The 72,089-nt window shown below is 41.5% G+C and overlaps 3 protein-coding genes across 6 annotated transcripts; 2 read left to right on the top strand and 1 right to left on the bottom strand.

Moving 5' to 3' along the window:
* Positions 1–12,143: 12,143 nt before the first annotated feature.
* Positions 12,144–14,051, bottom strand: LOC113058982 (piggyBac transposable element-derived protein 4-like). Its single transcript, XM_026227223.1, has 2 exons — positions 12,774–14,051; positions 12,144–12,656 (listed from the first exon to the last, which is right to left on the bottom strand). The coding sequence occupies exons 1-2, from the start codon at positions 13,334–13,336 to the stop codon at positions 12,227–12,229; spliced, it is 993 nt and encodes a 330-aa protein (XP_026083008.1). The 5' UTR covers positions 13,337–14,051; the 3' UTR covers positions 12,144–12,226.
* Positions 14,052–31,012: 16,961 nt separating this feature from the next.
* On the top strand, positions 31,013–54,834 carry LOC113058304 (TRPM8 channel-associated factor homolog). Its single transcript, XM_026226075.1, has 8 exons — positions 31,013–31,096; positions 50,869–51,600; positions 51,685–52,676; positions 52,767–52,861; positions 52,998–53,211; positions 53,309–53,548; positions 53,689–54,026; positions 54,198–54,834. Exons 2-8 carry the CDS (start codon positions 50,984–50,986, stop codon positions 54,438–54,440), a joined length of 2,739 nt encoding a protein of 912 aa, XP_026081860.1. The 5' UTR covers positions 31,013–31,096; positions 50,869–50,983; the 3' UTR covers positions 54,441–54,834.
* A 10,532-nt stretch (positions 54,835–65,366) lies between these two features.
* On the top strand, positions 65,367–71,543 carry LOC113058302 (TRPM8 channel-associated factor homolog). Of its 4 annotated transcripts, none has more exons than XM_026226070.1 (9): positions 65,367–65,429; positions 65,820–65,941; positions 67,777–68,479; positions 68,564–69,555; positions 69,646–69,740; positions 69,824–70,037; positions 70,130–70,369; positions 70,511–70,848; positions 70,971–71,543. In XM_026226070.1, the coding sequence occupies exons 3-9, from the start codon at positions 67,863–67,865 to the stop codon at positions 71,211–71,213; spliced, it is 2,739 nt and encodes a 912-aa protein (XP_026081855.1). In that variant the 5' UTR covers positions 65,367–65,429; positions 65,820–65,941; positions 67,777–67,862; the 3' UTR covers positions 71,214–71,543. The 4 variants fall into 4 exon arrangements, with proteins under 4 accessions (XP_026081855.1, XP_026081856.1, XP_026081859.1 ...); XM_026226071.1 differs by having other exon boundaries at positions 65,419–65,467; XM_026226074.1 differs by lacking the exon at positions 65,367–65,429 and having other exon boundaries at positions 65,672–65,941; positions 70,130–70,330.
* Positions 71,544–72,089: the final 546 nt, after the last annotated feature.

Raw genomic sequence — 72,089 nt, 5'->3', positions numbered from 1 at the left:
CAATGCAGAAATTGCATTGAATTTTTAGTTCCGGCACCAGCTGTGGGTGGGACTGTGATGCTCTATAGCCTAGATATCACAACATTGTCATTTGCGTCATTAATCGCAAACGATAATTTATTAAAACGTCTCACTACCCAACTACCTACAGTAGCTTAATTTGTGGAGGACGAAGAGAAAGCACCCATTTGGCAAATGAGCCAGTAGTGAGAAATAAATAATAACTTTTAAGTAGGGTCCAGTGCCTTTTCGATACTTTTAAAATGGTACTGGCGCCTCAACGTGCCTGAACCGATACTTAAAAAAAAAAAAAAGAACTACAAAAAAAACTATGGATAACATTAAAGAACATTACAAATATTTAAAATAAATCCATAGCTTTCACCTTGGATGCTCTCATTTCCCAAGTTGTGCTTCCCTTAATTTAAGGCTAATAAATGTATTTCACAATCTGGGTCATTATTTAATACAAAAGTACACATAATGTTTCTACTGTATCTCTGTCACTCACTCTGATATTTAGTTAAGATGAGTGCTGTCTGTCACTGTCTTAAATCAGTTCTGTGAATTACTGTATGCTCATTCTTTATAAAGTAGCAACAATCTCGTTTTTAAAATACAGTACTGTGCAAAAGTCTTATGGAAAAGAAAGAATAGTGTTTTCACCCCAAAAAAGGGTTTTAAGCCAGTTATTTATATCTTTTGCTGCAATGTGTCAGTAGGACAGTAGTTTGCCATTAATTTTAATAATAATCTAGTGCGATTTTGAATGCACAAGCAGTTTGACGATGGCAAAATGAATGTTTGGAATTGTAAACTGATATTTTATACTGACAGTGACACTCTACAGCAAAATATATAAATAACTGGCCGAACACCATTCTTTTAAGTTAAAATACTGCCTAAGACTTTTGCACAGTAGTGTATGTACGTATGATTAAATGAAGTATATTTAAATAAGTGTAAGGAAACAGCTGTTTCGTGATTAGCGGTGACAAGCGAAAACTTTACACTAGAGGAGAAACCGACTGATCTTGACCTTTTGTAAACTGTATTTATGACAAAGAACTTCACAGATACAGATATTCTAACAATCTATCGGTAAACACACACCTTGTGTCCTCTGTCTCTGTTTGAGCTCGCGCTGCTCCACCGTGGTCGGCGGATTGAAGAGCGCGCTGAAAGACGGGAGGAGACCGGACTGACGCCGGTTTCATTTGAAATTTAAGCGGACTGACTCTGAGGCGATCGGATACTACTGGTTCCAACCTACTTTTAAGAAATTTTTTTTTTTGATAAACGAACCCAAAACTGTCTATGCAGTGTGATGTGACTTGTGTCATGTGCAGGTGTGATGGATCGCGTATGGACCAATAGGGTGTCGGAATGGTATATGTGTATACTTATCATCCAACCACAATCAAATTCACTCCATCCTGATGGCGCGATTTATCTGGATAGGGTTTTTTTCTTTCTCTCTCTCTGAACGATAACAATCCTGTATGAAATAGCAGTAACGAAGCTATTTTTTTTAAATGTAAGGAGTAGAAAGTACAGATACTTGCGTGAAAATGTAAGGAGTAGAAGTAAAAAGTCGGCTGAAAAATAATTACTCAAGTAAAGTATAGATACCCCAAATTTCTACTTAAGTACAGTAACGAAGTATTTGTACTTCGTTACTTGACACCTCTGCTATTTTGAAAGATATCGTTTTACCGCACACTGGAAGACTTACTAGCCAATCAGACTCTGAATCACTTTTCTCAATGCTGCCAAGAAAATAAGCCTCACTTTCATCCTCTTCTTTATATTGCAAATGTACAGCTCTCACAGCCTTACTTTGACAGGCAGCAGCAAAATGTCCCAGTCTCCTGCATTTGCGGCATTGTTTATTATATGCGGGGCACTCGCGTGGCCTATGACATCTATTGCAGCGTGAACACATTTTCTCTTCTGTCTGCTTATCACTTTGCTGTCCTGTATTGTTTGTTGTCTTACCAGCATTATAGTGTTTAACTCCTCTGGACCGCTGCTGTAACGCAGCCACATCCGCAGACATCACTACAGCCGAGTTTTGTGTTTTTATAAGCTCTGCCTGGCGGGCCATCTGCACTGCTCTCTCCAGTGTCAATTCGCTTTCCATCTGAAGCCTTTGTGACACTCCCCGGTCTGCTATCCCTATAACCAGTCTGTCTCGAATGTGTTCGTCTTTCTGTGCTCCAAACTCGCAATTTTCCGCCAGCTCATATAATCCCCTCACAAAAGCTTCCACTGATTCACCCGTCTTTTGCATACGTTGATGAAAGCATGCGCGTTCATGTATAACATTCCTGAGAGGTATGAAATGGTCGTTAAACTTTTCCACTACCTTCTTATAGTCGCTGGAATGGGAAGCCTCTATGAACCGAAACGAGGTGAATATTGTCTCCGCCTCCGTCCCCATGGCGTAAAGCAGTGAGTTAACTTGCACATCACCTTCCTCTTTGTCCAATTTAGTAGCGATCCGAAATCGTGCAAAGCGTTGGATCCACAGAGGCCATGCGGAGGGCTGGCTGAAGTCAAACGACTCCGGAGCTTGAAACATTGACATCGTCGTTTATTTAGTGAAGCGGGTACGACGCACTTCTGACACCATGTCACATACACACACACACAAGTGTATGGCTCTTATCGGTTACGGTTTATTATGAGCAACAGTTAACACATCCGACACATGTGGAAGTCAGTAAACATCTGCGACACACTCTCCAGTGCAATCGCCTCTTGCATTACGTCATACACCCAAATGCCTTATGGGTAATGTAGTACATCCCAACACACAGTATGATACAGTATGATCGGAGTTCGCGCGGGTTTCTGTGAAAGTTCTTCTGACAAGTCTGTATGTTGCCGCATGGACCTTGTAGTTCTGGAGCGCTGTGATACCAGTGTGATACCACCCAGATTCCTCAAACAGAACTACAACAGGTGAAACAAATGAATGCCGTTGCCGCTACGATCGCATTTTGATGGAAGAACAAATTAATGGACTAGCATATCAATTTAAGATGTGGCTAAATGTTTTTTATGACCTTGTATGGAAAATCCGGACGTTTTTATGACTTTTTATGGCCTTAAATTATTTTTGTTAAATTTATGACTTTTTTCTCTGGACAATGAGAAGTGAGCGATGCTCACTTTTGAGTCAACTCTGTTCAAAGGCTTGGTCAAACCAATTAGCCTCCCTAAAAAATGGTGGTGGAGCGATTTCTTTTAACTCACGGCTCCATTCGTCACACAGCTATGTACACATCTCTCATTTACAAAGCATACATTCACATTTATAACATTCACAGTTTCCATAAACCTAAAATATTAACTGGTAAACAGTTTATGGCGAAGCATTTCTTTGTAAACAGCTACGTTTTAACGTTAGCTCTCCGCCGGAGAAAGAAGATAAAAAAAAAAAGTAATTACCTCAAGGCAAAATGTGAGAAAACAACTCAAACTCACCAAAACTGGTGTGGCTTAGTTCCCATAAAATCCCTGTCAGTTCCCGACCAGGTAAGGCCTGGTTCACATGGGACGATTATAAAATTGTCGGCCGATTTTCCAAACCTGAGAGACCTCACACACCGGCGATAAAAAATCACAGGTCTAACAGTTTTGGTCGTTCCGTGTGTGGTGTGCAGCCACACGGCAATATCAACACATCACACACAAACTGATTTGAATCCCGAGCATTCCCAGGTCAGACGGGAAATCTCGCAAAATCCCTCGAGATCAAACGTGACTTCAAAGTAAACAATCATGGCGGATGAAGAGGATGCAGTGCCCATAGTTTGTGCTTTGTTTTTAACGGAAAAAAACATAAGAAAAACAAGAAAAGGCTATGGTCAAAGAGGTGGAGACAACGCGAGCATGGACTATACTTGCTATATCATAATATGGAGATAAGTTGTTGTTTTATCTCATAGAAATGTTGTTACGTGCTACACAGATTAATAACCATTGAAATAAACGTTCATATATTCGTTTCCATGTACTCTGGTGGACTGCAGTTGTGGATGTAGTTAAGCCCATCGACTTTATTTGTATTTGTTATATTTGTTATATACGCCGGCTGTTTTGATTTTGTTTCCTGGTACTTCATCACCGCCTCATCACCTCGCTCTCTGATCGGCTACACACCACAGTCCACAGGCTGCGTGATTGTTTGTCCTCGGGGGACACCACACACGAGAAGAAATCGGGCCAAATAAATCCAACATGTTGGATATCCCCGATTTGAGATCGGAGCGGTCCCGACATTCTTCCGAGCAGAGGAGAGCAGTCTTAACACACCACACACGGCAGGAATATTTGACCAGATTATTTTACGATAATCGGAGCATCCTAAGATTGTCGGAAGGGCTGAATCGGGGCTAAAATCGGCCCAATTATCCTGCCGTGTGAACCAGCCTTAAGTTATGTTTTTTCAACTGCAAAATCAACTTTTTCACTCTTTTCTCTGCTTATTAAACACAGCTCGTTATCTCCGATTTCTCCTCTGCTGCAACGTCACTGAAGTGCTGTATCTAGCGTCACTAGTCCCTTAAAGGGGCAGTGACACAAATTTTCTGTCAGTATACTTTTAATCTTAACATTAAATTGTCATATTAACATTTTTTATTAACTACATTTAATTAACTTTAATTAACATTTTAATTATTTATGTCATTTTAACATGGGTTACACATTTCATTTGGAATTCAAGGTCTGGAGGAAGACTGGAGAGGGACAGAATCCAAAGTCCAGTGTGAAGTTTCTGAAGTCAGTGAAGATTTGAGTGCCGTGACGTCTGCTGGTGTTGGTTCATTATGTTTTATCAAGTCCAAAGTCAATGCAGCCATCTACCAGGAGATTTTGTAGCACTTTATGCTTCCATCTGCTGACAAGCTTTATGGAGATGCTGATTTAATTTTGCAGCAGGAATTTAGCACCTATGTAAAGGATCTAGGAGGGAGGACCCAATTTCATTGGGAGGTAATAAGGTTTTATTGACAAAACAGACTGATACAAGAGGGTAGTGAAGTGAACAATAGATAACACAACAGGATAACAGTTAACAGGAACAGGTAGGGGAGGCCAGTGGGAAAGCTTCAGGAAACAACTGGCAGAATACTTGGCAACAGAGGGGGCAGCAAAACCAGGCTGATGGAGAAGACCACACAAGGCACCGTAGAGCAGATCTCAGACACTTGTTAACCACTGACTCTGAAACAGACCAAGTGCCAGGTAGGTAGAACCAGGGCAGGACACAACGGTGACAGGTCAGGAACTCGAACACAAAACTAGACAGGACAAAGCTCCACAAAAACACAAATTAAACTCAAGACAAGGAAAGATATAAGCCAATGAACTAATAAAAGGTTAAGTAACAAAATAAGAAATTACAGGTTTAACCAACAAGAACCAAGATGGATTTATAAATTTGCAATTATTTCCTTTTATTGAAATTTTTTAATGAAAGTAAAAACATTTTTTACACCTTTTTGAATATTTTAATATATCTAAATATTCTTTTGGATGCAATATAGAAGTCACTTTAATTATAATATTCGGTCCCTACATGAAGAGAGAGTCAGTGGTCTGCTGCAAGAGGAAAGTGACTCTCCGGCTGCGTAAAGTGAGTCGCAAAGTGAACTCCCCGCTCAAGCTCGCCGTCTCTGCAAGATTAACAATGGCAGTTTGCACGCACAGCCACTTAGAAGATTTACATCTGGCAGACAGGTTGCTGACGTCGTCAAGCTTCGTTTGAGTCTGCGCGTCAGAAACGGAAGTGCTAAAAAACGCTAAAAATGGGCTTCACTTGTCTCAATTGAGTTCTAATGGGGTCGCTGTGTCCGTTTCTTTTACTGTCTATGTTCCTATCCGACAATTCCAGCGGAAGTTGGCGCTGCTATGGTACTGATAAACAAACCTGAATTCATAACTTTTAATAAAATAAATAATGATTTTATAATGATAAGTTGTCATGTCATTTTTTTATTTTCATGATTTTCTAACATTATAAGGGCAGTTAATACAATTATAATTAATAATTAAATATTGTGCCTCCCCGCTCTCAGACACACTCGGTCTCTCTTGCTTGAGTGCAGGGTTGTTGCAGCCCTATATACCACTATATCACATCTAGCTGACCTGACATGCACATTCAGATACAGACAATATCAATCGTTCTAATATCTCCGCCATTTTTGTTCTACTCGCTTCCGAAGCTTTTCAGCTGTGTAGTACGACGTCCACTGGGGGAGTTTTGCATATTACGGAGCTGATTTCAACTGCCAGTGTGAAGGCGGCGTGAGTTGATCGCTGCTTGAGGAAAGTGAAACGTTCGCTCACTTTCGCTGCGTGAGGAAAGTGAGTCGTTCGCTGTGTGAGGAAAGTGAGTTGTTCGCAGATTGGCTTATAAGTAAACAATCCCCCACGTGGAGTGCATTCTTGTGATTGGCTAAAACAAGGGAGATATCTGATTGGTTGCAGATGATTCCCTGTTTAAGAAAAAAGGCATTTGTGTGTGCAATGAAGATCACAGACCGCAAGCAGTTTGTAAATCAAGATATATGTGTGTGTGCATCAGAAATACATTTCTGAATCTTGTCCTGTGCATTTGTGAATCTTGAGTGCATTTGTAAACGTTGTTTGCATTTCTGAATTGTGTGTGTATTTCTGAATTTTGTGTGCATTTCTGAATTTTGTATGCATTTGTGAATCTTCTGTGCTTTTTAAATTTTGTGTGTGCATTTGTGAAATTTGTGCGCATTTGTGTATCCTGTGTGTGTATTTATGGATTATGTGTGTGCATGTATGAATCCTATGTGTGCATATGTGAATGTAGTGTGTGCATTTATCTTTATTGAGACTCTTTTGGCTCCATAACATGCTGCCATGTGAATTAAAGGGATAGGTCACCCTAAAATTGTATTGTTTATACACTCGCATGTTGTCCAAAACCTATATTAACTTCTTTCTTGTGCTGAACACCAAACAGATAACCAAACAGTTGCTGGTCCACATTAACTTTGATAGTAGGGGGGAAATACTCTGGAAGTCACTGTGAACCTGCAACTGTTTGGTTTTCCACCTTCTTCAAAATAAAGTTTATTTTTAGCAGAAGGAGGAAACTCATTCAGTTTTTTTTTTTTCACTACTTAAGTTTTTGGGTGAATTATTCCTTTAAAGGGGGGGTGAAATGCTCGTTTTCACTCAATATCCTGTTAATCTTGAGTACCTATAGAGTAGTACTGCATCCTTCATAACTCCAAAAAGTCTTTAGTTTTATTATATTCATAAGAGAAAGATAGTCTGTACCGATTTTTCCTGGAAAAACACAACCGGCTGGAGGCGTGACGTGTGGGCGGAGCTAAAGAATCATGAGCGCCAGTAGGCTTTTGCGTTGAGAGAGTTTGCAAGCTGTGACATTACCGTGAGGAAAAACACATCCAAAACAAACCATGGCTAACAGTCAGATTCAGCGTATATTTATGATCCAGAATCAGATCCAGTGGGTGAACTTTAACAGGAGCAGCATCAGCAAAGATGTTTTTATGTGGTATGTACTGAAACTGTATATATTTGCTTAGCGGTGCTTAGGACCCATATAAGAAAATTCCGCTCCATCTAACGTCACAGAGAGCCATACTCGAAAAAAACTTTCCAAAACTTGTGACAAACTGGAAGGAGTATTTTTGGAACAATAATACTCCTTCAAACGTAAAACTTAATTTTCCTTGAAAGTTTCCATGAAACTTTTCCTTGTTTAGCATGGGAATCCAACTCTTTAACAGTGTAAAAAACTCAGTATTCATGAAATAGCATTTCACCCCCCCCCCCCCCCTTTAATGTTAATAAAACACCAAACACAGAGAAAAATCACTCAGTTATCCTGACTGAAAAACTTTATTTCAGTTGCTTTAATATGAATCAGTGTATATAGTGTTTTATTTTAGTGTTGTATCTTTGTTATACATTTTTAATAACAATTAAAAAACAATTAAAGATTTTTTATCTTTACCCATGCACTTTTGCCTAAATATAAATATTTTGTTACCTTAAAAGGCTTTATAATAGGGGAATTAGTTTGGCTGTGATACTCAAACAGCTTGAAAAAAAAATGATTTGTTAGATTTTTATTATATCACCCACCCCTAGCTGAGGGAGACAGCCCAAACAGACTCCGTTTTTATTTATTTGATATTCGTTTAACCAACTTGCTTGCTTTATGATAGTATCCCTTACAAAAAAAGAGGTTTATTCAAGTGAGCTATTAGTATTTTTCCTTTAAACTAAAATTAAGGAAGTATGCTTTTAGTTGACTTTTTCATGTATTTCTCAGTAATTGGCTTTACGTACTCCTCACAAATATACACATCTTGGGATTCTGCTTCCATCACGCCTTGCTGGGGCTTCCTCTTTCTACCGCATTTGATGGTCTTGCTTGTCTTACTTTCCCATCTTCAGATGAGAGGAGTGTACTGGCCCTAGCCTTGGCAGCTTTAAACTCCTTGACCACCGATGAAACTGGCAGGAGAAGCTTGGAGGTCTTGCTGTACAGGTTGATTGTGCTAAATGATGGGGGAAACTAAACTTTTAGTTAAACTTCCAATTTCCTGTTTAGTTTTAAATCACAAGCCAAAATCAACTCATTTCATTTACAGGCAAGGCAAGTTTATTTATATAGCACATTTCGTACACAATGGTAATTCAAAGTGGTTTACATAAAAGAAAAGAAAATAATCATGAAGAAAAATAATAAATAAAAGTGTGACGAGTGGTGCGGGGCCGAGGGATGTGGGAACGAGCGAGGCCGGTGGAGTGATTGGGAAATGAGCGACACCAGCGACCCACCACCGGTCTCGAGTCCCACAGAGGAGATGGAAGGATATACATGTAAGACTGGAGCGACGACAGTAAAGGACGAGAGAGGACCAGGCCTGATTTTTATTTGTGCACATCAGTCATCCGTGAGGGGCTAATGCGCTGTTTTGTATTTATTTTGTAATTAAAGTTTCATTTTGATTGTCCGCCGGTTCCTGCCTCCTTCTTCCCGATGATTAGGAAGGTTTTATTATTACAAAAAGTAAAACAAGCAATTTTAAAAACTTTTAAAATGATTAAAAATTGTACTTAATTAAAATGAAAAACAGTTCGAAAATGTTTTTACATAAAAAGAAAACAGTGACAATATAGTGCAATCAGTTTGGACATTGCAAAGTGCTCATTCAATAAATGCACAGCTAAACAGATGAGTTTAAAGTTTAGATTTAAATGTGACTAATGTTTTAGCACACCTGATCTCTTCTGGAAGCTGATTCCAACTGCGGGCGGCATAGTAACTAGAGGCAGACTTCCCTGTTTTTGTGTGAACCCATGGTATTTCTTACGGACTCAATCCTAGTGATCTGAGTGGTCTGGTAGGTTTATATTCAGTGAGCATATCTGCAATATATTTCGGTCCTAGGTCATTAGTGACTTATATACGAGTAAAAGTACTTTAGGTTGTACTCACACTAGCCAGTTTGAACCGTGCCCATGTGCGTTTGACCACCAAAGCGCGGTTCGTTTGACTAGTGTGAGTGCTCCGAACCGTGCCCGGGCGCGGCTCGATTAGCCGGCCCTGGCCAGCTTGGAAGAGGTGGGCCAGAGCACGGTTCAGTTGGACTCGGGCGCGGTTCGCATGCAGTGTGAGCGCTAACCATGCTGGAGCATGGAAAAGGACGCGTTGCGTCACGGTTTTGCGGTGCTCCAAAACCAACATGGCGGGGAAAGGGTCGCTTTGGTCTACGGCAGAGGTGCAATGCTTGTTGGAAATTTGGGCAGATGAGAGCATACAAGAACAGCTGGACAAAACGCATAAAAACTCAAAACTGCAAAGTCCTTTCTGCACTTCAGCTGGTACCTTGCAAACATCCTCATACGAGCAGCACGATTACGTGAAAATTTTCGCGCCACTAAGGCGACACATCTGTTTAACAACAGGCTGTGAGAGGGCTGTGGACCACCGTGGACCAAATGACACAAAATTATCCACAAAGAAAACAGAGCGATGGACTCCATTGTGTTGAAAGAGCGCAGCTCTTCCTGTTTATCCCGAAACCGTCGCACAATAATGATGTAAGCGTGCTCCAGCACGAATGCTGAAACCCTATATGTGAGTGCAGGCCAGAGGGGGAGTGGGGAGGGGGGACAATCGTACTTGGGCCCGGTTCATGGCAACCGTGCCTAGTGTGAGTACACCCTTAAAATCAATCCTAAATGTAACTGGAAGCCAGTGTAAGGACCTGAGGACTGGTGTGATATGCTCAGATTTTCTGGTTCTAGTCAGAATCCTGCAGCGTTCTGGATGAGCTGCAGCTCTCTAATGGTCTTTGTGGGAAGGCCAGTAAGAAGCCCATTACAATAGTCCACCCTGCTTGTGATAAAGGCATGAACAAGGTTCTCCAAGTCTTGGCTGGAAACAAAACCTCTAATTCTTGCAATGTTTTTTAAATGATAGTATGCTGATTTAGTTACTGCTTTGACATGACTAAGGTCTGTCTTTGGTTGTTTGACCCCTAGAGTCAAGATATGCATTCATCTTGAAAACTTAATCTTTGTTTCCAAATGCAATGACTTCTCTTTTTTTTTCTTGTTTAACTGAAGAAAGTTCTGGCACATCCAACTATTAATTTCATCAATGCATTGGCAGAGGGAGTCACTGGGGCTGTAGTCATTTGGAGATAAGGCTAGGTAAATCTGGGTATCATCAGCATAGCTGTGATAGGCAATTTGGTTCTTTGACTCATTGGAAGCATATACAGGCTTAACAAGAGCGGTGCAACAATTGAGCCTTGTGGGACTCCACATGTCATTGACGTCCACTTAAACTTATGCTCTCCTAGACTCACATAATGGCCTCTCCCTTCTAAGTATAACCATTTGAGTAACATCCCAGAAAGCCAGACCCAGTTTTCCAGTCTCTGTAGAAGTATGTTATGATCGACAGTGTCAAATGCAGCACTGAGATCTAGCAATACCAGCACCGATACTTTGCCAGAGTCACAATTTAAGCGAATATCATTTATTATCTGTCTTAATGAGTGCTGTCTTTGTGCTGTGATGCGGTCGAAAACCAGATTGAAAATTGTCCAGGGATCCATTTGTTCAGCTGATTAAAAACTACCTTTTCTATAATTTTGCTTAGATATTGGTCTTAAATTGCTCAGAATGGTGTTATCAAGATTGCTCTTTTTCAGGAGGGGCTTAACAACTGCAGATTTTAGGGAGTTTGGAAATGTCCAAGAAAGAAGTGAGGTGTTCACGACTTCTAAAAGATCTGCTTCTAAGCAGTTAAGCACACTTAAAAAAGATGTGGCAAGTGAGTCAAGATAGCAGGTTGACGATTTTAGGTGCTGCACTATTTCTTAAAAAATGTTGCTATCAATTGCTTCAAAAATAGACATAGTATCATTTTGATATTGTGGCCGAATCTGTCTGACCTCTCTGTATTACTTGATGATATGCTAATATCCTTCCTGATATTGATGATCTTCTCAGAAAAGAAGGAAGCAAACTCATTGTATTTGCTGTCTGAGAGTGTTGTTTAAGTTACTGTTTATAAGATATGAGAAGAAATTCTGTCTAGCTGTGGCTAGTTCAATATATCAATATATAGCTCAATATATCAAAGAAAATACAGAAGTGATCAGATAGTGCTACGTCCTCATGAATTTATATTTAAAATCTGAAGAAGCTACCATGAGAAATGAAATTTCTACAACCATTTTTCTGAGACTTTGTCTATTTTTTTTCTCCTTCCCCCGATTTGAGAAAAAACGATGGCAAAATATGCTGAAGGATTCTACAAACAATTTCAGTCATAATACATACCACTGCATAGTTTTTCAAAACATATTATATAAATAATAAATACAATATAAAAAAGTAATAAACTGACTCCTTGAAATTGTTAAGTGATTCTATAAGGGATTTATTAGGGCACAAGAAAAATACAATAAGAATAATTCTGAAGTATTACAATCAAACAAAAGTATTGTATTGTTGGGTATTAAAATCTGACATAAATATACAAATGCAAAATAGATGTAAGAGACTTTTTCTTGTAAGAGGGAGTGTTTTATTAGAAAAGTGTCTAGTGCATAAGGAGAGAAAAGAAAAGCACACTCAGAAAAGTACTAAAATATTAGTTAGAAATGTTAGTAATTGGTTATAAAAGGTCAGTGCTGCTTATGCCAAGCAGAGAAACAGTTACGCTTCGGCTGAAAGCATATTGCCACTGAGCAACTCGGGCAAAATACAGTGTTTTTTGTGCAAAAACCCTGCATTGTCGCCTTCCTTTGGTGCTGTCTGCAGCAAAGTACTCAGGTAAGTAGTCAGTATTCTGAGGAGGGGATGGAGGAGATGAAGTAAAGTCAGGAAGCACTAATCCAGGAAGTTCCTCAATTAGTTTTCTCTGAACTCCTTTTGTGTCATGGGCTTCTGATTTTTTGTACAAGCCATTTCGATGTATGAGGAAAGCATTTACGATGGCTATGTCCACAAAGTGGTAGAAAAAGGTATGGGACCACTTTTTTGTCTTGTGCAAGACTGTGTAGTAGCTGATGAGTGCCTCCGATACATCGACTCCACCCATGCACCTAAAAAGAAATAAAAATTTTACATTTTAGAATGAAAAGGTCAGAATTACACCTGGGGATCTGTATTTGAGAAATAAAAAGAAGCAAAATGTATATGACTGAATACTTTCTACCAACCTGTTGTATTCTAGAACACAGTGTGGAACAGGTACATCCATGGTTGACCACTGTCCCTTGCCACCTTTCACCTTCCTCTGCACAGTCCCAATGTCACTGCCACTGTAAATGGTGGAGCACATTTGGACCTCCCTTGTATCCTTCCATTCAACAAATAGCAGGTTCCCTTCTCTTAGCCAGCGATGAGTGCCTCGAGCTGCTTTTTTCGGAAGCTTGTCAATGGTGCTTTTAGGGTAGCCTATCCTGTTGGACCGAATAGTTCCACAAGCCCAGATGTTTTTCTTTAGTAGATCTCTAAACAATTCTGGACTTGTGTAAAAGTTATTGACGAACAGTTTATAGCCAGTTCCCAACATCTGCACATCAACAAGTGCCATGACAGACTCATAGCTCAGTCCTTTGTCCAGTGGGATCAGTGCTGCTGGGGATTTACCCTCATAGATAAAAAAGTCCCACGTGTATGCACAGAGCGAGTCGGCCAGCACAAAGAGTTTATATCCCCACTTTGTAGGCTTGCCTTTCATATATTGTTTTAGGCCATTTCTGGCCTTTGTTGCAACCATCCTCTCATCAATAGCAATGTTCTGGAAGGATGAAAATAGTTTTTACATGCATCTCTCAGCTGTTGATACATGGGCTTGATCTTGCATAGGTGGTCATAGGCAGCGGTTCCTTTTTTTTAGGTTTTCAGCATCCACTTCAGGATCACTGAGATGCAGTAGAGAGGAGATGGAATAGAATTTCCTTGCAGACATTACGTGTGCAGGAAAGCGATGTGCGAATATGTTGGATTTCCTCCAGTAATCCAACAGTGAACGCAATTTCACCAGATCCATGAATATGACAAGTGTCAGATACGCATATAAGTCTTTCAAAGAAATATCCTTTCACGCTTTTTGGCCTTTTTGTAACTTAGCCCCAAAGACATTTGTGTTTCTTACAATTGTCTGCAGCATCACTGGTGGCATGAAGAGGTGGAACAACTGTCGCCGGTGGAGGAGCGCCACTTGGGGAAACCAGAGAAGACACGTGAGCCAACAGGGGATGTGACAAAAGAAACACCAAAAAAAAAAAAACAATCAAACAAGTCCAGCTGGGGAAACACCGCTTGGGAAGGGGTCGTCGGTGTCTTCTTCACTGTCCTGCCCGTATTCTCCACCAGTGTGGCGGGGTGAAGAAGGACACGACGAGTAAGCAGAGGTGATTTCCCCGAAGGGTGGATTTTATTAATAAATAGAGTGGCAGAAGGCGGTGTGGATCCTTTTTGGTCTCCCGTGTGTGGTGGGGCTGGTGGTCACACACTGCTCTCGGAAAGCAAGACAGATAGTTAGGATCAGTCGACTCTCGTGGAGACATCTCTCACCTCTGTGTTCGTTTGCTGTGCTTAAATAGGCAGCTCTTGATGATATATTATATATATATATATATATATATATATATATATATATATATATATATATATATATATATATATATATACGGAAAACAAAAACAATGGAAAAAAACAGCTGGCTGATCTTTTACGTCTGTTAACTAATGACTCATGCAGCCGTTCACGCAGTTGTGATTTTTTACCCGCGGGTACCCGAATCAGTGCACGGCCTCTACTGCAGACACATGTTAAGTGAAGTTAGGAGGGGCTGCTTCATTTAGGATTGTTGCAATGCAAATGTCTTCTAGCCATGTTTCAGAAAAGAAACATAAAATCCAGATTGTTTGTAGTTATAAAGTCATTGATTAGAAATGATATATTTTTTAGTGAGCGAATGTTTAAAAGTGCTAACTTGATGGCAGTGCTTTGTGACTTTAAATTAATCTTAGTTTGATGCATAATAGGCCGCAGATTAGATGAGTTTGCCCTTCGGTTTGGGATGGCCTTAGACTTTCTATCACGTGATAAAACTGAAATAGAGAAAGCTACAGGCACACTGGGTTCACTGGGCATTTGTGAATGTTGCTGTTATAATAGCAGGGACCCAACATATATCACTGATATGCCATATCACCATAAAGCAAGTTGGTTAAACGAATATCAAATAAATAAATAAAAATACTATGAATTTAAGATTTAAAATAGCTATAAAACATACAGATAAATACCGATACAGATTTATAGTAAACTTAGCAAACATAAGCTACACAAATACTTTGCACTGAACAAGTACATACATTTAAAATAAGTTCAATCAGGACCACTTCCGTCAAGTATATTTAATGACAATTATAATTGCATACAGTTAGCGTTGGCGGTATGGTTATGTTCTGGGCAACACTCCACATGCCTGTCCATGCAGCCATGCTTGGACAGAGCAGGGAGAGCAGCAAGACAAACCCCCCTGGGGTACAGAACAGAACCATTATAAGCATACATAATTACAATTCACAATTACATGAGTTGTTAACAAAATGTCATAGAGACTGCTTCCAATGAAGACACTGTAAAGAAATAAGTTAGATCAGATTACAGGTTTAGTTGATGGAGTTGGGGTTGGAGGAGGGAGTTAATTGCAAGCAGCAATGCGATGGAGAGACACTGAATAATGGGAATTTAAATAGACCACAGGTGATGGGTGTCAAGACTGGATTGCTAGACGTCAGGAACAGCTGACTGTCAGCTGATGCAAGCATGACTAACATGACCTGACTGAAATAACGCGATGCTCGATTTAAGTAAGGAAAATATATCTTTGGTACAAAAACACACAAGCTTATCTTATATTGTTACTTTTTTTTTCTTAATACACTTATAACTTCAATTACCTTATCCAAAACTCAAAGGCCCCTGCAATACTGTACAAAATGAACATATTATAAGTAAATAAAGAAAACTCTATACCCTTAATCCAAATCTAAATACTTTTACTTAATATACATAAAATAGTGCTTACCTAAGTCTGTCACGCTGTCAGTCTCTGTTTTCCTGGGTGTTCCCTATGAGCTCACTTCTCCTTAGGCACTTCACCATAGGCACTTTAATTCCTCTAGTCTGGTTCTGTCTTCACAGTAATTGCACTCCAATTAAATCGCACAGGTCCTGACAATCCTTTGTCATTAGTCTCCCTATGTATAGCTGTCTTTCTCTGTCATCTGTATGGAGTCCTTACCCTATGTGTGAATTGTTCTCGTCTCCCGAGACTTCCCCTTACCTTCTCGCTTCCTCTGAGTTCCCGTTTCATCCGGTTTCCTCTTTTGTTTTGGTTTGGTTTGTCTCTCATGACTGTTTATTTTGTATTTAACCTTTTTTACAATAAACCATACTTGCATTTGGATCCTACCCTCTCCATGTGTTTCTCCTAAACCCAACCGTCACAGAAGGACTCCATCCAATTGGATCCAGCAGTATGTCTACTACCATTTCCTCCCCAGCCAGCAAAAGGGAGAGAAATGGTTTTGAGGGCTCTCGCCTAGTGGTGTTCCGGGGGACCAGGGGAGGTCGCTCTTGAGCAAGCGGTCACAGATGGCCGCTAGCCTAGCGCCACAGCACAAGATGGCCGCTAACCCAGCGCTACAGTACAAGATGGCCACCAGTTCAGCGCCACAGTACAAGATGGCCGCCAGCCTAGCGCCACAGCCCAAAATGGTCACCAGTCTAGCGCCACAGCCCAAGATGGCCGCTAACCCAGCGCCACAACCCAAGATGGCCACCAGCCTAGCGCCACAGCCCAGGATGGCCGCCAGCCTAGCACCACAGCACAAGATGGTCGTCAGTTTAGAGCCACAGTACAAGATGGCCGCCAGCCCAGCACCACAGCACAAGATGACCGACTCAGGCCTGAGTCGCCAGTCAAGGTGCCACCGACTCTCCATTATAGGGGGCGGAGGAGGAGGAGACAGACGTTTACCGTTCCTCAAGACTCGGAGAACGTTCCGGAGCGTGCGGGCCGCTACCGTCCAGGAGGACGTTCCCGAGCGGGCCGCTGCCGTCCAGGAGGCCGAGGCGGTACCCGAGGCCGTTCCCAAGGCCGTTCCTGAGGAGGCGCCCGATGCTGTTCCAGAGGTCGAGGCGGTGCTCGATGCTGTTCCGGAGGCCGAGGCCGTTCCCGAGGCGGTGCCCGCTGCTGTTCCGGAGGCCGAGGCAGTGCCCAATGCTGTTCCCCATGCGGTGACCGAGGCGGTGCCCGCTGCTGTTCCGGAGGCTGATGTGGTGACCGAGGCGGTGCCCGCTGCTGTTCCGGAGGCCGATGCGGTGACCGAGGCGGTGCCCGCTGCTGTTACGGAGGCCGATGCGGTGACCGAGGCCGTTCCCGATGCAGTGACCGAGGCGGTGCCCGCTGCTGTTCCGGAGGCCAATGCGGTGACCGAGGCCGTTCCCGATGCGGTGACCGAGGTGGTGCCCGAGGCCGTTCCAGAGGCGGTGCCCGAAGCGGAGACGTCTCGCATCTCCACAGGCTGTCCAAAGTCAAGTCAGGTGCTCATTGACTTTCCCGAGTTGAGTCAGTTTTCGGTTGACCCTCCAGAGTCGAGTCATGTTCCAGTTGTTCTTCCTGAATCAGATTTCTATCGACCTTCCAGAGTCTGAACTAAGTACCATGGACTTTCCAGAGACAAGGCTAGTCACCGGTGATCTTCGAGGACTGAGTCAAGTCACTGGTGATCTTCGTCCTCCCATTGGGCCGACCACAAAGATGTGGTGGTCTTCCGCTCCGCCCTGGGGCACTCCGGCCTCGACCGCGAGGACGTGGTGGTCTTCCGCTCCACCCTGGGGGACTCCAACCTTGACCGCGAGGACGTGGTGGTCTTCCGCTCCGCCCTTGGGGGGTTTCTGCCTTGACCACATGGGTGTGATGGCCCTTTGTTTCGCCCGGGTGGGCATCACTTAATGTCCCCCATGTACCCATGTTTTTGTGTTTTTGTTTTCATTTTGTTTTTCTATTTATCTCCTTCCTTGGACCTGACCCTCCGTCCCTCCCCTTCATCCTCTGCCGGTCCACCACCCTCCTGGACTCCCTGTTTTGTGTTACACTTTCCTGCCTCTGCCTTTCCATTCCATCTGGTTGTTCCGTCTCTGTTTTTTCCATTTTACCTGGTTGTCCTGTCTTTTGTCTTTCCATTCTACCTGGTTGTTTGTCTCTGTCTGTCCATGCTTCTGGTTCTCCTGTCCCTGTATTCTGACCCTCCGTCCCTCCCCCTAGTCCGCCGCCGCTTCACCTCCCTCCTATCTCTTTTTCCTGTTGGGTTTTCTGGGGTTTCAGGTGGAGCATCTGGGAGCTGCTCCGTAGGGGAGGTGGTAATGTCACGCTGTCAGTCTCTGTTTTCCTGGGTGTTCCCTAGTGAGCTCACCCTCTCCTTGTGTTTCTCCTAAACCCAACCGTCACAAAGTCATGACACTGTTGGGAAAAACTGCTACAGAATGACTTAAAGAGCCAGTAAGATGAAAATTCTAAGCTTCCTATCACTGTTTATAAGTCCTGTACATTAGGTATAAATCCATCCAAGGTTAAAAAACATTGTCATTTTGTCAAAATATCATTTTAAAATTACCTCAATTCTCAGAGATCCCCAAACGGTTTGCGCAAAGCTGTTCAAAAGATTCAGTTTCCTTAAACCCCACCTTTCGGTTGCATACTGTGTTCTGATTGGTCAACTGACATAGTTTTGATTGGTTGTTCCGCACACAACTTCACGGTAAACAATGCGTTAGCATCTGTTTGGGACGAATTATGTCTTATTCCTCTCACTGCGAAGCAAACTGTAAAATAAAGTAGACATGTCAAGCTTTCTATAGATATCTCTCTCATGTCTCTTCACGGAGTTACACTTCATTTTAATGACGTTTTTGTAAACAAAGATCAGCGCAGACAGGCTGCAGACACCACACATACTGATAAGACGCTCAGGAGAAAACAAACACATAACTTCATAATCATACTTCGCGTTGTGATTCGGAGATGCTCATTGGTCTAAATAAACTTGGTAATGAACCCTCTTTTATGGCCAAACGCTTTGAAAATCCAGCCATGTACTCACCGAGATTAGAAAAGCAGTCATCAGTGAAATGTTGTGAACACAACATGAATTTTAGCCATTGGTTCTTCTGATCTTCATTCTTTGGCAGTGAAAATAAAACAAACTTGCCTTTACAATTAAAAACACACTGTCTCCTCGACATGATGCTATCACACCAAACAGAGCGTCTGTGTGGGGGGGTGGGGCGGAGTAGTTTTGTTTCTCCCAAGATGGTAGGCAGGGATTTTTATGCAAAGTGTTCCTAGTGACGTACATAGAGATGGGCAAAAGATTTGAAATCTATAACGACTCGTTTCAGCTATTCAGAGTCGACTCCTTACTTTAGAAGCCAATTACAATAAATCGTGTACTTTTTTATAAATAGTGTACTTTTTGGTTTAATAACTTTGCACATTAATTACACTGATGGACAGCTACATCATACACTGTAATACAGGTAATTTTTGATTTCCCATCTGTGTGGCTCTTTAAGGCAGGATTGAAGACAGAGCAGAAGTTGAACTGACGAACGTGGAGCCACCTAAGCAGTTGAACAGAAGAACATGTTGTGAACAAATACCATTCAGATCTTATTGTAAAATATTATCATAGCCTGCATAGAACATTACCTGCCAGAGCGAATGCACTGTCAAAAAAAAAAATCAAACCTGGCATTCTTCTGACCCGAGGTAGTCTCAGCCTCAGACGTCACTCCCATGGACCGTTGGCTAAAATCTGCTGCATATAGGACACAAATGTGGAAACACTTTTGTTAAAAACTGTGAACACGAGCACTAATCAGGATCAAATGAACTCTGGATATTAAAAAGCATCTCCAAAATTAAAATTTCTCAGCATATAATCTTTCAAATACAGTACAGACAAAAAAAATTTGACACACCTTCTCATTCAAAGAGTTTTCTTTATTTTCATGACTATGAAAATTGTAGAGTCCCACTGAAGGCATCAAGGGCTATTTGACCAAGAAGGAGAGTGATGGGGTGCTGCACCAGATGACCTGGCCTCCACAGTCACCGGACCTGAACCCAATCGAGATGGTTTAGGGGTGAGCTGGACCGCAGACAGAAGGCAAAAGGGCCAACAAGTGCTAAGCATCTCTCTGGGAACTCCTTCAAGACTGTTGGAAGACCATTTCAGGTGACTACCTTGAAGTTCATCAAGAGAATGCCAAGAGTGTGCAAAGCAGTGATCAAAGCAAAAGGTGGCTACTTTGAAGAACCTAGAATATGACATATTTTCAGTTGTTTCACACTTTTTTGTTATGTATATAATTCCATATATAATTCCATATGTGTTAATTCATAGTTTTGATGCCTTCAGTGTGAATCTACAATTTTCATAGTCATGAAAATAAAGAAAACTCTTTTAATGAGAAGGTGTCCAAACTTTTGGTCTGTACTGTACGTCTCAGAGTTTTCCACACTGTTATTGTGGCAACATTTCCACGCCCAGAAACGTGCCACTGAATGAAACGAATTGTGATTGGTTATTTGATATATCATTGTCTCAGAGCAGGAGCTTACCTCTTCCCACTATAATGTCCAAGGCCGAGAAATCCCTGGCAGAAGAGAGGTTAGCCACGTCCTACCAACTGAAAAATGCACAGTACCAGGACCTGGTCGACGAAGCTGTTGTAAAGGGGTAGCATACCAGCTACCCTATCTAAGTTTGCTGCCGGGGGTTCCCAGCAAAATTGGTGCACTATTTCCTCCAGAGGGTGGGCCTGTAGTCTAAACAGCTGAAGAAAGCCAACAGGGATGTAGCTGTAGCAGCCGAGTCCAGCCAAAGAAGGCTGTGGCTGAAGAGAACCCACAGTTGGAACTCTTCTACAGGTAAAGGCTAGTCAGTCTTTACTGCCCCACTCAGGTGAGGTGTTCAGGTTAAGGGGCGAAACACCTGAAACCCTGAGATCCCTGCTGACAGTGACATGTCAAAAAACTAATCACAATTCATTTCATTCAGTGTCACATTTCGGGGCGTGGAAATGTCGCCACAACAACAGACTCTTAAAAAAACTCTTGTAAACTCTGTAAAACGCTTGGACATATTTTAAAGACTCCATGCCACGAAATGTTAATATTTGAGATACTTTTAAATATCCAGAGTTCATTTGATCCTGATAAGTACTCGTGTTCACAGTTGTAAATACTACGGTTTTCTTCTTTCTTGAGGTGGTTTAACGCCACAGCATTTTTGTTTCCAGGCAGAAGGTTAAAGAACGCGACACACACGTCTCATGGAATCGGTCAAGAAGAGCACCTGGTTTTCTTTTCTTTTTTTTACAGTGTAATTGGTTTGGCAGGTAATGTTCTATGCAGGCTATGATAATATTTCTCACCCACCACTCTGCCTGGCTTTATGTCCTACCGCACCAAAACAGAAACAGGGTCTGGGTCCATGTGCAAGGAAATTACTTTAATATGAACAAAAAGGCCAACAAGGCAAAAACAAAACAGAAACAGATAACCAGGACAGAAGCAGAGGCAGTCAAAATGCAGGACATGAGTAACAATGACCAAAACATTTTGGTCATTCACTGGTCATTCACTGGTTGATATCGTCACTTCCTGTTTGTTGTTGGTGTCTGTACTGCGTTTGAGCTCCATCACTATATTCTTTTTATAGATAATTTTTATCTTAAAAATCAATTTCATACACCATCGTTTCCGTTTCTATAATGTGTGAATATATCCTCTTTCGTAATCTATAACAAAAACAATCAGAGCGCCTCGTTATCACTAGTATTATTTTGATCTCCTGGGTCCGCTATTAGCTTATAGCCCGTTAGCATCAGCAAGTGTGGTTGCTGCTAACTGCGCTTGCATTGTTAATAATCTATTCACACACATTACCATTGCTTTTCTCAAAGTTACTTGCTTTAATGGCGGATGAATGTCTACCTTTGATTGCAGGTGAGGACACGTTCGAGCTGCATTCTGTGCAGCTCGAACTGGAGGCCCGTGGAAAAGCAGATTCATGACTTGGAGGTGAGGCAGGCCCAGCTGAGAGAGCGGAGAGCCGCGCTGGAATCATCCCGGGCTGACGCTCACAAGTCTGGGGTAAGTATACAGCGTGCTGTTAACAGTCCCACCAGGTCTACTCCGAGTGTTTCTCTGCACCCAGGACGCGATCTTGCCAGATGTCCTTCACTCCGGCGCTGGGACACCACGGACCCTGGGTGCATCCACAGCGGAGGACTCGAGCCAGGCCCCGGGCGACGACTTCTCCCCCTCCGGTCTTTGAGATCTCCACCTGGAACCGCTTCGCTCCCCTATGACTGCATCATATAATAACTATTAATTATTAATGATATTAATAATGTTCATCGTCTGGCTGATTACGTCTTGTATTAATTTTTCTAAAAATCCTGTCAAACGTGCACAAACTGACTGTCACCACTTATAAGCTACTACTAAATATTGTAGAAACTTAATTTTCTGTAAAGTTGCTTTATAACAATTTGTATTGTAAAAAGCGCTATATAAATAAACTTGAATTGAATTTAATTGAACAATTAACGATTAACAATACAGCCAGGCAGAGTGGTGGTGAGACAAGAATATATAGTCCGTGACAGTGGGGAACATTTGTCAGAAATGTCAAAATCAGAGTCAAAACAAGCCGGGGTCGTAACCAAACATCAGTCCAAACAGAAACAAACAAACAAACAGGATCAGGAACAGGAACAGGAACTCGAAAACTAGGAACACTAGGAAACCAGGTGACGGAAAGTAAGGACTCCATGACAAAAACAGAAACAGAATGGTTTAAATAGGCAGGATAATGACTATGAAAGTAAAGACGCCTGAGTGCAATTAACAGGTGTGCAATTACCGTGATGAAGGGACAAGGCTTTGTGGGAATTGTATTGCCTGCGGTGAGGTGCCTATGGGGAAGTGAGACCCAGTGTTTTGCATGAACGTGTTCAATGAACGACATTCACTCGCTTCACTAACGCGTTCATATTTTCGCGGAACGCTGAACGTGAACGAGAGCGGCGCTCACTCTGGCAGGAATGAACAGCACGCGCTGTTCACGTTCAAGCTCATTTGAAAAGTCAGGTTTTACCAGGGCTTAATTTGAGCCGGAACATGTTCCGTCACCTCCAACATTGGATCCGGCACCTCCTGTGTTACTAAAATTAATTGCCTAAATGAAAAAAAAAAATACTGTTTGTGTAGTGTTCAATGTTTGTGACACATGACTTGTGCGCTTGTTGTACTAGTTGAGATTGCTGTAAGCCTTGATCGTTATACGCAGAGGAAAAATGTCAAAAAGACAGGAAAGTTTGCTTAACTTTTTCAAATACGATGGACAGTCAGATCCCAAACAAGCAAAAATCGTTTCCGCTGATCAAAAAGGAGACCACGGTGGACACAGTAGCCTAGTATCGATATCTCGTTATTTTGACATAATAAGGGGACATTCTAATCTGCATTAAGCCACATTAAGCATTCTTATAATGGTTTTCTATGGGAGGAAAATGCTTAACCGTTCATATTATGGGCTCATCTGATTTTTTGTACATAGCATAGCCTATTTGTTAGGATTTTAGTATCATAATGATTACGCTAATAAATGTTCGCACAATTATCCGTGAACTTGATTTGAACAAATGCCTTTCAACTTGTGTGTGCAAAATTCAGAATTAAATTAATGTGCAGAAATTTGTACAAATAGAAAGTAGGCTATGTAGGCATACTATACTGTTTTAGCCATTAAAAAAAGTCAGTTTCATATTTGTTAAAATTTTGTAAATGTTATTTTTTTTCCCATTTATGTTGATTTATGAAAAGTGAACAGCACGACCGAGTAAGATAGGATGCGCAATATGAGACATGGAGCGGGTCAGACATGATTTTGACCATTGAAGTTGAAGTTGTAGTGGCCTATCTTAAACAGAATTTAACAAATGAATGTGAACTAGTTCATTATCATCTGTATGAACTGAACTTTGAGCTAGTTCTTTTTAAGTATGAACTGGCATAACACTGGTGAGACCACTAGTGGACACCCAGGGAAAAAGAGACCAGACAGCGTGACATTACCCCCTCCTCCACGGAGCAGCTACCAGATGCTCCACCCGAAACCAAGAAGAGACCAAGGAACACAGAGACCAGGAGGGAGGTGGAGCAGCGGAGGACCAGGGGAGGGACAGGTAAAAATGGGGAAACAGAGACAAGAAGTGCAAAACAAAAACAGGGAGCCCAGGAGGGAGGTGGACCGGCGGAGGATCAGGGGGAGGGACAGAGGGCCAGGTCCATAGAGGGAAACAGAGAGAAAAGGGCAAAAAACAAAAGAAAAACAACAACAATACACAAGTCCAGGAAGGACAGAAAGTTCAGTGGCCCAGGGCCGAACCAACAGGGCAGTAACCCATGGTGGAGCAAGGTGGAACTGGAGCCATGCGGTTGAGTCAGAAACCCACCAGGGTGGCGAAGAAGACTACCACATCCGTGCGGTCTTTCTGCACTTTCCACAGTGGTTTTGGAAAATGACTAAGTTCCACTTTATGTCGTTTTTATTTTTTTTTAAGGTGTACATGTGGAAAGTGCAGTTTGATGATAACATCGCATGTTGTTTACTTGATGTGCTTACGCGAAGATAGCTAAGTTAACAACACAGAGATATTTGAAGCAGTTTTACTCACCGCCTGCGGTTCCAACACACGATCGTGACCCTTTTTCATTGGGACTGCATTATCCTTAAGAAATAAACGATATGCAAATCTGGCGTCAAACTGGGCCTTGTTTGTAAAACAAGCATCTTCGAAATGCAGGGAACAAACAAAAGCACTTGCACAACTCCGTTGATGCTCTGTAAAAATAAACTCCATCCACTGGTCCCTTAATGCTGTTTTTTTTTTTTTTTTGGTAATCTGTACACACTTCTTTTGTGACATTTCGCTCTCGCTCTGATAAGTGAATTGCTCTGCTCTACGGGAGCGCGCGCTCTTCCGGGAGAAGTGCCCTTAGGACCCATATAAGGAAATTCCGCTCCATCTAACGTCACACAGAGCCATACTCAAAAAAAACTTTCCGAAACTTGTGACAAACCGGAAGGAGTATTTTTGGAACGTACAACTTAATTTTCGAAACTTTGTCCATGTTTAGCATGGGAATCCAACTCTTTAACAGTGTAAATAATTCAGTATGCATGAAAAGGCATTTTAACCCCCTTTAATGGAAGAATACTAATAGGACACTTGAATAAACCTCTTTTTTTTCATAAGGGATACTATCATAAAGCAAGCAAGTTGGTTAAACGAATATCAAATTTAAAAAAAAAAAAAACTTACTATGAAATTAAGCTTTAAAATAGCTCTAAAACATACAGATAAATATAGATACAGATTTATAATACACTTAGCAAACATAAGCTACACAAACACTTTGCACTGAACAAGCACATAAATGTAAAATAAGTTAAATTAAGAAAATACATCTTTGGGACGAAAACACAAAAGCTTATGTTACATTGATACATTTTTATACTTTTTTTTTCTTAATACACTTATTAATTCAATTACCTTATCCAAAACTAAAAGGCCCCTGTACAACTGTACAAAATGAACTTAGATTATTTTAGTTACATGACAAAGCAATATTTCATGTAAAAGTTAATATATTTAATATATCAAATATTTTGAGATAAATGTGTGTTTGTACGTGTATAAAAGGAATGCATTAAACACTTAAGTGAAAATAAAGTAGCATAGGCCAGGATGCTTAGTTAATTGTTTGAAATGGCTAAGCCACTTGTGTTTAACTCCTCTTCATGGACGCAATGAGCTTTCAAAAGTGTAAGGAGCCGAGTGGCAGGTTCATCAAGGGGGTAGATACTCATGAAAGGTGCGCAGTGTGCTTGGACCTACATCATGCACAAGGCAGCGCTTAGTGGCCTTTCTTCTAAAGTACTGCGCTTGAGGGTAGAAGTAATTTCTAAGGTTGCCCCCGCATCCAACCGCCACTGTGTCACTTCTGCAACTGCCAAGGCACCGCACGAGACATGTGCGACATGGACTATGAGGACAGCATTGCGCTGGAAACAGCCTTACTCTGTGTGCATTACTAATGCTGCGGCTAGGGATTTAGCCACCATTTCTTACATGCCAGACCGTGACCCTCGGAAAATCCTACATGGCTACAGGTCAGACTGCTGCCTCGCTCCGCTTGATGGCAGTTCTTCAAGCCTACCAAGTGGAGCTCTTAAAGGAACTCGACGAGGGCATCACACCCGAGGCTGTGAAAGAGCTGCAGCGAGCAACAGATTTGGCACTACACACTACCAAACATACTGCTCGAGCAGTGGGCCGTTCTATGGCTGGTATGATTACAGTTGAGCGCCACCTTTGGCTTAATCTCACCGACATTAAGGAAAAGGACAAATCTTTTCTTATTGATGCCCCTATTTCAAAAGACGGTCTGTTCAGAGAGGCGGTCACTTCGGTGGTGGAAAAGTTTAGGGCAGCGAAACAGCAATCAGACGCTTTCCGCCAGCCGATTCCCTTGAGACAGGAAGATCCTCAGATTTCCTTTAGAGGGCAAAGCATATCAGTACCGTGTTCTTCCCTTCGGCTTAGCCTTGGCTCCTTGAACATTTACAAATGCAGTTCTGGCCCCGTTGAATTTCCAGTAGTGTGTTTTAATTCCCTCTCAACATATAACCTTTCTAGGAATAGACTTGGACTCTCACGCAATGACAGCAAGATTATCTCTCCCGCGTCTTTGAGCTTCAAATTATGGTATATTTTACATTTGAGCCCATTTGGTAATGAAAAGTGGCAATTTTTTTATGATTTACAATTTATTTGAATAATTATGAAAAATATAAAATGTTTGCATTATAGCTGACACATAGATTAACACTTTACAGTATGTTTTATGAAAGTGAGTCATTCTGGTCAAATGCTATTGATCTTCAAATTATGGCATATTTTACATTTGAGCCCATCCATTAATGAAAAGTAGCAATTGTATTCATATGATTTAGTTTATTTTAATAATTATGAAAAATATAAAAGGTGTGCATTATAGCTGACACATAGATTAACACTTTACAGTATGTTTAATGAATGTGAGTCATTCTTTTCAAATGGTATTGAGCTTCAAATTAGAGCATATTTTAAATTTGCACCTATTTGGTTATGAAAAGTAGCAATTATTTACATATGATTAACAGTCTATTTGAATAATTATGAAAGATATCAAATGTGTGCACTATAGCTGACACATAGATGAACAATTAACAGTGTGTTTTATGAATGTGGGTCATTCTGTTTGTGGTGGATATTGGTGAATCTGGGTCAGGTTAGTTTATCTTTTTATTTAATAGAATTGATTTGGCAGTAAAGAACACACAATAAGAACATTAATTTGGATTAAATAAACTTTATTTAAACTTGCATTTGGAGTTGTGCACATACTCTTTAACGTTTAGTTTGCTGAGTTTATTCTTACCAATCTTTGTTTGCGTGTTTGTTGCGGCTGAGACCCGTGAGCTGTGGCTGGTGTGCCATTTGATGTTTTCATATTTGTGTTAATTGGTGCTGGCCAATATCGTTACAGATCAAGGTTCCAACTTTATGTCAGAACTCTTAAAACAGGTGTATAAACTTTTTGGTATAAAGGGAATAAGGACCACACCTTATCACCCTCAAACTGATGGGTTAACCGAACGCTTCAATCAAACTTTAAAACAAATGCTTCGCAAGTTTGTTGCAGACAAAAGTGACGATTGGGATCAGTGGCTCCCATATCTGCTTTTTGCCTACAGGGAAGTTCCCCAATCCTCAACGGGATTTTCCCCATTTTAATTGCTGTACGGACGGGAGGTGCGAGGACCGCTGATGCTGCTGAAGGACATGTGGAATGGGGAACAAGACTCTGTAAGTCCCACTCATATTGTTGATTATGTGGTTCAGATGTGGGAGAAGCTGGAAACCATGAGTTCGTTGGCCCAGGAGCATATGGCCGAGGCACAAAAACTGCAAAAGACATGGTATGATCAGAAGGCCAGGACAAGGAGCTTTGAACCAGGCACTCAGGTACTGGTGATGTTGCCCACTGATGCGAGTAAATTGACTGCCAAATGGCAGGGTCCTTTTGAAGTGCTGAGGAAGTTTGGGCCGGTTACATATGAGATTGCCACCCCGGGTCAAAGACATTCGAAATGGACTTTACATGTGAATTTGCTTAAAGAGTGGTTTGCCTGACCAAGAGATGCAGCAGGAGCATTTCTGATTCGGAAGGTAGAAGATCAGTATCTACCAGTTTCAGCTCCTTCTGGTTTGTCACTGAGTCATCTGTCTCAAAGGCAACAGTTTGAAATTCAGAGATTATGTGATCAAGTTTTTCAGCAGAGACCAGGTCACACCAATTTAGTTGAACATGACATAGTGCTCCGAGAAGGTACTTTTCCAAAACGACTGAGCTATAGAATACCTGAGCGGCTCTTGGAAGCTTTGCGCAAAGAGTTGGATGAAATGTTAGCCATGAACATTGTAGAACCATCAAAAAGCGAGTGGTGCAGCACAGTGGTCTTAGTGCCCAAAAAGGATGGGAGCCTACGGTTTTGCATTGACTTTAGATATCTCAACTCTGTGTCAAAGTTTGACTCTTATCCAGAATTGAGGACCTCATTGACCGTTTGGGCAAAGCCAATTATTTAACAACTATTGACTTAGCTAAAGGTTATTGGCAGGTTCCGTTGAGTGCAAGATACGGGAACTGACAGCCTTCCGGACCCCTTGGGGTCTTTACCATTTTTCTAAGATGCCCTTTGGCCTTCATGGAACTGCAGCAACTTTTCAGCGGCTCATCGATCAAGTACTTTCAGGACTGACTGATTTTACAGCTGCATACTTGGACGACATTGTCATTTACAGTTCAACTTGGGAAGAACACCTACAACATCTGGAAGTGGTTATTAGTCCTATTAGATCCACAGGGCTCACAATCAATCCTTCCAAGTGTTCCATTGCAATGGCAGAAACTGAGTACTTGGGGTATGTGATCGGCCGCGGGGTTATTAAACCTCAAGTTCAAAGGATCCAGGCAATAGAGAGTTGTCCAATACCTCAGACGAGGACTCAGATAAGATCCTTTCTTGGGATGGCAAATTGGTACAGAAGGTTTGTACCCAACTTTTCTGTGAGGGCAGCTGTCCTTACAGATTTAACACGAAAGAACTGTCCAAACCAGATCCTGTGGGCTGTGGAGGCGGAGCAGGCTTTCAAGGATATTAAGAATGCTCTGTGTCAAGGGCCAGTCTTGCGTTGTCCTAACTTTAAAAAAACCCTTTATATTCCGAACTGATGCCTCAGGTAAGGGAGTAGGAGCAGTTCTACTCCAGGGGACGACAAAAGATCGACATCCGGTAGCGTACATCAGCCGCAAGTTGTTCTCCAGGGAGGTTCGGTACACTCCACTGTGGAAAAGGAATGTTTGGGAGTAAAATGGGCCCTTGATACTCTCTGGTATTATCTGCTTGGACGCGAGTTTGTGCTTGAGACGGACCATAGAGCACTACAATGGATGAACTGTATGAAAGACTCAAACGCCAGAATTACCCGCTGGTATTTGTCGATCCAGCCCTATCGATTCTCCATCCGGCATATCCCAGGTCAAGATAATGTGATGGCTGACTTCCTTTCCCGCCTGCCGGCGTGAAACCAGAAGTGGGGGAGTGTATGGTGGATATTGGTGAATCTGGGTCAGGTTAGTTTATCTTTTTATTTAATAGAATTGATTTGGCAGTAAAGAACACACAATAAGAACATTAATTTGGATTAAATAAATTTTATGTAAACTTGCGTTTGGAGTTGTGCACATACTCTTTAACGTTTAGTTTGCTGAGTTTATTCCATTTTTGTGTTAATTGGTGCTGGCCACCAATCTATACGTTTGTTAATTGTGTTTGCATGAGTGAGTTGTGTTCTGTAATAGAACAAGTACTGTAGTCCCTAGACCTCTGTTAATATTTGAGAGGCATTTGCAGTGACTTAGGTTTATGGTATTTCCTTTTTGGTTTGTTTCTTTTGTCTTCTTTATTTTCTCTTTATGATTATTTTGGTTTACCTCAGTCGGGTTAACATCTGTTAACTTTTGTAACCCCCGTTCTGTGGAAAATAAACACCTAGACTTTTGTTGTAGCCTGCTGCCTCCGTGTTCTTCTTACTTTACTGGTCACGTCTATTACACTGTTTAAATGCTATTGAGCTTCAAATTATGGCATATTTTACATTTGAGCCCATTCGGTAAAGAAAAGTAGCAATATTTTACATATGATTTATAGTTTATTTGAATAATTGTGAAAAATATGAATGGTGTCCATTATAGCTTATACCTACCTGTAGATGAACACTTTACAGTATGTTTTATGAAAGTGAGTCATTCTGTTCAAATGTTATCGAGCTTCAAATTATGGCATATTTTTTATTTGAGCCCATTCGGTCCCAATGATTCATTTGTGAATTTGACTGGTCCAATAAACAATAAACTGTGCATTATAATGAAGGCATTGCGAAACTGGATAGCATGTTTAGCTTTTTAAGCAACATACTCCGTCCTACACCAACAACGCACACGTTTCCCATCATGTATGACTACACTGTAAACCCTGATAAGTTCACAGAACTCAAAAAATATTTAGTAACAGATTACACAAAAACATTTAAGTGATGTTTTTAAATGTTTTAAGTTTACATAAACTTAAAAAATTTAATTCCAGTTGCCTTAAATTATCTCAGAGTTATCTTAAATAACTATATTTCTGAACTTATAATTAGGGAGTAATTATAATGTGGGAAATACACTCAAAATTAGGCTTTTGCTGTCCATCCTCAGTCTAGCCACAGGCTCTACTATTCACCACAAAGGTAACACTATAAATCCAACATAACATAAACCTTTGTAAAATCTAATATAACACAACATTTATGTATTAACTTATGTCCCTCTATGTTAATCTTGTGTAAAAACACACAAAATAACACTTAATTTCTAAATTTATTTTCCTTGTTTTCTGATGCAAAGCATGCTGGGAACTAGAAAACACAATCATTTTAAGTTCACCTCATTACAACAAATTTTTGAGTTAACAGAACTTATTTAAATTAAGTCCAATGAACTTTCGTTATTATTTGAGTGCAATTAACTAATTTCATTTGATTAATTTCACTGTTCAATTTTACAGTGTATGAAAGACGATCGAACCAATCAGAGTATATGGGGCGGGGCGACCTAACATTAAAGCTCGACCATCTCCCAGCTCTTCCTGAGCTACATTCACACTTACTAGTGTGCACTGCACCTCTACTCACTGACGACAACAGCTGAACTCCAGGAGAAGATACTGTAAGAAATATAACTTAGTACAATTAGATTCAAACAGCCTGAGTTAACATACTTACTTATACGTACTGTTTGGGCTAATTATGAATATTTAATATTGTGAAAATGTTGAATTATTAATTGCTGACTCGAACACTGCAACTCGTTTTTCTTTTCTCTTCTTTTTTTTAATAACATAAATTAAATGGGGACTGGGTTAAGAGTTGGAAAAATTTCGCTTTTCAAAAATACATCGATGTACCCTTCCAGGGGCTGCGCCACAGAATTTTGAATGCTGGTGCTGAGGGAGAGCTGGGAATTCAGGGCTCCAGATGCATTCTTCCCACTGGCCATTCTTTTGTGACCAAATTTCTCAGTTGGTCGCACGACAGGAATTCTTTTTTTTTTTTTTGCTTCAACATGCTGCTAAATGCATGCTGAAGAACTTCTATCATTGTTTATATTTATATGGAAAAGATAGTGGTTATCACTCGATCCTTTCTTTTTCATCAGTAGTATTATGTGTGATTTTAATTTTGTCAACGGGAGGTCCTCTTTTTCTATATTATATCGAATGCTTTCACTTTTGATTTCGCAATCGTTTTAGGTTATACAATGAACGATAATTGTCTGTTTTGCTTACATCTATACACCTTTCACATTTTAAGAAAAATAAATAAAAGATGGATTCATTGTTATTTTTAATTCAAATGTACAACAACAATAAAACTGTAAGATTCAATTAAACTATAGCTTACAAGACGTTTATTAACAAAAACATTAAGATGAGGCATGGCATGCCTACACTGCATATTAGACTAGTTAAATAGCCTAATGACTAATAAATTACAGAACGTATAACAAACAAACACTGAGGAATCAAATAAAAAAATAAGAGAGCCTCCATCAGGGGCGTAGCCATCTTTTCAGAAGTGAGGGGGACAGAAATTATATACATATATATATATATATATATATATATATATATATATATATATATATAAAATTTCTGTCCCCCTCATTTTATTTTAACATTTCTGTAATCTATATAGCCTACCAATCAACAGTTTTAGAACTGTAAGATATTTTGTTTTTATAGAAGTCTCTTCTGCTCACCAAGCCTGCATTTATTTAATCCAAAGTACAGCAAAAACAGTAATATTGTGAAATATTTTTATATTTAAAATAACTTTTTTCCCTATTTGAATATATTTTAAAATGTAATTTATTCGTGTGATCAAAGTTGTATTTTCAGCATCATTACTCCAGTCTTCAGTGTCACGTCCTTCAGAAATCATAATATGCTGATTTGCTGATTATCAGTATTTACAGTATTCTTTGAAAAATATAAGGATCCAAAGATCAGCATTTATGTGAAATAAAAAGCTTTTGCAACATAATACACTATATCATTCAAAATCTTAGAGTCAATATATAATTTTTGTTTTTTGGAAAAGAATTATAGAAATTAACACTTATATTTAGCAAGGACTCTTTTATGGGTTCGAGTCTCAGGCCAGCAACAGCACTGCTCCCTGGGCATAAATGATGAACACTGCTCCGGGTGTGTGTTCACTGTGTGTGCACTTTTGATGGGTTAAATGCTGAGCACGAATTCTGAGTATGGGTCACCATACTTGGCAGTATGTCACTTCACTTCACCATTAATTGATCAATGATAAAGTAATAATTTTTCAAAAGATTTATATTTCAAATTAAATGCTGTTCTTCTGAACTTTCTATTGATCAAAGAAACCTGAAAAAAAAAAATCTACTCCGCTGGTTTCAACATTATCATAATGTGTTTTTTTTTTTTTTTTGAGAAGCAAACCAGAATATCAGAATTATTTCTGAAGGATCGTGTGACTGGAGTAATGATACTAAAAATTCAGCTTTGAAATCTCAATAAATTAAATTTTGAAATATATCCAAATAGAAAACAGTTAATTTAAATAGGTCAGTAAAAATATTTCACAATTTTCTGTTTTGCTTTACTTTGGATCAAATAAATGCAGGCTTGGTGAACAGAAGAGAATTATTTAAAAAAACATTAACAAGTTTACTGTTCAAAAACTTTTGACTGGTAGTAGATACTATAGGCAACTTTATTTTTCTCAAATAGCTTTTAAATGGCTTAGAAATCTATAACTGTTGCAAAATAACAAATAATAATGATTTGGGTAGCACTTTATTTTACAGTCCTATTCCTCATGTACATAATATGTACTTATTATAGTAATTACAATAACTATGTAATAACTAGATACTAACCCTGAACCTACCCCTAAACCTAACCCTACCCCATGTAGTTACCTTGTATTACCAGAACTTTCTTAGATAAATACACTGTAAGTACACTGCAAGTACATGTTAGTACACGTACTGTAAAATAAAGTGCAACCATGATTTGTTTATATACTACAAACAAATTTTTTAAATCACATAATAAGGCAGAATAGTTTCTATTCTGTAATAAATGCTATGTCAATTGGTACTGCATTGTCCATCCTTTATTTATCACCTGCTGGAGATTACTTGGAAAAACCATATATTGTTGCAATCGTATGTTTAATGTCTTCATGTTTGCAAAAGTTTCTGGGCTTTTTTTTCTGTGGAAAAACTGTTTTCATACAGTGATTGCTGGACGCTTTTGGCCATATTAGGATCTTCCTGAAATGACTTTCTGCGCGAGAGTGGCCTCCTGTTTCGAGTATGAATGAAACGCACACTACAGGAGTGTTTGCACTCTGTGATGTCCATCTCGCTGTATTCTGGGTCCGAATTAAATATCAAATCATATGCAGACTATACCATCTCTTTGAGTTTAAATCTATATTTATTCCCACACCAGCTCTTGAAAACCTCTATGAGAAAAACTTGACCGAAAAAGTGCGGGGGACGAATTTCCATGATATTAAAAGTGGGGGGGACACGTCCCCCGCGTAATCTACGCCCCTGGCATAGCATAACGTTATGTAAACCACAAAGATAAGATTTTCAAAATGAAATCAAAACCAAAAGAAAAGTAAAAACAAACTTGCTGTCGGTGACAGCTTTGCATGTTTTCTCCCCACATGAATACCATGTAGTACACCTTCTCTGGTTTAAGAAACGGTTTTTTACTTTATTTTACTTTAGCGTGAAAACCGTCAATATTCGCGTCATTTTTGCTGAGCGCATCTTCGTGCTCTTTGCTGAAGCCGCAAGTTCAAACCAGGCTCTACATTCGAAGCACTGCGCAGTTCAAACGAGTTGTGCTTTGATGTTTCACATATACAACAGAAATGGCAGCTTTCATGCGTTGAACAACGCGGAGGTCATGATAGTGAGACTGCTCACTCAATTTAGCACTTAATAGTAGCCTAAAAAAAACAGGTTATTATTTTTTTATATGAATAATAAAATAAATATGGAAAATTCATCCACTCGATTTTGTTATAGGATATTCTTTAATTTAGTAGTCTGTATGAAAAGTTTTATTTCTTTTAAAGTCAGGTACATGGAGATGGCAAGTCAGTGTTGGCATTCGGCAACCTCATCTTTGCACCCGACTTAGAAAGCAGTAGTTTATTAATAGTTTATTATAATGTCTTCTTTTCCCCTGATACTTTCATAATCACTTTGACGGTGTTTTGAGCCAATTAATTTATGTGTTAGCTTGCAGTTGGGGGTTCAGTGACTTGCTCAAAGGCACCTCAGTTGTGGTATTGCTGGCCTGAGACTTGAACCCACAACCTTATGGTTAGGAGTCAAACTCTCTATCCACTAGGCCACTTTTTTTTCAGTTACTTTCAAAAAGTGGTGGGGACAATATCGACCCTGGCAAAAAGTGGTGGGGACATGTACCACCTGCAAATTACACCTATGGCTGAACTGCAAGTCATTAGCTAACGCTACATACATTAACTTTGTTTTAATACATCCTTTAATCAGTCCCTCCAGAAAAACGTGATTATGCGATCGCCTGATTTAATGCATAATCAGCCAAAGGCGGCATTTTTATGCGGGGTCGCATTTTTTCAAATACGTCGCTCTTTTGCCGCATAAATTGCCGATTTCAGGAAGCAAAATATGCGGGGCTAGCATGATTTCATTATCCCTGTATTTTCGTTGCAAAAAAAAACACATATATATTAGCAGAAAGTTGAAAAATGTTGCGTTTACTTCACACAAGTAAAGCGCCAGTTCCCCTCTTTTGCCATGGGAACATTTTGAAGTGACGTAATTACGTGACGTGAACATCATCTGCAAACCCCGCGGTGAAACCAGGGTGAAACTTGAATCGTGCAAATCATTCTTATTTGCCAACAAAAATAAGCGCAAAAGAACGCGTGAAGCAGTTTCGCGATTTGTTACATGACAGTGGAGCCAAATTATATTGCGAGAACTTGCGAAAACTGCGGTTTTATGAAATAGACAAAAAAGGTGATTCCCCCAACACCCCCACACAAGTAGCTCTACTCACCATTGTCAAAGCACTACCTCAATGGGTGAGATTGGATAACACTGGGAAAACATACCCGGTCCGCTTGGAGCCGGGACGCTGCGGAAGCCCCATCCTTCCCGAAGGAGGTCTCAGAGGCAAATACACATATAGCATCCGTTTAGGAGTACACTCAGAAATTTGAGGTGATTAAAACCCTCTTGGGAAGTTAGAAGTCTGCCGGGGGAAACACGGGCTCTAAGGCTATACTATGGACTATACACATACGAGTACCGCTTAGGTCTCAATATGGAACCCAGCCTTCCATGGTTCTCACGGATTCATCATGAAGGCCTGGCGCCGGATGTTCCGCCGTGTCCAGCTGCCTAGGGTGATGGAGGATCTCAACAGGGTCTACAGTACGGACACTCTGGAGCAGTTTTAGCAAGCCAACACAAACCGGAGCCTCTCAGTGCCACTACCCGTTTGAGGTGAGAACACAGGAGGATACCGGCTCTACACGAAGGCTATAGAACCTAGCAAACGTGTTAGGGGTCGCCCAGCCCGCAGCTCTACAAATATCTGTCAGCGAGGCATCCACAATCTAGTGGGTCATCCTCTGCTTAGAGATGGCATTCGCCTTCTGCTGGCCTCCGTAACAGACAAAGAGCTGGTCTGAGGTCCTGAAGCTTTGCGTCCGGTCCATGTAGCACCTTAATGCTCGGATGGGACAAAGCAAAGCCAGGGCTGGGTCTGCCTCCTCCAGGGGCAGCGCTTGCAGGTTCACCACTTGGTCTTTGAAGGTTGTAGTGGGAACCTTGGGCACGTACCCAGGCCGGGGCCTCAGGATTACCTGGGAGTCAGCCGGCCCGAACTCTAGGCACGAATCGTCGACCGAAAATACATGCAGGTCCCCTACCCTCTTGAAACCAGGGTGAAACTTGAAGCGCGCAAATCATTCTTATTTGCCAACAAAAATAAGCGCAAAAGAACGCGTGAAGCAGTTTCTCGATTTGTTACATGACAGTGGAGCCAAATTATATTGCGAGAACTTGCGAAAACTGCGGTTTGATGAAATAGACACCTTAATGCTTGGACGGGACAAAGCAAAGCCAGGGCTGGGTCTGCCTCCTCCAGGGGCAGTGCTTGCAGGTTCACCACTTGGTCTTTCACCACCTTGGGCACGTACCCAGGCCGGGGCCTCAGGATTACCTGGGAGTCAGCCGGCCCGAACTCTAGGCACGAATCGTCGACCGAAAATGCATGCAGGTCCCCTACCCTCTTGATGGAGGCCAGTGCAAGCAGGAGCAGAGTTTTCAATGAAAGAAACTTGAGCTCAACTGAATGCAAAGGCTCGAATGGGCCCTGCTGTAGTGATTTAAGCACTAGAGACAAGTCCCAAGAGGGTATACAGGGGGGCCGGGATGGATTTAATCTCCTGGCCCCTCTAAGGAACCTGATGATGAGGTCATGCTTACCCAAAGACTTCCCATTCACGGGGTCATGGTATGCGGCAATAGCGGCAACCTGGACTTTGAGGGTGGAGAGAGACAGCCTTTGCTCCAACCCTTTGCTGCAGAAAGAATAGCACAACCGCAATCGGGCACCTTCGGGGGTCTTCTCAGCGAGAAGAACACCACTCAATGAACAGGTTCCACTTCAAGGCATAGGCGTGTCTCTCAGACGGTGCTCTTGCCGAAGTGATGGTGTTCACTACCTCTTGGGGTAGGTCACCTAGAACCTCCGCGTCCCGTCCAGGGACCAAACATGGAGTTTCCAAAGGTCTGGATGCGGGTGCCAAATGGTGCCCCGTCGCTGAGTCAGTAAATCCCTCCTCAGAGGAACTGGCCAAGGAGGGGCTGTCGAGAGGAGCACTAGTTCGGGGAACCAGGTCCGAGTAGGCCAATATGGCACTACTAGCAAGACTTGCTCCTCGTCCTCCTGGACTTTGCACAATGTCTGTGCGAGAAGGCTCACTGGGGGAAACACATACTTGAGTAGGTCCCGCGGCCAGCTGTTTGCCAGTGCGTCCGTGCCGAGAGTTCCCTCGGTCAGGGAGTAGAAAACCTGGCAGTGAGAGGTCTCTGGAGCAGCAAACAGGTCTACCTGAGCGGCTCTGAACCGCCTCCAAATCAGTTGGACCGTCAGGGGATGGAGTCGCCATTCTCCCGGGAGCATTGCTCAAGACAGCTCGTCGGCTGTACGACTGAGCAGGCCTGGAATGTTAACGGCACGAAGTGACCTCAGAACCTTCTGACTCCAAAGGTGAGATGGTTTAAGGCAAGGTGCGTTGCTAACAACTCTAGCCAATTGATGTGCCACTGCAGCTGCGGGCCCATCCAAACCCCTGAGACTGCATGCCCGTTGTACGTGGCACCCCAGGCGGTGGTGGAGGCATCCGTGTAAACAACAGCATGACTGGAGATCTGCTCTAGGGGCACCCCTGCCCAGAGGAATGCAAGATCTGACCACAGAGTGAGGGTTTGGCGACAGGCCGGTGTAACTTGGACTCGGTGAGTGTCCACGCCCACCTTGGGACTCGGCCATAAAGCCAGTGCTGGAGCGGTCTCATGTGTAATCGGCCGAGCAGTGTAAGTGCCGCTGTGGCCACCATATGCCCCAGGAGCCTCTGAAAGAGTTTCAGTGGGACTGCTGTCCTGTTCTTGAACGTATTCAAGCAGGCTAGCACCGACCGCGCACGTTCCTCTGTGAGGCGTGCTGTCTGTTCGACCGAATCCAACTCCATACCGAGAAAAGAGATCCTCTGCAACGGCGAGAGTTTGCTCTTTTCCCAGCTGACCTGAAGGCCCAACAGGCTCAGGTGCCGGAGCACCACATCCCTGTGCTCGCACAACTGATCTCGAGACTGTGCTAGTATCAGCCAATCGTCTAAGTAGTTGAGAATGCGAACACTCTGCTCTCTGAGAGGAACGAGAGCTGCCTCCGTGACTTCCGTGAAGACACGAGGAGGCCGGGATAGCCGGAAGGGCAGGACCTTGTACTGATATGCTAGTCCTTCGAACGCAAACTGCAGAAAAGGTCTGTGGCGCGGAAGTTTGGACACATGAAAGCACACGTCCTTCAGGTCAATCGCTGCAAACCAATCTTGGGGACGGATGCACCTGAAAATGAGTTTCTGTGTCAACATTTGACATTGCTTACATCGTAACCCACCACTTTTCTTGGGTACAATGAGGTACGGGCTGTAAAGCCCCGTCCTCATATCGGCTGGAGGGACCGGCTCTATCGCGGCATTCGCCAGTAGGACTGCGATCTCTTTTCGCAAGACAGGGGCATCGGACGCTTTCACTGTAGTGAAGCATACACCGCAGAGCTTGGAGGGAAGCCGGGCGATCTGAATTGCATAGCCGAGGCTGATGGTTCGCAGAAGCCAGCGAGACAGGCTGGGTAGCGCTGACCAGGCGCCTAAGAACCATACAAGCGGGACCAGCGGAACCACAGCCGTACCCGCAGTGGGGCAGCAAGGTGGAACACAGAGACCCAACTCGGGCGGCTTGTGGACAGGCCGGAGTGTGGTACAGGGCTCACCAGGTTCCACGGATTGGCAGAGGGTGCGTGAGTAGGGCCTTTGTTGACGCTCTCGAACCGTCCGCTGCTGCCATCTGGCGAAGGAGGAGGATGAGTGAGGTCCGGTGCTTGGCCGTCCGCAACTCTCCGTGCCCTCCTGGGACCCAGAGAGGGAGAAAACTACTCTCCTGTCCAGAAAGGTAAGAAAAATATAATCAAAGTAGTCCATGTGACATCAGAGGGTCAGTTAGAATTTTTTGAAGCATCGAAAATATATTTTGGTCCAAAAATATCAAAAACTACAACTTTATTCAGCATTGTCTTCTCTTCCGTGTCTGTTGTCAGAGAGAGTTCAAAACAAAGCAGTTTGTGATATCCGGTTTCCGAATGAATCATTTGATGTAACCGGATCTTTTTGAACCAGTTCACCAAATTGAACTGAATCGTTTTAAACGGTTTGCGTCTCAAATACGCATTAATCCACAAATTACTTAAGCTGTTAACTTTTATAATGTGGCTGACACTCCCTCTGAGTTAAAATAAACCAATATCCCGGAGTAATTCATTTACTCTAACAGTACACTGACTGAACTGCTGTGAAGAGAGAACTGAAGATGAACACCGGACCCGAGCCAGATAACGAACAAAAGACTGACTTGTTCACGAGTCAAGAACCGGTTGCATCGGTTTTCGAATCACCAGTACTTCTCTCAGATAGTTCGATTCAATAAACTGGTTGAAGAAAACAGTTCACCGGTTCTTTTACCGGATTAATGCTTATTGGAGACGCAAACCATTTAAAACAATTCAGTTCGATTTGGTGAACTGGTTCAAAAAGATCTGGTTACATCGGATGATTCGTTCGCGAACCAGATATCACAAACTGCAGTGTTTTGAACCCTCTCGCAACAGACACGGAAGAGAAGACAATGCTAAATAAAGTCGTCGTTTTTGCAACATTTGGACCAAAATATATTTTATTATTTTTATTATTATTATTTAAAAATCCTAACTGACCCCTCTGATGTCACATGGACTACTTTGATGATTTTTTTCTTACCTTTCTGGACATGGACAGTATACCGTACACACAGTTTCAATGGAGGGACTGAGAGCTCTCGGACTAAATCTAAAAATAAAATATTTTAAACTGTGTTCCAAAGATAAACGGAGGTCTTACGGGTTTGGAACAACATGAGGGTAAGTTATTAATGACATAATTTAGATTTTTGAGTGAACTATCCCTTTAAGTATTTTTTGTGAGTATCTGTACTTTACTTGAGCTTTTATATTTCAAGCAACTTTTACTTTTACTCCACTACATTTCCTAATTAAAATGTATACTTTTACTCTAATACATGTCCCGTAAGTCTATTCATTATTTACTATAAAATAGTCAGAAGAACACAGACTGCAGGAAGCATATTTGACGTCTCAGTGGTCTGGCGTTTACAAGTTAGACTCCTGAAAACCCTTTTGCTTATGTGCAAACAAGTGCGAGTCGCACACAACCACAGATGACTTAACTTTTCCACTCAAGTCGAGGCCAATATACAGCATCATCTGCAATGATATGGTACAGTAAATGTTGTTGTAATGATGTGCAATCTGACATTATTAAGTCGGCTACTGTATATCACCGAATCATACACAGAGTGCATGCACATTATTTTATTAGTCTTATAAAACTCAGTATTGCAGGCATTCTAAATGTCAGCAATAACTCTTCCGTATACTTTTTATATTTATATAATTTAATGTAGGCAAAGTTAACTTAATCTATTTGACACAAAGAGTACCATTTTTCTGTAGATGCATAATCTTATTTAATAATCATTTTATACAAGTTCAGTAAAGCAATAAGTGACTTACATTTTAAACAATGCTTGTTTTTGCTCAATTTTGCCAAACAAAGTAGTTCCAAACAAAGATTACAGCACTGCTTTATGTCTCTGAGCAATGGATGGTGTTTACTTATTGAATAAATCAGCTTTTTGGTTGAATAAAAGATTCAGTGATTCACTCATTAACACAGTTAAATGCTTTGTTTCTGAATGAATCAGCCATTTGAATAAATCGGTTGAATTTTAATTCACTCATTAACATTCACTTGCTGTCACCTACTGGCGGTTTTAATTTCCCATTTGGCCTTATTTTCATGTTTTAAATTATTTAAGGGCTTGAGGGGTGAGTTTGAGGGGTTGGTGGTCTGCTGAGGCTGTGATGTTGGTGGCCGTCTCCTTGCTGTCGCTGTTGAAGTGAGCATAAAAGTAATTTATCTCAAAAAGGAAAGGCGTCCGTGACCATTGGAGTGGAGTTGCTTGACTTGTAGTAACTGGTGATCTCGATGCCCTGCCACATGCGTCAGGGGTCAGAGCTGGAAAAGTGTTCCTCTACCTTCAGCTTGTAGCAGTATTTGGACTTTTTGATGCCCCTTTTCAGGTTACCCTGAATTTGCTGTAGGCCTGACTGTCATCTGACCTGAAGGCAGTGTTGCGGGCTTTCAGCAGATGTCACACCTCCTTGTTCATCCATGGCTTCTGATTAGGGTATGTTGTGATCTGTTTTTCCGTTGTAACACTGTCAATCGTGGTGTTGATGTAGTCTAATACAGAAGAAGTATAGATATCAATGTCCGTGTGAGAGCCACAGGCAGCCTGAGAAGCAAACATACTCCAGTCCTTGTATTGAAATCTTACCAGAAGTAAAGGGTCTGCTCCAGTTGGCCACACATTGATGGTCCTCACTGATGGCTTCACACGGTTGATGAGAGGTGAATACTTAGGTGATGAGAAACAAAGAAAGGTGATCAGGCTGTCCGAGGTGGGGGAGGGGGGGACAGTGTAAGCTCCATCAATGTTTGTGTAAACATGATAAAACGTTTTGTTTCCTCTGGTGTGGCAGGAAACAAGCTGGTGGAATTTGGGGTGCACTGTCTTTAATTTGCAGTGATTAAAATCACCCACGACAATAAATGCAGCCTCCGGGTGAGCAGTCTGTTGTTTAGTAATGACTGCATGTAGTTAGTTCAAAGCAAGCTTGGCATTAACATCCGGTGGAATTTATACTGCGGTTATTATGGTGGAAGTGACCACTCCCACGGCAGAAAAAAGGTCTACATTTAACCATGAGAAACTCTAGATTAGCTGAGCAATGTCTCCCAACAATGACAGTGTTCGTACACCAAGCTTTGTTGACATAAATGACCAATCCGTGATGTGTGGGAGAGGGAGATGAGTCAAGACTGAGACTATCGCGAGACTGTGGGTGAGAACCAACATGGCAGCGCTCTGAACGCAAACGCAACCCAAACATTGGATTACTATCAACTTCACTCATTTATCAAAACAATCTTCACCATACTGGATAACCAATCTTGTCAAGACCTGGATAACCTGTTCAACTTCATTGACAGCTATTTCTATAATCTGGACATTATGTCAGAACCAAACAAGAAAATACGCAAACGGGATTCATCCACTGAAACAGATGAAGAAACTACAGTCGAGGTCAGTGTACTCGCATCGATATACTCCAAACTTGCCATACTCAAACTTCTCCATATAGACATCCGTGATCTGAAAGCTAGTCTCGAATTTTCCCAATCCCAAATCGAAACTCTAATGCTAGATAATAATAATAATAATAAAAAACGCATCACACCTCTCCACTCAAGTCACAAAATTCACCAAAGAAAATCAAATTATGCAAGAAACCATATTGGACATCCAGTGTCGCAGCATGTGCGATAATCTCATATTTTCTGGAATAAACATACCTCCACAAAACACACCCGACGATCCAGAGAAGGCAATACGAGAGTTCATGCACGACTCGCTCAAACTGCCTGCAGCAACAGTTGAGGAAATAACTTTCCACCGAGTTCACCGTCTTCCATCCAAAGACCCAAAAAACCACCTCCAATAATCGTTAAATTTGAAAAATAGAATCACAAAGAACTCGTTAAAAGCAGAGGAAATCAACTGAAGAACACCACGTATGGGATGTACAATCAGTTCCCCAAACAAATTCAAGATCGCAGATGAAAACTAGTCCCGATGATGAAGCGTTTCCGTGAAGAAGGAAAGCGAGCTAAATTATCGGTAGACAAACTTTATGTGGATGGAACACTCTACCGTGATCCAACCGTGACTGTTCTCAACCCATTATTTGACCGTACACATAATCACAGTAAACAGAAGAACTTGTCACTCATCGGAAGTAATTAAACAATACATGACGGATTATGGCCTTGGCGATAGCTAGAGAGCAAGAAACCCACTGCTAAGAGAATATTCATATGCCTCTTTAGCCCACTGTTCTTCCTCTAGAATAGATTTTTTTTTGGTTAGCAACTTCTTAATTCAACAAATATTAGAAAATACTATCCATTTAATTATTATCAGTGACCATGCCCCTGTATCTTTAACATTAAACATCCCAGCACAAAAGAAAACCTCTACAAGATGGCGCTTCAACAATTCTCTACTAGAAGACCCCAATTTTACCACCCTTATAAAAAGAGAGTGGGCATCCTTTCTGGAGATGAACGACTCTCCAGAAATCTCACCATCAACACTTTGGGAATCGGGCAAAGCAGTGATGAGAGGCATAATTATATCATATTCATCACACAAGAAAAAACAGCAACAACAATTGGAAAACACTCTTGAGCAGAAAATAAAACTGCTTAGCAATCTACAGTTTACCGCCCCATCTGAAGAAGTACAAACTGAACTCAAGCAACTTAGGACTCAATTATATAGTATCATAAACAAAAAAACACAGTTCTGTATACAGCAACTCAAATATGATCAGTTTCACCTCAGCAATAAAGCAGGTAAGTATTTGGCAAACATGTTACAATACAAAAAAGAAAAAATGACTCATCCCATCAATTCTGGACAATACAGGCAAAACTACACAGGATCCTCAAGAAATCAATAACTCTTTTCGCCATTTCTACAGTTCTTTGTACACTAACGGCACCCAACCTCTACAATCTGAAATTGACTCTTTTCTTAACAATCTGGACCTTCCGTCATTAACCACAGAACAAGCTAACTTTTTAGAACAATCCATCACCCCTGAAGAACTTATCAAAGCCTTACAAAGCATGCAAAACAATAAATCGCCTGGACACAATGGACTACCGGCAGAATTCTACAAACACTTTTGGGACATCTTATCTCCAACTTTTAATAAATTACTCACAGAAATCCAAACTACATGTACCATTCCCACACATATGAACACAGCACTCATTACTGTTTTTCTGAAACCCAACAAGGACCCAACACATCCCTCTAGTTACCGCCCAGTTTCATTAATCAACACTAATCTGAAAATTATTACAAAGACTCCCAGGATTGAAACAGTTATGCATTCATTACTTCACCCAGACCAGACAGGCTTCATCAAAAATAGAAATGCAAAAGACAATATCCGCAGACTTTTCAATCTCATCAGCATTGCACAAGGACAGTCACAAAAAAACTATAGTTGCATCACTAGACGCAGAAAAAGCATTTGACAAGGTCAACTGGACATTTTTATTCACCACCCTCCGTAAATTTGTTTTGGAGAGTCGTTCATCCAATGGATAACAACACTATACACTTCTCCAAAGGCCGCAGTCATCACAAATGGGATCACTTCACCAAGCTTCACTCTGCACCAAGGAACCAGACTGGGATGCCCACTCTCTCCATCCCTCTTTGCCATATTCATCGAACCACTCGCAGCAGCAATACGCCAAAACAACAAAATTAAAGGAATCCAAGTCAACAACTCTCAACACAAAATTAGTCTATATGCAGATGATTTACTATTATACTTACAAACTCCATCCCAATCACTTAACGAAGTATTCAATGTCATCAACAAATTCTCAAAAGTCTCTCACTACAAAACCAACTGGAATAAATCAACCATACTTCCGCTATTAGGAGACGATGTGGACTCTGCAGCTCATGACCCCTCCCTTCCACTCAACACAGGTAACATCAAGTATTTAAGTATATCAATTTCCCCCAGGCTGTCAGAGCTATACAACCTAAACTATGCCTCACTCCTGAAGAAAATAGAAGATAATTATAAACGATGGAACAAGCTCCCACTCACACTCTCAGGTCGTATAGCAACAATCAAAATGAAGATACTCCCCCAGATCAATTACCTATTTTCAATTATCCCAATTACCCCGACAGACTATTGGTTCAAAAAATTTAATTTCATCACCACTCACTTCTACTGGAAAAATAAAAAAAACAAGGATAGCACTTACAACACTCCAAAACGCAAAACACTTAGGCGGACTTGAAGCACCAAATTTCATGCACTACTACCTGGCAAACCAATTACAATACCTATATAAATGGACTCCACAACAGACACATTCCGACCCATGGCTTGATCTTGAGCAATACTTGTGCTCCCCCAACTCAATCACAGACCTAGACTTCTATCACAACATTACAATAGCAACAACTCTGTCAGCCTGGTGGAAAACCAACAAAATCACTAAATCACCCCAAACTCCATGTAGGTATAACCCCAACTGGCACAACCCTGACCTCCGTCTTTACAATAAACCAATCCACTTCCCCAAATGGCAACAAAATGGCATCACCCACCTTCACCACTTATTTGAAAATCCTAAATTAATGTCATTCCCCTCAATTGTCCAGAAATTCAGGATTGGGAGAGACCAATTTCTCCACTACCAACAGCTTACATTTTTAATTCAAAGCAAAATAACTCTAACTAACACCCTACAGCCTTCTAAAATTATATCTAAACTCTACAGCCTCATCACTTCATCTAACCCCACAATAACCCTGCCCAAGGGGAAATGGGAAAGTGACCTCATGCTATCCTCCGACCCGGATTTCTGGACACAGATCTGCAGGAACACCTTTACTATGACCACCAACACCAATTTACAACTCATACAATATAATACCATCCACAGAATTCACATCACTCAGAGTAAACTATTTAAAATTAAATTATCTGACACAGACATCTGATCACAGTGCACCTCCGGGAGCACAGACACCTATCTCCACACAACCTGGCTTTGCCAGCCTGTTCACTCTCTTTGGACCACATTAACCAACACACTATCTTCGATCCTGGACTGCAGAGTCCCACTGTCTCCTGCACTCTGTCTCCTGGGAGACACTTCAGAAACCTCTATCCCTCCCAAATACAAAACCCCAGTACTTGTCTCTCTAGCAATCGCTAAAAAAAATTATCTTTCAAAACTGGATATCAAAATACCTTTGCCATTTTTCCCATTGGATTAGCCTAATTACAGAATTCATTTTGACAGAAGAAACCATAACTCCTAAAAAGAACAATATATCTGCCTTTAAATCAAACCTGGAATCCTCTCATAACCTTTCTACAAATTCAACAGCTGATGTAAACCACGTGCATCCCACTCACCCCCTCTCCAACCCTCCCCTTCAACCATCCTTACCCCCCCCCTCCAATATATCTGCCTTAACAACACCTAACAGTTACAAAATCACAGACATACTTATTTCTTACTCTCTGTCAGTCTGTCTGTCTGACTGTTTATCTGTCTGTCTGTCTGTCTATCTGTCTTTCGGCCTGTCTATCGGTGTAACGTCCAGCTAGCTCAATAGCATTATTGGGTATGTTGCTGTGTAGCCATGTTTCTGTGAAAACCATGACATTGCAGTCCAAAGGTCTCTTACTGTGGGTGATGCAAAGTCATAACTCATCCATTTTGTTCACCAGTGACCGCACATTAGTGAGGAAAATGCTATGGGTAAAGAGAGCTGTAAGCTGTGTTAGCTTTAGCTAAGCTCTTAGACCTCCGCGACGACGCGACCTGCGAGCACTTCCGCCCAGCCGGGTAGAGTGCGTAGCCTCAGTTGTTCTGGCGATCTTAAGAAAGGAGTCAAAGATTGGTGATAAAACTGATGGAAAAGTCCTCACCGATATCCAAAAGCTTCTGTCGGGTGTAGGATGTTAAAGCAAAGCTGTTCAGAATGAACAGACTCGAGATAATACTGCAAAATAGCACAAACTTGAGAGACGCTGAGCCTCGCGATCTGTACACGCCACCATCTCGGGTCATTCGAAAAACTACTAAATATTCTACATGATGATTTATCTGTTGGCTTGCTGGAGCTTTGAATTCATGTTTGCAATGTTGAACTGCCTTTAGCAGCCTCCCTTCACTCTTTCTCTCAAGTGTGCCATCAACAGCAGATTTGGTGTTATTTATGTTATCTGATCGGGTATTACAATTTGGTTAGACATTCTAATTCTAAGAACTTGGATATTTTGTAGTAATCACTTTTTTATTACTTTAACGTCAGAAAAATAAAAACAAACTACCAAATGACTAATTCAGCGAATCATCCACTGACTGTAATGTGGATTGTAATGCATCTACCTGATAAGGAACGAGCTCTGAGACCTGTGGTCTCTAATCCAGAGAGCGGCACACAAGTTGTGATTGATGCTGTGGAATGGCAGGAAAACACTGAGCGGATTCATGGAATCAGCGGATCGTTTTGGTTTCTTAATGTGACCTCGGTTCCCTGAGATAAGGGATGATTGATGATTTGACTGAAGGGATGATCATCGATTCATGCAGCTTGTAGTGCGGCAAGTTACATAACACTTGCTCCCTTATCTCAGGGAACCAAGGTTAGGTAACCAAAAGCATTCCCTTTCAAATGTTCACTCTCGTTATATATGGGAACGAATCCAATCACACCGCACTACAAGCAACAATCACATGCTGCTCTGCGAGCCCAGTGTTAGAGCACTAATAAGGGCCCTAAGGGACTTGGGCATTATCTTGCCTCAAGCTTAGCTGAGTGCATGAGAGACCACTTCCCACAAGGGGAGGTTAGACGGATAGAATCTGTGCCTTCAGGGCAGGGATGTCTGAGTTATAGTCTCACTGATGGATATACCACTGGACCACGACCATGAGGAGGCCACTGCCCTTGTGAAGTGGGCTCTCACACCAATAGGTCATTCCAATTCTTCCGATGCGTAAGCCAGAGCTATTGCATCAACAATCCAGAGAGACAGTCTTTGCTTGGTAACTGGAAGACCCTTCTGGCAGCCTTCAAAGCAAACAAACAGTTGTTCAGACTGCCTATGTTCCACATAGACTCACAGAGACCTAACATGGCAGAAAGTGTTCTGTCCCTGCTCGCCATCTGCAGAGTGGATATAACTTGCAGACCGTAGAAGAGTAGAGAGCACTTTAGGAATATAGCCGTGTCTCGGTTTCAAAATGACCTTGCAGTCATTAAGCTCGAAAACTCAAAACACAAAGTGCTTTGTAAATCAATGAAATAGGAAATAGCAACTGAAAAAGCCTGACTCACTGTTAGCTGAGTGTAGTATTTCCATAGTGCCTTCCCGGGTGAGAGCTGAACGAGCTGTTTGTGGTTAAAGAGCGAATTTCCTTATCCTCTCTCAGAGTATGTGGGTCCGCTATCACAGAGGTAAAATATTGGGGTACGTGCCACGTTGAGCTGGCTTTGCAGGCTGAGCAGAGGGGCTCTTCTGGTGGCCTGCAGCCATGGTGCCAGTGCTTTTAGGAAGGAAATGACGCAGTGCCTGTGACATCTTCTAAGCCTCCGTAAACCATTCAGTAAACGCATTTACAGAGGAGCCAAATAGCCTTTCCAGCAAATCTGCAGAGTCGAGGAAGGCCATTTTCTCGGCATCCCAGGTCTCTGTCAGCATTAGCCAGAGGCGGCACTCCAGCACCATCAGACTGGCCATGGTCTTGCCTGTGCTGTGGCCTTTGTAGCGTGCAGAGCCAGATATGTTGCTGTGTCCAGCCAGATATGTCCACATATGTTCGCTCCTTAAAGGCTTCCTGGTGCTCTTGGCCAGACTCATCCATGCTACGGAGAAGTCTGTCTTGAAACACTTGGAGGATCGCCATTGTATGCAGCATAAACCCTACTGGCGATGGCCGGGGTGGTCCTGAAGGGCTTGGATGGATGCTCTGCATGGCCCTTTAAGCCAAGGGCAGATGGTGGGCACATATGTGTTTGGTGATTGCTTCCTCCAGGGGGATAAGTTTGCCCTATTTTCTTTCGTCATCGCCGTCAATGGTGGCGAGAACTGCTGCAGTGGAGGGGTTTAACTATGCTGAATAGGGGGCACGCCACGTCTTGGTAAGCTTGATGTGTATGGCAAGAACTGGGCTGGGCACTGGCGAGAGGATTGCTGGCAGGTCTCTGGCACAAACCACTCATCAAGTAAGCCATGGACGGGCTCGTCTGGAGCCAACAACTAGAGGCCCAGATCTTCCACAGACTTTGCAAGGACGGATTTAAGTTCACTATCTGACTTTGGCACCCAAGGGGAGGGGCTGCTTCAGGGGCCTCACCGGAAATGCCCCATTCCTTCATTTCTGACATCACCCAGGACACAGAGTCATCAGTCGTCGATAATAATGTGATAATGTGATAATAATCTCTTTGGATGCACCATATGAGACCACCAATGTTTTTTTTTAATAATATGCAAATTTTGTGCTGCACTTGCAAGAGAAACCCTTGTACTTTTATAACTGAAACCAGTTGATCTTTTATTTTGGTAACCCTTGAAAGAGTCCCAGCACTAGGTGCTTTCAGACGCCATCCCCTCCACTCTCTCCCACTTGTGTGCTTTCTGTACTGTCCTGTATAAACAAAAACACCTAAAATAAATCCTCATAAAATATCAAATTTTATATTGTTGGGGTTTTTTTTTAACACAAACATATCCATAATCAATGAAAACTGAACAAAACAGAGATAAGAAACAAGATCTGTCAGCACTACTTGCATAGAAGATGAATACTTTATATAACATAATAATACCCTAGATATGGATACTTCTCAGTTCTAAAGAGATACATCTACATCTCACTACCTAAAGAACAGGTCACCAATAGATTTAACAGCTCTTTGCCAGGCCTGTACCATTGTTGGTTTAGCTTTATTAAATCTAGCTAAGGAGCATTCCATCATGACTATTTGTTGCATATGTAATCACAGTCTTAAGATGTCTCCCTTACCGTCCCAGCAAAGTGCGATTATTGATTTATTTGCAGCAGTTAAACTCGAAAAAAGAATCCTTTAGACATATAGTCAGTTAATCATACAATGATAATACTAAAATAGTGGGCCAAATCGGCTGCCACGCCACCAGGAATTGTCCCAGTTCTCCCGATGGCCAGTCCGTGCCTGATATCCACAAACACAGAATCTGCAGGATTCATATATTGTCTTTTTGCGGCTTAATATTCACAGACACTAGACCATATCACATTTTGATTCAAGTGTACTGAACTACTTTTGATGTATTTGTCCAAAATGCGGCATATTCCGTCCACGTTAGGCAATAGGAATTCTGTTTTTATGACTGGATTCTACGAACCAGACTGTGTTTTCTGCATCACAGAAAATTATAGGGCGATATGTCTCAGAATAGTCACTGAAATTTTTAATCTTTGAATCAATTAAATCTGTATGTGGATGTGTGTAAATATTAAAATGTAAACCCCTTTGTAATTGTTAACATTTTCATAAGTAACTGTAATTTAATTACACATTTTTCTTAGTAACTGTAACTGATTATAGTTCAATTTATTTTGTAATTAAATAGTAATAGCAATTGTTACACAGGTAGTCATAATTGGGAAAGGATGTGAAGTTGAAATTGTGATTTGAATTTTTGACTTTTGTATACCATGTTAAATTGTATAATTTAGGAAAAATGTATTTACAGTTAAAAAAATTATGCAAACTGATTTATTTTTCTTTCATTTTCTGTTTTTGTGTAGGACTGAAAACCACTCAGTATAATTTACTTTGTAAATTCTGGTTGAACAAACCCAGTGCTCATACCCTGGAAAACTGGTTGAGAGTGATTGTTTTGAACGGACTTACTAATCCACCATGGCACGTGAACAGGACTACTGTACTATCATGAACGGGCTGCAGGAGCTTGATTTCCAAGGGAATCCATTGCCCAGTGATCTTGTACTAATAGGTGAAAAAGCCTTTCCACTTGCCATAAATCCAAGAGGTCAGGTGCTGATGGCTGCATCTCATTATGGTCAGGGACGTGTGGTGGTGTTGGGACATGAGGAATACCTAACACGCTTCCCTGTCCTGATAAAGAATGCGCTAATGTGGCTCATGCCACGTACTGGTGATGCTGGAATTGTAGGGATTCAAAAGAAATTACGTTCAGTAGCTGAAAACTTGAACTATTGCCCTATCAAGACAGAGCTAGGAGATTTTCGGAATGGATTAGCTGTATATATCACAGATGCTTACAATGTCGAGAGCTGTGCAAAGGATCTGATTGCTTTCATCAAAGCTGGGGGTGGCTTGATCATTGCTGGCCAGGCCTGTCATTGGGCTGCAACCCACCCGCAAGAAAACACCATAAAGAACTTCCCAGGAAACAAGGTGTGCAGTGTTGCAGGAATTTACTTCTCAGAACACTATGGAGAAGTTGGCATCTTTCCTGTTCCAAGAAACATCCCTTCTAATTGGATTGCTGTATCGTAAGTTCAGAAGACATTCTTAATTTTTACCCATTCTTTAGGTAACATACATTTCACCAACTGTTTTAAATTGTTACTTTTCAGTATGGGCAAGTACTTTAAAGATGACCTAAAGTTCCTACTAGAAGGTGTGTCTGAGTTTGATGTCCGAGGTGGGACTATAGCGTCTGAGGTGTTGGTGCACGGACCATTAGCATTTCCCATTGCAGTCACTCCAGATGAAAAAGCATTCATTGCTGGTGCCTATTATGGGCAAGGTCGAGTAATTCTTTTGTCACATGAAGGCTACATGGGTCGGGACTCTCTGTCCACTTTCCTGATCAGCGCTATCAAGTGGCTTGACGAGGGTCGCAAGGGTGTTATTGGCATCATACCCAGCCTACAGGCAGCCCATACAGTACTGAGCAAATCTGGTTTAGATTGTCAGTTGACTGGTTTCAGAAAAGACCTAAGCGTCTATGTTTGCACTTCATACAGTGATGCCCAGTGTGCTGAGATCCAAGATTTTGTTGCTGAAGGCGGAGGTCTTATGATTGGAGGTCATGCCTGGTATTGGGCTCAGACCCACTGTGGCTGCAATGTGATGACCGATTATGCAGGAAATCGCATTCTTAATAAGATGGGTCTTTGTCTCTTGGGCAACACTTTGTGTGGGGGGTTATATAAAGCCCCAGAGATAGAGAACAGGTCTAAAGAGGTGTACCACTTTCGTAGCATGCTACATCGCTTTGCTGAGCATGTAAGACGGGGGCATGAACTGACGAATCATGAACAGAGCTGCTTGAAACATCTGGGCAATGACTGTGCCAGTTACCTTCGCATGAGATCTCATGACAGTGCTGCCTATACTTCAATGGTAGCAGTTCTTAGTGACATAGTGAAGGAGGTAGGTGTTCCACAAGTGTGTAGTAAATGCCCTGTTCAGAGTGAAAAAGACCGCCTGATGCTCCACGTTGGAACTGAGGTATACAAAGTGTCTCCTGATCCTGATGCCCTTCTTCCATACATCATTAAGGACAGACCTAACTTGCCGACTGTGTCTAATGCAAGAGTTCGGATCAGTGCCAACACTGCAGGTATAAAGGTTTTCCCACCAAATTTTATTTCTTGTTTAAGTTTCAAAATACTTAAATACTATACAGTAAGAATGCATTTATTTGTTTCAGCTCACGAAGAATGGATAAGCACAGGCTTATATCTTTCTCCTGGTATGAAGACTTGCATTGCAGTACCTCCAGAGATTGTTGGGAAAAATTGGCAGGTGATGAATAAAGTCTATACATGTATCCAATCATGGTATAGTTGCTGCATGAACTATACTTGTCATGATAGATACAGCCTTGTTGTTCATAGGCTTGGGGAATATGTTATTAACATGAGGGGGTAACACTGTGCAGGTGCAGCTTGGCTGCCAAACGGATAACATTGATAGATTAGATGTTCTGAAACGGGCTCCTGTGGTCCATGAGCGATTCCCTTTGGACACAAAGATGGTCCAAGTCTGCAATCTATGGGGAGGGCTCATCTACCTAATAGCACCTCCTAAAAGCAAAGTGGATGGGGTGGAAATTGTTGTGCATGTCTCAGTACAGGCTCCATATTTCAAGTCTGGTAAGAATTCTGAATGAGCATCACACTAAGGTTTCTATACAGAACATTTAATGTTGTATAGTAAAACTTTGCAGTGCTAACATGTTTTGTCCCTCAGGAGAGACCAGTGTGGCTGACTGGGTGAACAGGATCCGTCAGGCACCTGCCCCCTGGGCGGAGTTTGAATTTGAGAACATCATCATAACTTTAGAATCAGAATATATAAGGAATCTGGACTGCCCTGATAAAGTGGCTAAACTTTGGGATACCATTATGAGAAGCATTGCTGACCTGGCAGCAAGGCCTGGCAAGTTCCCCCGTAAGGAGCGGTTTGTTGCAGATATTCAGATCTCTCACGGTTGGTGTTACTATTAAACACTCACAGTTTGTTAGTTGATAAAAAGAACCATCACTATTACAACGGAATCATGCTAATAATAATAATAATTACACTCACACTGTGCTGGTGATAAGACTGTTCCCCTTTTCCCCTTGCAGGTTTCATGCATGCTGGATATCCCATCATGATGCACTCTACCTCTGCCCCAGAACTAGTAAATGTACAGGAAGCCTATAAAAGTGGTTTGTGGGGACCCATTCACGAGCTGGGTCATAACCAGCAGCGTGGAGTTTGGGAGTTCCCTCCACACACCACTGAGTGCACTTGCAAACTATGGTCAGTGTACGTACACGAGGAAGTGCTGGGTTTGAATAGGTCTAATGCTCATCCAAATATGACTCTAGAAAAACGCCAGGCTCGTACCACAAAGTATTGCAGTGGCGGTAAGGATTTAAACAGCTGGAGTGTGTGGACGGCACTTGAGACTTACATGCAGGTGAGAACAGACTGCATATCATTTAAAAGATAGTTTAATTAATTAAATCCATTATTTGTGATCCCTGGGGGGTAATATATATATATATATATATATATATATATATATTAATTGTTTTATTTTTTTTATTTTTTTTTCTCATCTTCCATCATCGCATCTAATGTTTTCCAGCTCCAGGAAAAATTTGGCTGGGATGCTTTCAAGAAAGTTTTTGCTGCCTACCATGATATGAATGGAGTGCCAAACGACAATGCAGGCAAGATGAATCTGTATGCTGAGACCTTCTCCAAAGTGGTCAACTTGAATCTTTGCCCCTTCTTCAAAGCGTGGGGTTGGCCCATCCAGACCAGCACACAAGAGAAAATCTCTCATTTCCCTGAGTGGAGTGACCATCCTATGGTCCAGTATGCATAAGAACATAATATTAATGTGCTTTGTTGAGAATCAGCAACAGTTCTTAATTCCATATTTTCAGAATGAATAAACTCAAGGGTAACACTTTATAATAACTTTCATTAATTAATAATTAACAAACATTATATACATTTTTACGTTATCATTAGTTAATATATATATTTACATAGCTAGAAACATGAGACAATGTGCTTGTTAATGTTTATAAAACTTATTAAACATTGCCTAATGATCAGCAGATAATTAATGCAAATTAGAATTTTTATGACCATGCATGCCTTGAAACTCTGCAAATGATTTTAACAGATGTTATAAAATAATTAAAAGCTTTTGTTAATGTACAACAATTTTGCTGTTATCTTGGTGTGAAACAAGGTTAGGGTTATGTTTTTTTTTTTTTTAAATGTATTCTCCTACTGATGTATGATTCAAGGAAAACCATGTTTAATGATATAGCTGTCACAACCACACCTGCTTCACTCCCAGGATCGAACACTTACGCCACACCCACTCGTCCCCAATCACCTGAATTCTAAACACCTGTGCATCATCACCAGCACCACATATAAAGCCACCAGTCACCATCACTCAGTGTCTGGTCTTGCACCGATCTCCTCACTTACCTGAACGACATTAATCTACCTACCTGATCTGCCTTCCCCTCTTCATCCTCATCGGAACTTCTACTACCATCGTCTTCGTCTGAGTCACCGTCTGCACCACCACTCACCTGAAGGAAAGTTGTGTTGTTTCTGTGTCCTCCACGTGTCAAGATTCACCTGTGTCTGAAACCTCTGATTCACATTAAATACTGTTTCACTGAATCCTCTGTGTCCTCGTCTGTGTCTGACAGAAGACCAGACCAAATGCAGAGCTCTCCAGATACAGGCGAGGACCGCACCGCGGATCCCTTCACCGAACTGGTTCACGCTGTACGGTCCTCACTACTACAACAAACTCAACTTTCTGCTCCGACTATCACCGCTACACCGCCGGTCACTTCCTCAGTTGCCCCTGCGAGTCCCATGGCCAAACCTGCGACATACAGCGGCTCGGCGGAGGATTGCAGCGGGTTCCTACTACAGTGTTCCCTCTACCTGGAATCCAACGCTCATTTATTCACCACTGAACGCAGTCGAGTCGCATTCATCATCAACCTGCTCTCAGGTAAAGCTCTTCAATGGGCTCAATCTCTCTGGGACTCTAACTCCTCAGCTATCGGATCGGTAACAAATTTCTGTTCTCAGTTAAAATCCGTCTTTGGTCATCAAACTTCGGCCTTATCTGTCCAAGATCAACTGCTCATATTGCCACGGTTTGTGTGACAGAGTACAAGAGTTGATTGTGGTATATGAAGACTCACTGGGACTTGAGTGTCTAATCCAAAAATCCATTAGAGTTGCCCAGAGACTCACTGCCTGTCACCCGCTCACTCCCGCTGTACTTCCTCCGCCCGCTATACCATCTGTCGCTCCTCCAGCACCAGAACCCATGCAAGTGGATTCTAACCATCTATCCACATCGGAACGTCAGCGGAGGATTAACATCGGGCTGTGCCTCTACTGTGGGGGAGATGGACACCTCTTACCATGCTGTCCAGTACGACCTCCATGCCCAGCGGTGAGTACCATCCATATTCCACCTCTAACTGCTCCTTTGACTAAAACCTGGGTTACTCTAAGACATCTCCATTCTTCCGTTTCAGTACAAGCCCTCATCGACTCCGGTTCGGCGGGGAACTTCAACAACCTGCAAACATTAACTCGTCTAGTGCCAAACGTCATCGAAGCCCCGTCGAACTCAAAATAACAACAATACAGGGAAAACCGCTGGGCAAGGGTCGTGTCCACTATTTCTCCCCCACAATCATCCTCCGCGTGGGACTCCTGCACGAGGAAAACATTACGTTTATGGTGCTGGAGGAATCCACCGCAGACATCATCCTGGGACGCCCCTGGCTAAATCAACACCAACCTCACATCCATTGGCCCACTGGTGAGATCCTGAAATGGGGACAATCCTGTCATCCTACCTGTATCACTCCCCCAACTAAAATTCCCAAGGTCATTCCTCCCGGGAAGAAGTCATCCCTACCGGTCCAGTCCACATCAGTGGAAAGCCCCGACTCTGAGGCTGATCATGTCATCCCTCCGGAATATCGGGCGTTCCAGGATGTGTTCAGTAAGCGGTTGGCAACGAAACTTCCACCTCATAGGCCATGGGACTGCGCCATCGCCCTCCTGCCTGGAGCAACCCTTCCTAAAGGACGAGTCTATCCACTGTCCATCCCGGAGCAGAAGGCCATGGAGGAGTACATACAGGAAGCACTCGCTCAGGAGTTCATCCGACCATCTACTTCCCCTGCTGCTTCCAGCTTTTTCTTCGTGGCCAAGAAGGACGGAGGCTTTAGGCCGTGTATCGACTATCGCCACCTCAACTCTCAAACCATCAAATTCAGCTATCCTCTTCCCCTGGTCCCAGCAGCATTAGAACAACTACGCGGAGCCAAGATCTTCACAAAACTGGACTTGAGGAGCGCCTACAACTTAATCCGCATCCGGAAGGGGGACGAGTGGAAGACTGCTTTCATTACCCCTTCCGGACACTACGAATACCGGGTCATGCTGTATGGGTTATCCAACAGTCCATCCGTCTTCCAAAATTACATGAATGAAGTCTTCAGAGAATACCTTAACCAGTTCGTAATTGTCTACATCGACGACATCCTCATCTACTCCACTTCCAAGGAGGAACACATCCAACATGTCACGCTCGTACTCCGAAAACTCCGGGAACACCACCTCTACCTCAAAATGGAAAAATGTGAGTTCCACATGCCCTCAGTCCAGTTCCTGGGATACATCATCGACCCACAAGGCGTGAAGATGGACCAGGGGAAGATGGACGCCATTACACACTGGCCTCAACCTGGTTCCATTAAAGACCTCCAACGCTTCCTGGGCTTTGCCAACTTCTATAGAAGATTCAGCCAAGATTACAGTTTACTCAGCTCCCCTCTAACTTCTCTCATCCGGAACCGGCCCAAGTCTCTGTCCTGGAACCCCGAAGCCACAGAAGCCTTCCACCGACTCAAGCGGGCCTTCAAGACTGCTCCGATCCTGGTCCACCCTGACCCTAAGCAACAGTTCATTGTGGAAGTGGACGCCTCATCAACCGGAGTCGGAGCAGTCCTATCCTGGAAGAATGGCGTCATTGGCTGGAGGGAGCCCAGTTCCCTTTCGAGGTAGTAACAGACCACCGGAACCTGGAATACCTCCATGAAGCTAAGAGACTGAATCATCGCCAAGCCAGATGGGCCCTGTTCTTCACGAGATTCAACTTCAAGGTCACTTACCGTCCTGGCTCTCAGAACAATAGAGCCGATGCCCTCTCCCGTCTTCATCAAGCAGATCCTGAACCCGAATCTCCGGAACCAATCCTCCCTCCAACCATGATTGTAAGTCCCATCCAATGGAACATTGATCATCTGATTGAACAAGAAAACCTTCAACACCCAGCTCCGCCGGGAGGTCCAGGAGGGAAACTCTTCGCCCCCCCCTCAACATCGGATTACCCTCCTGGACTTAGCTCATACCTCTCCGGGATCTGGACATCCAGGCAGGAGGCGGACCCTCTCGCTCCTTCAACAACGTTACTGGTGGCCATCGATGGCTCTGGATACCGTCCGCTACCTCAAGGGATGCTCCGTCTGCGCCATAGCAGACACCCCTAGAAGACTCCCGGAGGGTAAACTGGTGCCTCTGCCCATTCCTGAACGTCCCTGGACCCATATAGGTATAGATTTCATGACTGACCTCCCTCTTTCTCAAGGCTACACCTGTGTGCTGGTAGTGGTGGACAGGTTCTCAAAGTCATGTAAACTCATCCCTCTCAAAGGGCTTCCCACTGCATTTGAAGTGGCAGAGGCACTGTTCCACAATGTATTCCGCCACTTTGGCATTCCTGAGGACATCGTCTCCGACCGGGGTCCCCAGTTCATCTCCAGAGTCTGGTCCGCTTTCTTCCGTCTTCTAGGGGTGTCCGTCAGCCTCTCTTCCGGATACCACCCACAGACCAACGGCCAGACGGAGCGTAAGATACAGGAGCTTGGGAGGTTCCTGAGGATATACTGCCACCGTAACCAGGACTGTTGGAGCCAGTACCTACCCTGGGCCGAATACGCTCAGAACTCCCTCCAGCAATCCACCACCGGGCTCACCCCCTTCCAATGCGTCCTCGGATACCAGCCTCCGCTCTTCCCATGGTCAGGTGAGCCCTCGGAGGTCCCAGCGGTAGATCACTGGTTCCGACAGAGCGAGAGGGTCTGGGACTCGGCTCACTTGCATCTCCAGCGGGCAGTGCGGAGGCATAAGGAGCAAGCGGACGAAGACCTACACCGCAATACCAACCTGGACAGCGAGTCTGGCTCTCGACGAGGGATATCCGCCTCCGGCTGCCCTGCCGTAAGCTGAGTCCCCGATACATCGGACCATTCACCATTGAACGGCAACTGAATGAAGTGACCTATCGACTCCAGCTACCTGCACAGTACCGCATCTCACCCTCATTCCATGTCTCACTCCTCAAACCCTTCACTGAACCCTTGTCTCCTCCATCCACAGAGCCTGGTGATGATGCCGTACCTCCTCCTCCAGCCATCGAAGAAGACAACGACATCTTCCGGGTTAGAGCTATCCTCGACTCTCGACGACTGGGTCCACAATTGGAGTACCTGGTAGACTGGGAGAATTACGGCCCGGAGGAGCGTTGCTGGGTTAATCGCAACGACATCCTGGACCCCAGCCTTCTCACTGACTTTCACCGAGACCATCCAGACCGCCCCGCTCCCCGTGGCCGAGGGAGACCCCGTCGTCGTACAAGATCCCAGCCGTCAGGAGCCGCCCGTGGAGGAGGGGGTACTGTCACAACCACACCTGCTACACTCCCAGGATCGAACACTTACGCCACACCCACTCGTCCCCAATCACCTGAATTCTAAACACCTGTGCATCATCACCAGCACCACATATAAAGCCACCAGTCACCATCACTCAGTGTCTGGTCTTGCACCGATCTCCTCACTTACCTGAACGACATTAATCTACCTACCTGATCTGCCTTCCCCTCTTCATCCTCATCGGAACTTCTACTACCATCGTCTTCGTCTGAGTCACCGTCTGCACCACCACTCACCTGAAGGAAAGTTGTGTTGTTTCTGTGTCCTCCACGTGTCAAGATTCACCTGTGTCTGAAACCTCTGATTCACATTAAATACTGTTTCACTGAATCCTCTGTGTCCTCGTCTGTGTCTGACAATAGTATACTAATATAAGTGTTTTTTTAATTCAATAAAACAAGTTTTGCACCCAAATTGCAATGTGTGTTATGTCTTTATGAAGCATTTAACTACAAATCCCTATAAATAGATGTTGTTACAGCAGCTAAAAGTCCAGTGCCCATAAAAGTATTGCCTGATTAGTAATAATTTTTAAACATTTAGAGATGATGAATAGTTTCCACTTTAGACTGGCTACTGCAAAAACATGAACAAATATTTAATAAATGATTTAAGATGTGTAAATTGGGTGAATTGAGGACATTTGAGACACATTTTCCCATTGAGATGACTTCTTTTAAGTGATTAATGATTAAGAAACTTTTATAAACATTTACAAAAGATGAATAGTTAACACTTTAGATTGAGTACTGAAAAAACAAGAACAAATGAGTAATAAATAATTAGTTAAAATAGTATGTTATCACTAAGTGTAAAAATGTTGAATGTTATCTGATCTTAATGAAACTATGACTTCAGACCCTTAAATGGTCAACAGGAGTGAAGACTTAATTTTACCGGTTTAAAAAAAAAAAAATACCATGTAAAAATACAGCTTTCCACATAAATAAATATCTGGCATTTATGAAAACATGAAGTTATCAGGTCACCTCTATAAAACAGTGCTTCTCTCTACCTCCACCATTGCTTGGCTGAAATATGTAAGCAGAATAGACAGCTGTTTGGTAGTGTGTTTTGTGCAGCGTGACAAAGTGATACATGTTTAGGAAGCACTATGCTTTGTCTGACATATATATCTTTGGAAAAAAATTATTGCTGGTGCCATAGCAGATTTGAAATAAGCATTTGTTTTGAAAAAAGAGCATGTTCACAGGCTGAAACACACTGCTGCCAGAAGCCAAGTATGTCTTAGAGTTCATGTGCACGTCACAACAATAAAACAGTTAAAACAAGTCATTATACACGTTTAGATGTTTTCCTCCAAAGCTTCTAAACCAGCTTGATATCCTGCTCTTCTAGATCAACTTATTGTGTCTTGGTTCTCAGTTGTGGCAGTTAACTCACCCTGTCAGTGCTCTAGGGCAGTGTGGGTCCATGCTCTCCTGTGGCATTGGGGCTGGCGGTCACACGCTGCTGTCTAGGGCTTAAGGAAAAGACAATGTTAGCCGATTCTTGTGGAGACATCTCTCACCTCTGTGCCCGCTTGCTGGGTTTATATGGGCAGCAGCTGATGACACGCAGGTGTGGCCGCTCAGCCCATGATGAGTAGGCACAGATGTGTCTTCGCTGTTGCCAGCGCGACGCTGATAAGCCCTCGGGACACTTGTCACAATATATATATATATACTTTGACCTCAAACTTTTAAAGGGGGGGTGAAATGCCCATTTTCACTCAATCTCCTGTTAATCTTGAGTACCTATAGAGTAGTACTGCATCCTTCATATCTCCAAAAAGTCTTTAGTTTTATTATATCTATATGAGAAAAATAGTCTGTGCCGTTTTTTTTCGGAAAAACACGAGCGTCTGGAGGCGTGACATGTGGGCGGAGCTGAAGAATCATGAGCGCGAGTAGGCTTTTGCTTTGAGAGTGTTTGGAAGTTAAGACATTACCGTGAGGGAAAAAAAACATCCAAAACAAACCATGGCTTACAGTCAGATTCAGCCGTTTATTTATGATCCAGAATCCAATCCCCAAGCTGAAACTGAACGAAAGCAGCAGCAGCAATGACTACAGCAGGACGTCTATATGTGGTATGTGATGTGTTGATGTGCTTACGCGCTGATAGCTAAGTTAACAACACAGAGATATTTGAAGCAGTTTTACTCACTGCCTGTGGTTCCCACACACGATCGTGACCCTTTTTCGTTGGGACTGCATTAAACATATAAACGATACGGCGTCAAACTGGGCCTTGTTTGTAAAACAAGCATCTTCGAAATGCAGGGAACCAATAAAAACACTTGCACAACTCCGTCGATGCTCTGTAAAAATAAACTCCATCCACTGGTCCCTTAATATTTTTTTTTGGTAATCTGTGCAGGGTTGTCTTGCCCTCACAACCAAAAACACACTTCTTTTGTGACATTTCGCGACGCTCTCACTCTGAGCAGTGAATGTCTCTGCCCAATTCTACTCTACGGGAGCGCGCGCTCTTCCGGCAGAAGTGCCCTTAGGACCCATATAGGACCCATAAGGAAATTCCGCTCCATTAACATCATACAGACCCATTCTCGAAAAAAACTTTCTGAAACTTGTGACAAACCGGAAGGAGTATTTTTGGAACAAAAATACTCCTTCAAACGGACAACTTAATTTTTGAAACTTTGTCCATGTTTAGCATGGAAATCCAACTCTTTAAAAGTGTAAAAAACTCAGTATGCATGAAATAGCATTTCACCCCCCCCCCCCCCCTCTTTAAACAGTATTGTTAAAGGTATAAAATATCTACATGAAAAAAGAAGCAGTCAAATTCTGGCAAGCTGAACTGGAGAAAGGGAGAAGAAAATAAATCATTTTGTGGAAGGCTGTAAAACTTCCCCCTTTTTATATAGTAAAATGGCACAAGACAGCACTATTGCGCCTCCTTGTGGACAAAATAAAGTAAAGCTATTGCACTTTATTTACTTAAATACTTATTAATGTAAAACAAGTAACTCACAGAAAGCCATTCTGAATAATGTGTAATGAAGAATGCAGTTAATTTCTTCTTTTTTCCTGGTGCCCAGTGAGCAGGACGTCCTATCAGTACAGCAAGGAAAAACATGACTGGGCATAGCAACCTGGTATATTGGGTCATTTTGCAGCATGTGCTGTAAACAAATAATACAATTGTTATCAAAACAAAGTGTTTGACTATTTTTTATTTATTTCAAGTGATATAGAACATCTGGATTTTAATGCCTTTTTAGGGGATTTCATGTGAATTTCCAGTTAATTCCACAGTGAACAGGTGGGGCTGATTAACCAGGTGCAGTGTGCAACCAGTTATCAGACATCCAGAGGCTCCATGTCCCAAACACTGATCGTCCAGGTAAGAGAGGATTTTGCCCGAGCTGTGGAAACACAGGAAGGTTTGAACTCACTTATGCTTTTGTATATTTATGTATTAGAAAAGAATTTCAAAACGTTGTTGTTATTTAAATTGTATCTCCCAGTAAACTGTAACATTCACTGAGAGAGACAATTTTATTAATAACAACGTTTTGAAATTCTTTTCTGAAACCTTTGATGTGTTGGTTTTACCTGCGTAACCAGAACCTCCCTGGATTTCCATAGTTGGCCCAAAAGTTTGACTGTCAGGAAGAGAGGCACTTCTGTTTTTCTTTATGAACAGAAATAAGCGTGACACGTGCAACTTTTGGATAACTGTGATGGGTGTGATGTGACCTTAAAACCCACCCTGATGCCTTGAGCACTTCTTTTCTGTAATTCTGGTTTCAGGACCTCGACCTAACTTTAAAGCTCGACCATCTGCCTTCTCGCCCTGAGCAACAAATAATACAGTTGTTATCAAAACAAAGTGTTTGACTAATTTTTTTTATTTATTTATTTAGTTTCAAGTGATATAGAACATATATTTTAAGCTTAACTTTTGATGTCAAATAATCATAAACATTTTTCTGTTATATTGTCATTTATAAATAATCAATAAATTGTATATTTAGCTTGAAGATTCAGAGCTACTCAACAGATCTCTAAAATAATATTTAAAAAGATAAATAAAACACTGCTAAAATAATACTTTTCAGTATTAAAACATTCATGTCTGGAGTGCTAATCACAAACACTGATCATTGAAATAACTTGATTGAGCTCACCTCCTACATATAAAGCTCCGTGACACATCTACAGTACCTGAAACCATTTGCCTGCAAAAACACTCCAGTATCTTAATATACACAGGTTTCTCTAATAGAACACTTTTTTTTACATAATGTAAACAAATCAGTAAACAAATGTTTAATATATAGAAATATAAAGTAAATGCATCTTTGGTCAGTATAAAAGACTTCCTTCTGAAGTGGTTTAAAAATCTTATCGACCCAAAATTTGGCCCAAATGGCACTGTGTGTAAAAAATCCAACGTGTCATTAACCTGGATGGGCAACTGCAGAAATGTGTGAATATCCTCAACTTTTGACTTGAACACTTCCGGTCTGAGTTTGCCTCCAGACATACCCATCTGAATAGTGAAAAAACACAACCTAAAAAGACCCAAATATGACCAAGAATTGTGCTACAAAAGCAAAAATAACTACAAACATTTACACTAGACAAACAGTCAAATGTACTGATGCTGCAAATTCAGTTCAACATAAAACAAAGGAATAGTGGATTAAACAGCACCTTTTAGTTTTAGTAATTTTAATACTTAAACTTAGATCATTTTAGTTACTTGCTAAAGCAATATTTCTAATGTAAATTTAAAAGTTTATGCTTTTTATCAAGATATATTTTATTTTAATTAACAAAATAATAATAATTTCTATAATGATAAAAGTGTTTTTTCATTAAAAAGCATACATTTTTCACTATTAATACTTTTAAAATTCATATATTTTGAAACTCCTAAAGACTTTTAACACAAGCTATTTATTCTTCAAAACTGTTTCTATACATTGGGTTTAGTTTTATCTTATGGTATTTCTTTGGGTTATGTGAATGTTTGTGTTGCAACCTTTTCTGAACACAATCCAGTTCTTTCTCGCCCATATCAGCCTGTTAGATCTTGCCCACCGACACGTTTGTGTCGGATGTTGAAATCTAGTGTGATTATAGCGAGTTTTCTAGGGCATTTTTGAGAAATCATAATATTTCTACCTTTGAAAATCCTCCATTATATTTGGTTCCTGAGCCTCTACTGTGTTCTTTTAACTATGTTTGTTTTAAATATTTTAGACTCTACTGCACCTTTGAAGGTGAAACGTGTAAAAACTAAGAAAGCCTTGGTTAAGTGATACTATACAAGCTCTCAGACAAACTTGCAGAAGATTATATATTTATATAAGATTATAGTTTTCTTTTGTAAAACTTTGTTATATAAATTATACTATATCTATTATCACCAAACTCTACTTAAGTGATGAAAATGGAACTAAAAAAAAATCTGACGTCAATGAAATGCGCTTACACGTTCAATCTGGAAGGGTGATATATATGTGACCCTGGACCACAAAAAGTGCAAATTTTTGGAAACTGAGATTTATACATCATCTGAAAGCTGAATATATAAGCTTTCCATTGATGTAGGGTTTGTTAGGATAGGGTAATATTAAGAGATACAACAATTAAAAAAAATTGGAATTTGAGGGTGCAAAAAAAAAAAAATCTAAATACTGAGAAAATCACCTTTAAGAATGTCCAAATGAAGTAGCAATGCATATTACTAATCAAAAAGGTTTTGATGTATTTATGGTATGACATTTACAAGACATCTTAATGGAACACAATTCTTACTTTGTTATAAAAGAAAAATCTCTAATTTTGACCAATACAATATATTTTTGGCTATTGCTACAAATATAGCCCAGCACCTGGTTCTATGGTCCAGGGTCATATATCTAGTCTGAATTGTAATGGCTTTTAGGGGATTTCGTGTGAATTTCCAGATATTTCCACAGTGAACAGGTGCAGTGTGCAACCAGTTATCAGACATCCAGAGGCTCCACGTCCCAAACACTGACCGTCCAGGTAAGAAGGTTGTGCCCAAGCTGTGGAAACACAGAAAGGTTTGAACTCACTTGCTTTTGTATATTTAGAAAATAATTTCAAAACGTTTTTGTTTATTAAATTGTATCTCCCAGTAAACTGTAACATTCACTGAGAGATACATTTTATAAATAACAACGTTTTGAAATTCTTTTCTGAAACCTTTGATGTGTTGGTTTTACCTGCGTAACCATAACCTCCTGGATTTCCATAGTTGGCCCACAAGTTAGTCAGGAAGAGACGCGCTTCCGTGTTTCTTTGTGAACAGAAACAAGCGTGACACGTGCAACCTTTGTATAACTGTGATGGGTGTGATGTGACCTTAAAACCCACCCTGATGCCTTGAGCACTTCTTTTGGTTTCTGGTTTCAGGACCTCGACCTAATTTAAAGCTCGACCATCTCCCAGCTCTTCCTGAGCTCCATTCACACTTATTAGTGTGCACTGCACCTCCATTCACGGACGACAACAGATGAACTCCAGGAGAAGTTACGGTAAGAACAATTAAGATTCAAACAGCCTAATTAAATGCTAAATTAACATGCTAACGTTACCGTACACGTACTGTTTGAGTTAATGATGAATATTTAATATTATGAATATGTATATTACAAATACCTGATTAGCTAACGTTACATACGTTAACTTTGTTTTTTTAATACATCCTTTAATGTGTCTTGTGTAAAGATAATGAACGCCAGAGGGCTCAACTGTACAACCTGCGCAGTCTGCGTGTATCTACAAAGTCCCCCAAAATTATACTTCCATCTAACCCCCATGATTTGGCTAAAAACGCAATATTGTAAAATAGCGCTAACCAGTTGTCTTGCGGTTCATTTGTTGTACACGCTTTACTGCTCTGACACGTAAATAATATGTCCGATGTTGAAAAGGGACATTCATTGTGTTGCTTACAAATCATTGGGCGTGACTAGAGGTGGATATTTTTTGCATTACCAGAGTTACTGCAGGTAAATTTAGCACTGTAAAATTGTGGGCTTAAGTAGTAGTAAAGATTGGTTATTAATGTTTTTATTGTTCATGAGCTAGAAATAAATAATTCTCAAAGTGATTTCATTGACATTGTTTCTCTGTGCTGTTAGATGGTGTGGACATTTAGAATGGCTTTCAAAACTTTACAATTATTGTTAGAATGATTGTTTTTGCCTGTTAAAAAAGTATTACAATTTCCTAAATAAATAAATAAAGAAGCAGCATAACTCCTTCCAATTTTGATAATAAATCAATATATTAGAATGATCATGTGACACTTTAGACAAGCAATTATGCTGAAAATTCAGCTTTGCCATCACCGGAATAAAACTATGTTTTGAAGCTTAAAATAGTACTTTAAATTGTAAAAACATTTCATAATCTAACTGTTTTTCTGTAGTTTTGGTCAAATGAATGCAGCCTTGATGACCATATGGGACTTCTTTTACAAACATGAAAAATCTTACTGATCCCAAACTTGAAAGGCTATTATAATGATAATACACTCTAATGAAAACATCTTAATGGGGGGGGGGGGGGGATGACATTTTAACAAGAGCTAAAAAATAAAAAAAGACATTAATTTGAAGACCTTTTCTGAACTATACTTTTAGGACTGATGTGGGAAAAACTTGTAAAATGTAGATGGTCACACCTGGGTTTTTTTTTTTTTTGTTGTTGTTTTTTTTTACCCAAGAACCCACTCTGCCATCAAAAAAGAAAAAAAATCCACTTGAGTTATCATAGCCTACATTCCCACTGTCAATGAATATTAAATAATAATTCAGATTTTCTAGTGATTTATTAAAAATTAAACAAAATCAGAAATATATTACTTTGTAATATGTTTAATGGATAGCTTCAATTTAATTTAGTTAATTTAATTTAAAAATGTTGAATACTGTAGAGGGAGTGGTCGACTGGTTTCTGGGTGAACAAACAAAATGAAAAAGGTATATTCATGGGCGTGTTCATTGGGTGTGCTCCTTGTAGGCGAGACATTGTCAAAGCCCCAAACTCGTTCTCACAGTAGTTAAACATAGTCAAGGCGAGGAAGAACTTTTTTGCATCTCCAAATGAAGGTGAGTGTGTACAAAGAATGCTCCTTTTAGAATTAAGTGGAAATTATGTGATGCCAAGTCAGTTTTAAGATGTGAATCGGAATTGTTACACATGAAGTCATAATTGGGAAAGGATATGAAGTTGAAATTGTGATTAGAATTGTTTCAGACTTTTGTATACCATGTTAAGTGGTATAATTAATGAAAAACGTCTTTACCATTACAATATTTATGCAACTTGATTTCTTATTCTTTGATTTTCTGTTTTTGTGTAGGACTGAAATTTTACTCACAAACCCAGTGCTCATACCCTGTAAAACTGGTTGAGAGTGATTGTTTTGAACTGACTTACTAATCCACCATGGCACGTGAACAGGACTACTACACAATCATGAATGGGTTGCAGGAGCTTGATTTCCAAGGGAAAGCAGTGCCCAGTGATCTTGTACTAATAGGTGAAAAAGCCTTTCCACTTGCCATGAATCCAAGAGGTCAGGTGCTGATGGCTGCATCTCATTATGGTCAGGGACGTGTGGTGGTGTTGGGACATGAGGAATACCTAACACGCTTCCCTGTCCTGATAGAGAATGCCATAAAGTGGCTCATGCCACGTACTGGTGATTCTGGCTCTGTAGGGATTCAGAAGAGTTTCCGTTCAGTAGCTGAAAACTTGAACTACTGCCCTATCAAGACAGAGCTAGGAGACTTTCGGAAAGGATTAGCTGTATATATCACAGATGCTTACAGTGTTGAGAGCTGTGCAAAGGATCTGATTGCATTCATCAAAGCTGGGGGTGGCTTGATCATTGCTGGCCAGGCCTGGCATTGGGCTGCAACCCACCCGCAAGAAAACACCATAAAGAACTTCCCAGGAAACAAGGTGTGCAGTGTTGCAGGAATCTACTTCTCAGAACACTGTGGAGAAATTGGCATCTTTCCTGTTCCAAGAAACATCCCTTCTAATTGGCTTGCTGTATCGTAAGTTCAGAAGACATTCTTAATTTTTACTCATTCTTTCAGAAACATACATTTCACCAACTGTTTTCAATTGTTACTTTTCAGTATAGGCAAGGACTTTAAAGATGACCTAAAGTTCCTACTAGAAGGTGTGTCTGAGTTCGACGTCCAAGGTGGGGCTATAGCGTCTGAGGTGATGGTGCACGGACCATTAGCATTTCCCATTGCAGTCACTCCAGATGGAAAAACATTCATTGCTGGTGCCTATTATGGGCAAGGTCGAGTAATTCTGGTGTCACATGAAGGCTACATGGGCCGGGACTCTTTGTCCACTTTCCTGATCAATGCTATCAAGTGGCTTGACGAGGGTCGCAAGGGTGTAATTGGCATCATACCCAGCCTGCAGGCAGCCCACACAGTACTGAGCAAATCTGGTTTAGATTGTCAGTTGACTGGTTTCAGAGAAGATCTAAGCGTCTATGTTTGCACTTCATACAGTGATGCCCAGTGTGCTGAGATCCAAGATTTTGTTGCTGAAGGCGGAGGTCTTATGATTGGGGGCCATGCCTGGTATTGGGCTCAGACCAACTGTGGCTCTAATGTGATGACCGATTATGCAGGAAATCGCATTCTTAATAAGATGGGTCTTTGTCTCTTGGGCAACACTTTGTGTGGGGGGTTATATAAAGCCCCAGAGATAGAACATATGTGTAAAGAGGTGTACCACTTTCGTAGCATGCTACATCGTTTTGCTAAACATGTAAGCCTGGGGAATGATCTGACAAATCATGAACAGAGCTGCTTGAAACAGCTGGGCAATGACTGTTCCAGTTACCTTCGCATGAGATCTCATGACAGTGCTGCCTATACTTCAATGGTAGCAGTTCTTAGTGACATAGTGAAGGAGGTAGGTGTTCCACAAGTGTGTATGAACTGCCCTGTTCAGAGTGAAAAAGACCGCCTGATGCTCCACGTTGGAACTGAGGTATACAAAGTGTCTCCTGATCCTGATGCCCTTCTTCCATACATCATTAAGGACAGACCTAACTTGCCGACTGTGTCTAATGCAAGAGTTCGGATCAGTGCCAACACTGCAGGTACAAAAGTTTTCCCGCCAAAAGTTATCTCATGTTTAAGTTTCAAAATTTTTGAATACTATACAATAAGAATGCAATTATTTGTTTCAGCTTGTGAAGAATGGATAAGCACAGGCTTATATCTTTCTCCTGGTATGAAGACGTACATAGCAGTTCCTCCAGAGATTGTTGGAAAAAATTGGCAGGTGATGAATAAAGTCTATACATGTATCCAATCATGGAATTCTTGGAGGGCATGTTATTAACATGAGGGGATAACAATATGCAGGTGCAGCTTGGTTGCCAAACGGATAACATTGGTGCATCAGATGTTCTGAAACGGGCTCCTGTGGTCCATGAGCGATTCCCTTTGGACAAAGAGATGGTCCAAGTTTGCAATCTATGGGGAGGGCTCATCTACTTAATAGCACCTCCTCAAAGCAAAGTGGATGGGGTGGAAATTGTTGTGCAGGTCTCAGTACAGGCTCCATACTTCAAGTCTGGTAAGATTTCTGATTGTGATTTCCGGTTTCTATACAGAACATTTAATGTTGTATGGTAAAACTTTGCAGTGCTAACTTGTTTTGTCCCTCAGGAGAGACCAGTGTGGCTGACTGGGTGAACAGGATCCGTCAGGCACCTGCCCCCTGGGCGGAGCTTGAATTTGAGAACATCATCATAACTTTAGAATCAGAATATATAAGGAATCTGGACTGCCCTGATGAGGTGGCTAAACTTTGGGATACCATAATGAGAAGCATTGCTGACCTGGCAGCAAGGCCTGGCAAGTTCCCCCGTAAGGAGCGGTTTGTTGCCGATGTTCAGATCTCTCACGGTTGGTGGTACTATTAAACACTCACAGTATCTTTGTTAGTTGATAAAAAGAACCATCACTATTACAACGGAATCATGCTAATAATATTAATTACACTCACAATGTGCTGGTGATAACACTGTTCCCCTTTTCCTTTTGCAGGTTGGATGCATGCTGGATATCCCATCATGATGCACTCTACCTCTGCCCCAGAACTAGTAAATGTACAGGAAGCCTATAAAAGTGGTTTGTGGGGACCCATTCACGAGCTGGGTCATAACCAGCAGCGTGGAGTTTGGGAGTTCCCTCCACACACCACTGAGTGCACTTGCAACCTATGGTCAGTGTACATACACGAGGAAGTGCTGGGTTTGAATAGGTCTAATGCTCATCCAGCCATGACTCTAGAAAACCGCCAGGCTCGTACCACAATGTATTGCAGTGGCGGTAAGGACTTAAACAGTTGGTGTATGTGGACGGCACTTGAGACTTACATGCAGGTGCGAACAGACTGCATATAATTTAAAAGATGGTTTAATAAAATAAATGCATTATTTGTGGGTAATAATTATTTATATTTTTTTTTATTTCATCTTTCATCATCACATCTAATTTTTTCCAGCTTCAGGAAAAATTTGGCTGGGATTCTTTCAAGAAAGTTTTTACTGCCTACAATGATATGAATGGAGTGCCAAACGACAATGCAGGCAAGATGAATCTGTATGCTGAGACCTTCTCCAAAGTGGTCAACCTGAATCTTTGCCCCTTCTTCAAAGCGTGGGGTTGGCCCATCCAGACCAGCACACAAGAGAAAATGTCTCATCTCCCTGAGTGGAGTGACCATCCTATGGTCCAGTATGCATAAGAACTTCTTAGTTAGCTGTTAAAATGTTTTAATGTTGCTAATTAGTAAGATTATATATGCTTAAGTAATTTGAAATCATTATTGTTCTCATTTTGCTTAAGAAGATGAGCAACACTTGTTATTGGTGGGTATAGTCTAAGTGGACTAAGGTTAAGCACAACCAGAAAAATGTATGTTTAAATCACAGCACATACTATACATAAATACTAAAAACCACTTGTATTACTGTATGAAATGCTCTTCAAAAAGTCATACATTTAACTGTATGGCATGGTGTTTTATATTGGTGAATCTTTTTCTTATCCAAGAGAATAAATCCTATATATCATATTATTGTCTAAGACTCTGGATGGTGCATAATGGTATTGTGTTTTGAAAATATGGAATTAAGACCTGTTGCTGATGCTCAACAGATTTAATAAATGCAAGGATAACACTTTATAATAACTTTCATTAATGAATCATTAACAAACATATCATTTTAACTGGTTTATATATATTCACATAACTAGAAATGTGTTCTAATGTGCTTGTTAATGTTTACTAAACTTAGTAAACTTTACCTAATGATCAACGGATAATTAATGTAAATTAAAACTTTTATGATCATGCACGTCTTGAAACTCTACAAATGATTTTAACAGATTTTATCTAATAATTAAGAGCTTTTGTTAATATACAACACTTTTGCTGTTATCGTAGTGTGATACAAGGTTGGGGTTGTGTGGTATGGGTAGGTTTAAGGGTTGGTTAATGGGTCAAAAGTGTAGATGGGACAGTTTGGTTACTATAAGGGAACACAGGTCAATCTGTTTACATACAGTATTGTTCAAAATAATAGCAGTACAATGTGACTAACCAGAATAATCAAGGTTT

This window comes from Carassius auratus, chromosome 40 (assembly GCF_003368295.1).
Source record: "Carassius auratus strain Wakin chromosome 40, ASM336829v1, whole genome shotgun sequence".
Taxonomy (NCBI): Eukaryota; Metazoa; Chordata; class Actinopteri; order Cypriniformes; family Cyprinidae; genus Carassius; species Carassius auratus.
Note: the sequence above shows the minus strand (reverse complement) of the source record. Positions and strands in the feature narration are given on the sequence as shown.

Bases quoted from the DNA above. Each gene is read 5' to 3' on its own strand.
- LOC113058304 (XM_026226075.1), top strand. From the start codon at position 50,984: ATGGCACGTGAACAGGACTACTGTACTATCATGAACGGGCTGCAGGAG. The intron at 51,601-51,684 runs GTAAGTTCAGAA...GTTACTTTTCAG, and splicing joins TCTAATTGGATTGCTGTATC to TATGGGCAAGTACTTTAAAG. The intron at 52,862-52,997 runs GTGATGAATAAA...AACACTGTGCAG, and splicing joins TTGTTGGGAAAAATTGGCAG to GTGCAGCTTGGCTGCCAAAC.
- LOC113058302 (XM_026226070.1), top strand. From the start codon at position 67,863: ATGGCACGTGAACAGGACTACTACACAATCATGAATGGGTTGCAGGAG. The intron at 70,370-70,510 runs GTTGGTGGTACT...TTCCTTTTGCAG, and splicing joins CGATGTTCAGATCTCTCACG to GTTGGATGCATGCTGGATAT. The intron at 70,849-70,970 runs GTGCGAACAGAC...AATTTTTTCCAG, and splicing joins CACTTGAGACTTACATGCAG to CTTCAGGAAAAATTTGGCTG.
- LOC113058982 (XM_026227223.1), bottom strand. From the start codon at position 13,336: ATGGTTGCAACAAAGGCCAGAAATGGCCTAAAACAATATATGAAAGGC. The intron at 12,657-12,773 runs GTTGGTAGAAAG...ATTTCTTTTTAG, and splicing joins TGTGTTCTAGAATACAACAG to GTGCATGGGTGGAGTCGATG.